This window comes from Anabas testudineus, chromosome 2, assembly GCF_900324465.2.
Source record: "Anabas testudineus chromosome 2, fAnaTes1.2, whole genome shotgun sequence".
NCBI lineage: Eukaryota > Metazoa > Chordata > Actinopteri > Anabantiformes > Anabantidae > Anabas > Anabas testudineus.
The window spans coordinates 14,327,901-14,393,824 of NC_046611.1; the positions used below are offsets into that span (position 1 = coordinate 14,327,901).

The window sequence follows — 65,924 nt, forward strand, 5'->3', positions numbered from 1 at the left end:
AAATGTGTAAGAACAAAACACTGAGTCTGTGTAAAATGATTTGACTGTATTTATTGTTTATTTCCATATACAAAAAGATAAAATTGAAATAACCCTTTTTCTTCTACAGTGATTTTTATTTTGTTTTATGGTAACATGCTGTGTGTCTTAGTGTTTGTGTGTGTGTGTGGCGTCACTGCACTGAGGACAGGAACTACATTCATTCGTACATAATGATCCTGGCATTAGGTGGAGAGAGGAAGATAGAAAGAGAGATACTGTATACAACAGACGTATGAAAATAGATAAGAAAAGACTGAGCAACACCACACACACACACACACACACACACACACATTAACACACACACACAGTTTCTTTTTTTCTAGGCAGATCTAGCAACAGCTCCATCTCTGGAGTTTTTCTCTACAAACCACCACAGTTAAAAAATGAGAACTCCTAACAATTTCATCAGGACTTCAAATGAAACATCTATGTTACAATGATCATTGCTTCTCAACATAAGATAAAAGTAACAATTCAAACCTTTGAACAGCATCACAACAAGAAGGACAGTACCTGGGCAATGGGATTTATATTTTCTTATGTTATGTCTTCCTGTCTGGGCGTATTTCTTCCACCTGCTGCATACGTACATTTATATTTATACATTTTAAAGACAAAAACTTCCTCCGTCCTGCAGACAGGATGAGTTTACTTTGTTTTTTTACAGCAATGAAAACCAGTTTTCAGCTTTTAGACAGTCACACAGTCACACTTTTCCATTTTTTATAGCATATGTGTGAAATCAGTAGTTTGTCTCTGTTCTACAGTCGCGCTACAACAGTGAAACAAGATACAGGATTTACATTTCAAACCACCTCCTCATCATCACGACCACCATGAAGAAGGATTTGGTTTGTATAGATGGCGTCCTCTCAGTGCGATCTCTGTCTGATATCTGCTAATAGGAGCTAGTTTAGAAATGTAATGTTAGTTTGTGCTTAAAGTTTAGTTTCTTATAAAAAAAAACTCTTTCATATTTATTTATAACATTTATATATAAGAGCTCAATGATGAAATAAGCATTTTATAGATGTAAGATGTTTTTTTCCTTAGTGCCAGATCTGGATTAAAATAATTCACATTTAATTTGATCCAATTCTTCCTTTTTTTCCCCCAACAAGCATTTTCACAGATTTGAACATGTGTCTGAAGCACAAATTTGGTCAGTTCCATTTCTAAAAGGACATTTGTTATTATTGTCACTGTCTGGCAACATGGGGACAGAGTCATAAGAAGAAGCAGCCATCTTTACACACCTGATTCATTCAGGTTAAGAAGAGAAGAAACAGTCACGTGATTTGCAGCGTCACCAACTCTACCTCCCTCGATTGATCTCAAGATGAGAAACAGCAGCAGTTTCTTAACACTGACCACTTAACAAAGCCCTGCTAACATTAAAAAACAGCATAAGTTCACATGTTCACTTCACCAGCTTCTAAATCATTGTTTATTTTGTGTATCCTTCTCACATAGAGCCCCTCACCTCATTTTAGAAAAGAGGAACAACAAGGTAAATGTGGAGCCTTAAACACAGGAACGGAAGCATTCACCTTGTAACACTGAGAAAATCAGTTGTTCCTCTGTGAACAACACAAATTTGGCAGATTAACATTCAGTAAATCAGTCCCAGATCATGATATTAGCAAACATTATGGTATTAAAAAGGGAGGAAGCTCTGCAGCAACAACTGAGGAGGAAGAAAGTTTCAACAAGTCCGTGGGTCAACTTGGAAACTGATCGACTTCACACAGGTTTCTGTTCCTGTTTCTGTCATTAACTAAAAATATTCAGTATTGATGCGTTCGTGATTTCTCCTTTCAGGCACTTGACTGGCCACAGAAATGGAAGCATCTTCTGCACAATGATCAAAATATAATACTGTATATTATAATGTAATAGTGATTTTTTTCTTTCCCCTCAGAAAAAATGCTGTGAAAGCAGAAACTTGTTAAAAGCTGCTCACAGAGCCTCCGACTGTTTAACATCTAAACTCCAATGTAACGTGCTGGTGAGGATCTAATGGCAGCTTGATACAGGACAAATATCACTCCACTTAGCAATGAATCTCTCTGTAAAGACACGTTATGGCAGGACTGCTGTGTTGGATGGTAGGTGAACATAATGAAGTGGCCAATGACGGTGGATATTTTCTGTCTGAAACACAGACAGAAAATGTGTAAGTGTGTGTGTGTGTGTGAACTAAAACACTTTTCGAGTGTATAACAGGAGAGTTGAGTGGAGGACTCAGTGACAAAGTGGAAGCCCGAAGTAAAACCATGTTGACTTTTCATCAGTTTATATTCTCATCTTGACTCTGATTCTCCCTGGAGCTAATTTCTTTTCACACTTTATAATAAATTATTTTAGTTTGCTGTTTACTATAAGTCTCCATAAAAAAAGTTACTCATCTATCAGATGTTTCCAGGTTTGTAAAGTGTGATAAATTAGTCAGTGCTAATGACACTAGAATGAACTAAAAGCCTAAAATAGAAAACAAGAATTTTTTCAGACCACATTGAATTTATTATTTGATCATTTCTTGAGTTTGAACGTTTTATTATGAGAAGACGTATTGGCTCTAAGACAAAGGGCTGAGGGGCAATTCAGCAGTTAACAGTGTGACTTGTGTACGATTGTTAAAAGCCGAGTGTCGCTTCTGAAACCTTGATGTAACCCACACATTGAATACTGTGCGTGTTCAATTTTAGTTGTGAAAATAAGCCTGTGTTTCTCATCCTAAAACCTGAACTGGTCGTCTCTCCGCTGTCACCGTTTCTGCCAGTGTGGCTTTAAATGAGGTAATACTGTATGCTCCTAAAAACACCTGCAAATACCTGGATCTGTTGTCAGTCTGTCGTTTTCAGAAGTCAGTTCATTTGTTCGTCCTCACCCTGACATAAAACGGCAGGTCGGCGTCATCAGATAATGAGTCTTATAGAGATCAGCACTGGACATATGTGAACCAAACACATTCACAGTATATTCTGTGATTTCTGTTATTGGAGGTGTTCTCAGATCCAGAGGTCACCTGTGTCATCTTGGCAAATTTAACCAAGACAAATGTGGTTCGTTTAATCTCAATTTGAACATCAGTAACACTTTATGCTGTAATTAAACAATATAAAATGTATTTTCATTCACACAGACCCTGATGTGAAATTTAAGTGAAAGTGACCTTTGACATTCACAAGATACAGAAAAGAAGTCAAGAAGAACATTGGAAGAATAAATGGTGACAACAACAGAGATGAAGGAAAGAAAAAACACTGACCACATCAGAACAAGTCAGTAAAACAGCAGCAAGGGAAACAAGGTGAGAAGAAGAAGAAGAAAGAGAAGTTAAAGAGGAAAGAACAGAGAAACTGTCGGATGAAAGTGGAAGACGAGTGGAAGAAGTGAACACATGAAGACATCACGAGAGATAAGATGATAAAATGAGAAATATGAGGATATGAAAAGGAAAGACGGTAAAATGACAGTTATGGAAGAGAAGAAGAGCCAAAATAAGATGAGTACAAGATAAAAGGAAGACGACATGAACAGAAGGGAAGGTGATGGAGGAAGTCCAGCCCAGTCCAGGTGGTTTTATATCGGCAGTTTTGTTCTGTCCTTAAAAAAACAAAAACACTATTTACAATGTTGAGGTTCGAGCCTCGCAGTAACCTGGTAGCATTTCTTCTTGAATCAGATTGGACATTAAAAAATGTACCTCTAATCAAAGAGTAAAAGTAAAAAAAAAAAAAAAAAGAATAAAAAATTCACAATAAAATATTATGTAACTACAAGTTGTCAAAGCAACTACTAAAATATAGAAACTCAACTTTAACACGTAGAAAAGTCTGAGGTATTTCTGGTGTATTGAGGTGATCTGTGGTTCATGAGCAGTATTGTTTTGATGAACTTTTACATTTTTCTCTGGGCTTTTCTGTCTTTTCCACTCGATCGTCAATCTTCAATTTTACACGTCATCATTCTGAATGCGCCGCACTCATCGCTTTCCCTCAATCCAAAGACAGAGTTGCATGTGTTTAACGCACCAAAAGTAAAACTAACAATAAAAAGGAATATACAGAAATATATTCATCTTTGAGTATTAATTATCTTCATCATCAGCAGCAGCAGCATCATCATCATCGACATTCACTGTAACATGTATGGCATCACAGAAGAAAACACACAAATAAGAAAACGACAAGCTGTAGTTCCTCGTTTTTTGTTTCCAGGACATATTGTTAGTTATGACGTGTGTGTTTAAACACACAGGGTGAAGTTAAGTTCTGATAAAATCTTGGTGGACGGTTTCCGTGGCAACAGACAGATGCCCCGGTTTTGGTCCCGGTTGAAGGAGAAATTAAAAAGTTTAAAGGTGTTTTAAAATCTGCAGTTTGTAAATCTGGTGAATTTACCACATGGTTCAGTTTTTTTTTCCTCACAGACAAACACTCTGCTCACTGGTGAGAAGAGTTTCTGGTGGGAACAAGTTAACATGTGAACAGATCTGGACTGGTGAATGTTCACCAGGTGTTGAAACACGGATCAACGCATTTTCTCCTGGTGTATTTTATCCAGTTAGTTTACCAAAAAAAACTGTGTCAGCAAAATATCTTAAGAATACAAAACTGCCTCAGACTTTGTAAATAATAATAATAGTCATAATTATAGTTTGGCCGGATTGAGATTCGATCAGTTCCCACCATAAACATCACAGGACGACAGTCCAGTCATAGTCTCAGTGTTTGCACCTGAGCGCTGTTGTCAGACCAAACAAACTGAACCATGGGAAAAAACAAACCAGTGTGATTCTACCGGACTCAACAGGGCAGGTTTGAAAACGCCCTAACAGGAAGGTAAGTGAGGAGGTGACCGATGACCTTTCACCTCTGCACACTTTGACCTTTGATGAACCTGCCTTGAAAATGCAACTATCATTGACTTAAGAGGTGAGACTGACTGATCTGACAACAAATTCAATCTTTAAAAACAAACAAAACTAATTTTATTTAAATGTAAGAAGAATCATTTTCCTGATGCTGAACAGATGCTCTGTGTCGTTCTTATTAAACAAACAGAACAAAACTGCAGCAGAGTAACATCTGATCTCACGTGAGTGAGACTGGCAATGTTGAAGAGCAGCAAAATGAAAAAGGTCAAAGGTCACAGGTCCTTCACTTACCTCTAGGTAACATTTCAAATGTTTTATGGAACAATCAGCACATACCATATAAAATCATAATAATAACAATAATAATAATAATAATAATAAAAAAGGCAGTCACATCATGTGACTGTTGTGTTCACGCAGACTCAAACACACACTTCATACACACTTTCTCTCCCTCTCACTCACTCACACACACACACACACACACACACACACACACACACACACACACACACACACACACACACACACACACTGACCTGAATGCATAAACCATTCTATGCATCACGAGGTCTTGCACCTTTTGTAGGGTAACACGTGTTGTCCCCTTTGGGCACCTTTCAAATGTACAGGACAGACAAAAGGCTTTGAGCACCCTCAGATAATCCCCGTCCACACCTGTCACGGGCCCCGCTCCTTTCAAACGCTGAAAACTCGCAGCTGGCTTCACGTCACACCAGATTCCCTCCACCGGCCCCTCCCAGCCCCTGTAGACCTGGTTACCTGAGAAGTTTTATTTCTGAGCCAACCAAAATGCTGCGGTTGAGCACAGTCAGCCAATCAAATCTCTGCATGGAACAGGCTTCCCTCCTCGGTCCTGACAACCAATCCTGTTTGAGTCCTCTAGGTCTACAATCTCCAATTAGAACTGAACCAAAGAAAATAGAGGACGGAAAATGTTCATGTTAAAAACAAGCGCTGTCCAGTCTTTTCGTGTTTTGTCTTTCACATCTTTCCTCCTGACCTCACTTCCTGCTTTTTGATAAACCCGTTGGATCCGAAGGTTTGTTATGTGTGAAGAATAAAGAAAGAAAAAAAAACTAATCAAGAAATGGTAGAAAAACTAAATTTTCAAAGGTTTGCTTTCAGCATTTGTTGTATAACAGTCACCATGTTCCTACGGGGGTTTGCAGCATCGTAGTTAAAAAAAACAACAACATCCCAATGGTAGGTTGATGGTTGCTCTATGAGGCGTCTGCGAAGGTGCCAGGTCGGCCGATAGGTATAGATCTGAAGGAGGAGTAGAAGGAGACAGCAGGGGGAAGAATGCACGAGGAAAACGGTAAAAAATTTGCGAGAGTAACGAAAGTTGTCGCTGAGGTACCTTGAGATAGAAGAGCATTCACTGAGTCGGGACCTGAATGCGTTTCAGTGTTGGGTTTTCCTGTGTGTCTGCATGTCTGCTTCATTATTTTCTTATAAAAACACACACTCGGTTAAAAAAAGATGCAAGTGACTCGAGACTGGGAGGAAAACGTAAGAAAAACGTGGATGTGTGCTGGTCATATTTGTCCAAAAGGACGAAGAGAGAGGGAATCAAATACCTTATGGATTAAGAGTTAAAAAACACAAGTCCACAGAGAGAAAATAGCAGCTGCTCTCACGCCGTATTTCTGCTTTAGGTTGTAAAATTCCACTGAGAAAAGATGATGTGGTGTTTGTGTGTGTGTGTGTTACGTCAGGACTCCAAATGTTTGTCTTGTTTTGACTTTTTCCTCATATACTGGACTCTTTGGGTGGAAGGTCCACATTGGTTACCATGAGAACAGGTTGGACTGTGGAGACCAGCAGGGCGTGGTGGTCGGAGGTAGGCGGGGCGATGGTGGTGATGAGGCGGCGGATCTGGGAGATCCTCTCCTCCACGCAGCCAGCCGACAAGCGAGCCTCAGCATCATGGTCCCAGCACTCCTCCACCGTCTCACAGACCTGAGCCAGACCCTGAAGACAGACCGGGACAGAACACGGGACAATGTCAGAATAACACAAAACCGTCCGTTTAGACTCAGATCACCAACTAAACCAAACCAAACTAAACTAAACCAAACCAAACCAAACTAAACCAAACCAAACCAAACCAAACCAAACCAAACCAAACCAAACTAAACCAAACTAAACTAAACCAAACTAAACTAAAACTAAACTTCTTCTTCTCCCTCGGCTTTTCCCGTCAGGGCTCTCCACAGCGAATCATCCTTCTCCACCTCACTCTATCATGAACATCTTCTACCCTAACACTAGCCAACCTCATGTCCTCTGTTAAGACATCCATATATCTCCTCTTTGGTCGTCCTCTTGCCCTCCTGCCTGGCAGCTTCATCTCCAACATCCTTCTACCAATATACTCACTATCCCTCCTCTGAACATGTCCAAACCATCTCAGTCTGGCCTCTCTGACTTTGTCGCTAACACAGGCAACGTGAGCCGTCCCTCTGATGTACTCGTTCCTTATTCTGTCTAACCTGGTCACTCCTAAGGAGAACCTCAACATCTTCATCTCTGCTACCTCCATCTCAGCCTCTTGTCTCTTTCTCACTGCTACCGTCTCTAACCCATAGAGCAGAGCTGGTCTCACCACTGTCTTGTACACCTTTCCTTTGAGTCTTGCTGACACTCTTCTGTCACACAACACTCCTGACACTTTCCTCCACCCGCTCCAACCTGCCTGCACTCGCCTCTTCACCTCTTTTCCACACTCTCCATCACACTGAACTGTTGACCCTAAGTACTTAAACTCCTGCACCTTCTTCACCTCAGCCCCCTGTAACCTAACATTTCTACCTTGGTCCCTCTCGTTCAGACACATGTATTCTGTCTTACTACGACTGACCTTCATGCCTCTTCTTTCCAGAGCAAACCTCCACCTTTCCAGCTGTTCCTCTACCTGCTCTCTACTCTCACTGCAAATCACAATGTCATCCGCAAACATCATTGTCCAGGGAGATTCCTGTCTGACCTCATCTGTCAGCCTGTCCATCAACATAGCAAACAAGAAGGGACTCAAAGCTGATCCTTGGTGTAGTCCCACCTCCACCTTGAACTCCTCTGTCTGACCTACAGCACATCTCACCACCGTCATACTTCTCTCATACATGTCCTGAACTAGTCTGATGTACTTCTCTGCCACTCCCGACGACCTCATACAGTACCACAGCTCCTCCCTCGGCACCCTGTCATATGCCTTCTCTAAATCTACAAAGACACAATGCAGCTCCTTCTGACCATCTCTGTACTTTTCCATCAACATTCTCAAAGCAAAAATGGCATCAGTGGTGCTCTTACGGGGCATGAAACCATACTGCTGCTCACAAATCTCCACCTTCTTCCTAAGCCTGGCTTCCACTACTCTTTCCCACAGCTTCATTGTGTGGCTCATCAACTTTATTCCTCTATAGTTGCTGCAGTTCTGCGTGTCACCCTTGTTCTTAAAGATCGGAACCAGAACACTTCTCCTCCATTCCTCAGGCATCTTCTCACTCTCTAGAATCCTATTGAACAAACTGGTTAGAAACTCCACTGCTGTCTCTCCTAAGCACTTCCACACCTCCACAGGTACGTCATCAGGACCAACAGCCTTTCCACTCTTCATCCTTTTCAGAGCCTTCCTCACTTCATCCTTTCCAATCTCTGCTACTTCCTGCTCCACAGCATCCATATCTTCCTCCCTTCTTTCCCTGTCATTTTCCTCATTCATCAGCTCCTCAAAATACTCTTTCCATCTTTTCTGCACACTCTCCTGGGTTGTTACAAACTAAAACTAAACTAAACTAAACTAAACTAAACTAAACTAAACTAAACAGCATTATTTCAATATTTAATCACGTTTTCAGTCTTATTTTTCAGCATCAAACTCAAATTTTACTCATTTCAACAATTAATAAAAAAACAATGATGTTCAGTGAAAATCTTTGTACTCAGACAAAAATAAATTAAATAATTAATTTAATAAAGTAAATTAACAAATCATAGATTTTAGTTTTAGATACATGTTAGAAAAAAACTTTTATGGAAAAGCGGATCAAACTTTATCTTTACTAAACTTCATATTATGGGAGACAACGGATCATTTTAAATGGTCTGAACAGAACAGTAAAAAATTAAAACAACAAAAAGCAGTAGAACTCAACAAGACAACAAACTATATTGTCCTGAATATATTGAATCATTATCTAATCTGATGATTTCAGCTCTTCAGCTACAGCCTTAAGAAAATCCAGGCAGTAAGACGTTCTTCACTCTAGAGTCACATTGTTCCAGTTACTCTTTAATTCACAGCTGTTACCTCAGTGATTCAGATGATGAGTTGTACTGTAGGTGAATAGCATCAGACTGGATTCAGCAGGAGGTACCAAATGTTAAAGGCCATGATCACAGCTGAATCAACACCTCTCTAAAACTAGTTTAAGGATTATTACTTCAATGACAGATGGTATCATGACTATTTAAATATACTATGTGTATTTGCACTCACGCTGTGTTTGAGCCAGAGATCTTTGAAGACTGGTCTCATCTTCTTGTGGACAATAATTTCCTGCAGGTCCTCCAGTGATGGATGCTGACCGACCTCCTCCTCAAATGGCAGCATGTACTCATCCACTGGACCTAAACAAACAAAAACAATCCCACACACTGAAACACAAACAAACACCTGAGCAGAAAATCATCATGTATGTTAACATCCCACCAGCTGCTTCATGTGTTGCCTGCACCTGACGAAACACAAGGTGGAGAAAACCCAACACCGTTCTGTTTTAAACACAATCCACCTGTTTATTGAGGAAAGAATATTTGTTAATGTTTTTATTAAATGTGAGTTATCGTCAGCAGCTTTGCAGCGGGACACCAGCTCCCACAGCACCAGGCCCATGGCGTACATGTCGATACGAAGGAAGGCGTCTCGCTGGAAGTTGATGGCTCCTTCTAAAACCTCTGGAGCCATGTAACGCCTGGTTCCTACCTGCAGAGACACAGACACACAGACATCTAGTGTCTGACTGAAGCACTTCTCCTCAGTCTTCAGTCTCAGCAGCTCACCTGTCCGTGCGTCTCTCCAGGTGGTTTCCCCGGCTCAAAGCAAACAGCGAGACCAAAGTCACCGATTACTGCTGTCAGGTCTGAACGCAACAGGATGTTTTTACTCTTGAAATCCCTGAGAGACACAGAGAGAAAGAATAGAAGTCATTATAAACCACGTGACTCCAGAAGAGAACATTTCCTCTTTTATAAATTTAATATGTGAACACTCTGTGCAGTGCAACTTTTATTAATCATAGAAATGAACCTAATAGTGATTTTTTTCCACTGACGTTTACGTGAATTACAAAATTAAGTAGTTACGATACTAGAAGAACTGAATTTCATAATAAATGGAGCTTGATTAAGTTTCTTTCCACTCTGAAGCTGGTTTGTAGTTTTCTGACAGATGTGACTGATTCAACCTCACTGCAGCTGCTCTGCAGTCGTGTGCAGACCTGTGAGCGATGGCCGGTTTGGGTCCCTCTCCTTTGTGTCGGGGGATGTCTTCGTGAAGGTAAGCTAGCCCACGTGCCATCGACTCGGCTATGTGACACAGCTCAGTCCAGCTGATCACGTTTCCCTTCAGGAAGTCTGACAGAGAGCCCTGCAGAGATACAGGTTCAAGATCACATCGAACCAGTCCAACATTTCTGTTCTTATGTAAAATAAACTGTTTCATCACAGTGACACCCTGTGACGTCATAAACAACATTCTTTTTACTAGTCTTTGTAAAAACATTATTAACGTCCTTCCTCTTCATCTTCCTCACCCTGTCGTGGAACTCGCTGATGAGCCACAGTTCGGCCTCCAGGTGACTCCCTCGTTTCTCTGCAGTGATGTACCTCAGGATGTTTTCATGCTTCATACCCGGAGTAGTGAACACATCTCGCTCGTTCTGCCATGAATCTTTATTCTGGAAGAAGAAGATTTAAAAAATGTCAACGATCAAAGAGCATCGAAAATTTTCAGAATCTGTTTTTAACCACGTGGCTGAAAAACTTGAGGCACTTTTTTAATCTTTCTTTAAATTTCATTGCTGGAGTTTGAATAAAATGTGTCAACATAAAAGTTTTTTATTCCTCCACTTCCTCCATATTTGTTTCTGGAAATCAACACACTAGAAATGTGCAGATATAAAATGATTAAATCTGACTGATTTGTACCTGGATGGGGAAAATCTTAACTGCCACATATTCGTTCATCATCTGGGCCTTCCACACACAGCCGAAGCGCCCCCTGGCCTTCACCTCCAGCAGCTGCAGCGGCTTCAGACCCAGCAGGGGGGAGGCTGGAGGAGGACCTGGATCCTGGAGGACACAGAGAGAAGAGGAAAGGGGTTGAGTTCTACTGATCTCAGCTGGAACACCAGGAAAATAAACAACATCAATAAAATAAAGGTGGAATCGTATTCTGAACTGAGAGGACAGGATTTAACCAAGATTAGTTTTGTGTTGTTATTGCACAAAGATGATTAATTTGTAAGAAAGAAATGTTTAATAAAAGTCATTTGTACTAAGAAGTAAACCACAGAGGACACAAACTGAATCAGACAAAACCTGCCGACAGTTTACATCCAGATTATTAGAGACACATCGTCAAACTAAACATGTAAGTGACTGTAGAAACAAACTACCAAACTAAACAAACTCATTTACACTGATTTAAACCAAATACTTCTTGGACTCATTTGGATTTGTTTTATGAATATTTAAATGTCTTCTGTTTAATTTTTAGTTTAATTGAAACATGTTTATGTCACCAGCTCTATCTGTGGTTAAATACACTGTATGCTATAATTATAGTAATTATTATTAGTTATAATAGTAATTATAATTACTGTTATTTAGCATGTTTCCTGGTTTAAGTGAATCTCAGTGAGTAAATGAACGCTGCAGTTCTTCAGACGACCACATGATGGTGCTATGAGGACGTGTTTTCACTTAAAGAGCCAGAAAATGTTTCTGTGAGTCAATGAATCAACATCCCTCCACATTGAAATTTCATTTACTAAAATATCTGAATCCTGGTTCATTAGATCACCTGAGGATCAGTGTAACAGAATAAAACCATTTGTAGAAAAGTAAATCAAGGAGGAAAAAAAGGAACCTAGTCACATTAAAAGTCTGTCTGGTTATTAGAGGTTCAAAAACTCAGGACGTCTTTATATTTAAGATCAGGTCAAAGTTACTGTGTGTGTGTGTGTGTGTGTGTGTGTGTGTGTTTTCACCTCAGTGAAAATTTCCTTCACAGCAGCAAAAGAAAACCTGAGGACTCTCCTCTGTGGCCACACACTCCTGTCTGAGAGGCAGAGAGAACGACAACAAAGTCAACCTGAAAATGTCACCAAGAGTTTGTCTCACGCTCGAGTGCAGATTTGAATCTGTTGGTGAAGCCGAGTCAGAAATGACCTGGTGTTACAAACTGTTTGAACAAGATCCAAATGTTCTGGGCTTCGTACGTGTTGAACATGTTTGTTTGAGAGCAGAAAGCTGCAGAGACACACAGAGGTTTTCTAATTGGATTCTGTCAGCAGCTTCATCATCGGAGATCAGAGGCTTCACTTCAGCACAGGGGGACTGGTAGCAGGAGCAGGGAAACGTCAACGATCTGACAGTGGTTGCTTTGATAGCAGCCTTCAGATCATCTGTATTGTTAAGTTGGGTGTTTGTCATCTTCATCTAGACAAATCTTATAGATTCTGTATGGAGTTCAAGTCTAGTGAGTTGGCTCTTGCCAATCAAGCTCAGTAATTTATATTAATATTGTAATATTGGACTCGCTAGGAGTAGATCAGTGTGTAGTAGGACCCACTCATAAAGCGGGTCACACGTTAGATTTAATAATATCCTTCGGTTTAAGTATAAGAAATTTACTTACGCTCCCACTGTCTGAAGTCATCTCAGACCACTATCTTTTTCAACTACAGTGTGTCATATTAATAATGTATACTCAGCGCCGCGCTATCGCATTAAACGTACATTTACATCAACTACCGCACAGAGCTTTATTAGTAATCTCCCAGAGTTATCAACTTTGATTGGATCACCGTCTGACACCACAGAACTAGACCAGGCGACTGAATATCTACAGTCGTCATTACGTTATACCTTAGATAATGTAGCTCCAGTTAAAAGAAAAGTCAATAGAGATAAGAAACTTGCTCCTTGGTATAACGATGACACGCGCGTCTTAAAACAAACTACTCGAAAGTTAGAACGTAAATGGCGCCAAACTAAATTGTTAGTATTCCAGATAGCGTGGAAGGAGAGCATCCTGGACTATAAAAAAGCTCTTAGTGCAGCTAGATCAACGTATCTCTCCACTCTTATAGAAAACAACAAAAATAACCCTAGATTTTTATATATATACAGTAGCCAAATTAACTAGAAAGAAGACCACTGCAGATATCTCCGCAACAACGTTGTGCAGTAGTGAGGACTTCATGTACTTTTTCAATAACAAAATTGTAAATATAAGGCATAAAATTCAAGCTTTAAAACTAGACAATTTAGTTGACGCAGGTGACGAGCTAACCACAGCAGATCAGTACCTAGATTACTTTACTCCTCTTGAAGAGAATGAACTAATTTCACTCATCTCTTCTGCAAAATCTTCAACCTGTACATTAGACCCTATACCGACACACTTTCTAAAACAGATAGTGCCAGAAATAATAGAACCCCTGCTGACAATCATAAATTCCTCACTCAGCTGTGGGTATGTCCCAAAGTGTTTTAAATGAGCAGTTATTAAACCGCTAATCAAGAAACCTGATCTCGACCCTTGTCAGCTTTCCAATTACAGGCCGATATCAAACCTCCCCTTTATCTCTAAGATTCTCGAAAAGATAGTAGCTGGGCAGCTATCCTCGTATCTTCATAGAAATAACATACATGAACTCTATCAGTCAGGATTTAGGCCTCATCACAGCACAGAGACGGCACTTGTTAAAGTAGTAAATGACCTCCTATTGGCCGCTGATCAGGGTAGTGTCTCTATGCTTGTGCTACTCGATCTCAGTGCAGCTTTCGACACCATTGACCATAGTATTCTCCTTCACAGACTAGAAAATGTTGTTGGAATTAGGGGAACGGCCCTCTCCTGGCTTAGGTCCTATTTGACTGATCGTTATCAGTATGTAGATCTAAATGGCGATTACTCCACATGCTCTCCAGTGGAGTTTGGTGTTCCACAGGGTTCAGTTTTAGGCCCCCTGCTTTTTTCCCTCTACATGCTTCCTCTGGGCAACATTATCCGTAAACATGGTATTAACTTTCATTGTTATGCTGACGACACACAGTTATATGTTTCATCAAAACCAGATGAGATCAAACTGCTTAATAAAGTTGAGCAATGTGTAAAGGATATACGAGACTGGATGCTAATTAACTTCCTTCTGCTAAATCCTGATAAGACAGAAGTACTAGTTATAGGATCATCTGCAGCTAGAAGCAAGATGTTAGACCACACCGTAACTCTAGATGGCCTTTCCGTTACATCTAGTGCAACAGTCAAAGACCTTGGTGTGATTCTAGATTCCAGTCTTTCATTTGAAGCTCATGTAGATAATGTCACCAGGACAGCTTTCTTTCACCTCAGAAATATTGCTAAGATAAGGAATATTTTGTCACTAAATGATGCAGAAAAATGAGTCCATGCTTTCATCACCTCTAGGTTGGACTACTGTAATGCCTTACTGTCTGGCTGTTCAACCAGGTGCATAAACAAGCTTCAGTTAGTTCAGAATGCAGCAGCGAGAGTCCTCACTCGAACCAGAAGATACGAGCACATCTCGCCTATCTTATCTACACTTCATTGGCTCCCGTGAAATTTCGCATTGATTTTAAAATACTACTTTTGACATTTAAAGCATTAAATGGTCTTGCGCCGCATTATCTAAGTGAACTGCTAGTGTCTTATGATCCACCACGCCTACTTCGCTCAAAGGATGCTGGCTGCCTGTCAGTACCTCGTATCCTAAAAACTACAGCTGGGGGCAGAGCTTTTCTTACAAAGCCCCAAAGTTATGGAATAGCCTTCCAAATAGCGTTCGGGACTCAGACACAGTCTCAGTGTTTAAGTCTAGGCTGAAAACCTATTTATTTAGTCAAGCATTTGAGTAAATAGATCTGGGAAGGACTCATGGACGTAGAGCATTATGGTGAACTGGTATGTTTAGATGCTGTCTTCCCAACTCTCACTGATCACTCGGGTTTGTTGATGGTGAAGTGTTTGGTTGCTCTACATCCCAGTGCGCCCTCATGTCTGTGTTTCCTTCTGAACCCACCCTTTTAGTTAGGCTGTCATAATTAGTCCTGCCGGAGTCCCTGCTGCACTACACTAAATATACATTCACCTCAAACTTTATCTGACTTTGAATACAACTAACTGCAATCTCTCCTCTTCTCTCTCTTTCCCTCTCCCTCTCTCTTTTCCCTCTTCCTGTCTCTCTGTCGAGCTACACGTCATTCCACCCTTTGCCCTCTGGACCTGTCTGACTCGTCCTGATGCCCAACTTCTGGCTGGAGATCTCGTCGCCTGGATCCACCGTTTGCCCTTTGGGATGCGTTTGGAGACTGGATTGGTCACAAGCTACTATGATGTCGGTCCCGGCCTCGGCGGACGTCGGAAGCTGTTTCTTGGAGGTCTCGACTCAACGCTCGATAGTCAAGGAATGGAACAAGTCTGCCTGCAATAACTAACTGGACTCCATATTAACTTAAAGACATTAACTGTTATACTGGACTGCTGCCTACACAGCATGTAATCACCCATATGAGGATGGGTTCCCTGTTGAGTCTGGTTCCTCTCAAGGTTTCTTCCTGTTGCCTTCTCAGGGAGTTTTTCTTGCCACTGTCGCCCTCGGCTTGCTCATCAGGGACAATCACATTATTATGACTCATACACATACACTGTTCATGTACTGTTCTTTGGTTGTGTAAAGCTGCTTTGTGACAATGTCAATTGTAAAAAGCGCTGTACAAATAAAATTGAATTGAATTGAAAATTGAAGTAATCAGGGAAACCAATTAGTGGCAGTTTTGGTTGTGTGCAGGTGTTAAGTCCTGTTGAAAAATCAAAATCTCGTTGAACTTTCAAGGTACTTAGTGTGCCTAAAGGGAAAATTTTGGTCTGACTCAATAGAGAAAGAGTTAATATTGATGTTAAACACATTTTATTAACATTTAAACAAAACAATGCTTTTGTGTTACTGTCATTAAAGTGATTTTATGTCCAAACTTACCCAAACATGGGAAACTGGAGGTGAACATGGGTCCGTGCTGTAACAGTTGTGCACTTTGTACACCCACCAGTCACCCTTGTGATGTTGAAGTTGACGGTAAACTAAAAGTAACACAGGCACTCAATATGTTTTCTTTCCACTATTTGTCCCTCAGGTCCAAATCTTCCTGTAATCTCATTACCAGAGGACAGAGCGCGAGATGTGTGTGTCTGTAAAATCAGTCATTAAAACAGCGACATTGAAGACAAACCTCATTTTGTCACCGTCAAACCCCATAACTACACTTTGATATCTCTATATGTTGCTGCCCTCTAGTGAATAACAGCGTACAGCAGAGCATCCGTACCTCAGTGTACTTAAAGTTCTCCACCACTGGGAGAAACACACCACATTATACTGCTTCACCTGAATAGTCAAAATAATCAGATTAAATAATTCATAAAAAATAAACATTGTTGTTGTTTTTTGATACATACTTCCACAGCTTACATGATTAGCTGTGTCGGACGGCAACTGGTTACACAATAACAGCATAATAATAATTAAATTACAAAATAAATGTTTATTCAAATGACATTTATTAAGAAAATATACACACACTAATCGTTTGTTTCTTTCATCACAACATGAACCTTGTTTTGAGTCTTTTTTTCCAATGTAGTGTGGATCACAGCCGGTGTGACGCTGAAATCACACAGAAAATAATCCTGTTTAAAACTTCTGAAGGAGAGAGGTGAGCAGCAACAAACATACATGAAACTGAAAGAAAATATTCTTACATTGTTGCAAAAACAATGTGAACAATTCACAGTGCAGGGTACAGAATTCCCACCTATGAGCTTTTATAGGTTTTGTCCAACAACATGATCTAGATGGTTCATTCTTGCTTTGATTTCCTGCCATTTATTTTTGCTGTCATTCTTTAAAGTACAGTCTGAAAACAGACACGGACACTTCACCTGTGAGCTCCATCAGGCTCTCAGGCTCTTTTTATGCACTGACATCCCTGAAGATTGTTGATTCAGTTTGATGTAAATGTGAATGAGTTGTGATGACGTTGTACTTTTTTACAAAATGAGATGAAGATCCATCTGGTAAAGAGTTAGTTGACCTGTAAATTAATTTATAGTGTTTTTTATTTGACCTGTCAGAGACACATAGCACTGTATGATGCAAAAAACAATAAATCGAGAGCATTAATTAAAATCGTTTCTTAAGTAAATCTTATAAAGACCACACATTACTTAATGTATACTCCCAATTTAACAATTCGTGCGTAAGATTTAATCTTCACCTCATGGCTCCTGCCGGACTCGTAAATTCATCATCAGATCGATTCAGATGTTGTTGTTGTTAGTTGTTTATTTTTATTTCATTAAGTTCATTTATTTTTCAGAGTTGATCATCTTGGTTGTGAATATTTAGAAATCCGAAACACAATATTAGAAATTAAAGAATTAAACATTTATTTTACGTTTCCGCTCGTCGTCTGCGCATGCTCACTGAGGCTTCGTGTCGTGTTGATGAAACTGAAACTAAAAAACTTCGCAGTTAGTTTTTCTCCATTTTGTGTCGAAGAAACAGAAGTTAGAAAAGTTCTTGTGTTGAATATACTAAACTAAGACAGGTGAGTGTTAACACAGCATTATTGTTGTTATTCCAGTAAAACCAGACGCTGTGGACTAAAAGGAAAGAAGAGTGAAGTTGTTTAATTCTCTGTATTAGTTTGATCAGTGTGTGTGTGACATCTCATTTCCTGTTTCTCAGTCTTTGACTCTTTTAACAGGTTTAGAGGCTAAAATAAAATCTCTGATATATAATTTCTTGTTCTCTTTGTATCAATAAAATATGTGTTTATCAGTTTTACGTTTTTTATTTTATAAAGTAGATTAATTGCAGAGACCAAGTGTTGAAGGTCAAGACTCTAGTTTGTGTAAATGGAGGAAGAGAAGAGAAGGAGAGAGCAGCTGGTCCGGGGTGTTTCTCTAAAGCAGGCTGAACTAATGTTAGTCTAACTTTAGTTACTTCACATTGACATCATCGGGCGTCATGAACTCCTGTGAATTACAGACTGAATGTAAAATATCAAAGCTAATAGATAGAGATGTTCACCCTGAGTCTGGTTCTGCTGGAGGTTTGTTCCTGTAAAGGGAGTTTTTCCTCTTCACTGTCTCCTGGTGCTGCTCAGTGGGGTTGTTGAGGTTTGTCTATCATTCTGTACACAGTTATATTTTATAAGTCAAGTGCATTGAAATAACTTCTGCTGTGATTTGGCACTATACAAATGTGCAAGTATATGAATTGAAATGAATTAATTCTCAACATGTACTGTATATTACAAAATACATAATTAAAACAGTGATAATACTGCTTCAAATTGAAATATTTCAGTTCAATTTTATTTATATAGCACCAAATTCAAACAGAAGTCATATCAATGCAATTTACAGTGTAAAATTTAAGACTTTACAAAAATAAATATAGGAAATTAAAAATTAAATAAAAATAAATAAATAATGTATCTCCTAATTTTACCAATATTCCTCAGGTGGAAGAAACAGTTCTATTATATTAGTTTGATATGAAGTCAGTAACTTCTTCAAGTCTCCCAGAGTTTCTTTATATTTCAGTTTCTGTAAATAAGTCCTAAAACAGAGCTGATGTCTTCCTGTTTAACTCCAGATTAAAACTTTCTCTGTGCAATGATATTATTAAAATGATATCAGTAAATTTAAAGACAGTTTGTTCCACAGTTTTGTTTTCACTTCTACACAAGCTGCTGACAGATGCTGTTTCTGACACATTAGTAGAAAATAAGAATTTTTTAACTGTTATTAATGTAAATTTCAGCTGTGAAAAGTTGAGTAAATGTTCCAGTAGCAGTGTTGTGGATGATTCCACCATGAGCAGGTGAACAGGGAACAGGTGAGGGATCATGATTGGGTAGAAAAGGAGAATCCAGTAAAGACTCAGTCTTTGGAAGTAAACATGGTTCATGTTTCACCACTTTGTGTCAAACGTCATGAGACAATTGTGAAACAGTTGAAACAGAAAATTCATCTTCACTGACTTGAAGCCGTTTTTGTTGATTTAGTGTTGTTCCATGAAAATAGTTCCTAAAGTGTAACAAAGGTTTGATGACACAGAGAGAAGTCATTAGTGCGTCTTCCTGTCAGTGTCTCTGACAGCTGTCAGTCCCAGAGAAAAGCTGAATGTGATCTAAGAGAACTGATCCAAAGTGTTGAACCTCCTGATGATCTGCAGCAGTTTGTGTGTTTCCAGACACATCAACCACTTTGATCAGACACTTGATCAGTGGTTGATGAAGAAAACATGTTTGTGTTTGCAGACGTCAGAACCACAGACAGAGACCAGAGTCTCCAGTACCCAGCTGTCTGTCTATGAAGAGTGACCGGTCTAAAGATCACCCTCCACACTTCAGTGATGGACCTGGACCCTCAGACAGAAAGTAAGAGACAGTTTCTAGTGTAAAGTGTCTGAAGATGATTCAGTAGCAGGAAAATAAAATCCTCTCCCATATTAGTCTTTCTCCATCTTCTCTGTATCTTCTAATGCAACTTGTTTTCAGGTCATGTTGCAGTTTTTCAGGCTCAGTGTTTGACATGAGATATAAAATAACCCTAACCACAACCCTATGAGTGATGTATAATTTACTAAATATAATTAAGTATAATTGAACTAAACACTTTTTTTGTTCCTTTTTATAAACTTTAAGGTGATGTTTAATCAAAGGTGAAGATAAATGTCCCTATGGTAAAATATAATTTTCATTTCTGTAAATGGAGACACATTATCTCCTGACCTTCAAATTGTATACAAAAAATCTCAGTATATTTTTATTTAGCATCTTCGTTAGTTAAGTTTTTAATTCTCCAAGATCCTCTGACAAGTTAATGCTGATGTTGTGGCTGAAAAACTGTCTACATGTACCAGAGGGTCTGAGACATTCAGATTAGGATGGTTTACAGGTAGTAGTCCAGTTCTCTGTAGATACCAGACGGTCTTTGATAGTTCTGGTTACAAAATGGACTTTAATGTGTTAAAAGTATTACAACATACAACAAAGAAACGTTTGTTAAATCTCAGTGTCTGTTGTTGTTCTGTGATACTAAGTCGACCTCTGTGTCATGTGAGTTCCTGCTAATGGAGAAGGTGGAGTGTTACATTCTGGTCTTTCAGTGTGGCCTTTTTTCTGTTTGTGTGTTATTTCCTCTTCTCTCAGTCTTGTATGTGAATTGTTTGTCCTGGTTCTTGTTCTGAGCTCACAGTCAATGTTACTGGTTTACAGTGAGTGAGACTGACTGAAGTCCAGATGATGGACGTAGAGGAGAACAGTACACTGTCTTCAGGATCCAGTCTGTCTATGAAGAGGGACCAGTTCAAAGATTGTCCAAAACTGAGTAATGAACCTGGAACCTCAGACACAAAGTAAGACAGTTCCTTAAAACGCTATAAAAACTGAACTATGAGCTAAGAGCTAAGAGCAGGGACACAGTATCAAGACTGAGAGACATTAGGTACAGAGACAAGAAGAAAAGTTATCAGAGAGTTTACAGTGACCTTAAATTTAGACTGAGACATCAAATCACTTCACAGAATCTGCTGTGTGTTTGAAGCAGAAAAAGAGAAATCCTTCTTACCCATCTCTGTCCATACACTAGGTCAGTAGAGACAGGTTAGAGATAGTAGATATGAAACAATATGAAAACAATAGTCATGATGATTTAAATGTACAGATGATGTTTAATGTTATATCCACAAACCAACATGTTGACTTCCAAGTTTAGGACGTGCTCAGTGACTGTGTGTTCATCAGTATTTAGAGCTGTTTGTATTCTGTCCACTACAGAAAGAGACTTACTGTGATTTATAAAGATAGTATGGGGCTGTTAGTTTAAGTGTCTGAAGCTGCAGCAGGTTGATTCATGTGTGAACACAAAGTCACGATCTGCAAAATATTCTCATTAAAACTACGACTGATCCATAAAACAAACAGGTTTAAAGAAATGTACCTGTTGTTTGCTGCCTGGTTTTATTATACTGTGTGCGTTTTACTTCCTGTTCTCTCAGTCTTGTTGTGTGTTTGTCCAGAGTTTTGTCCTGAGCTCACAATCAGTGTTACTGGTTTACTTCTCAGACAGAGACCAGAGTCTCCAGTACCCAGCTGTCTGTCTATGAAGAGTGAACAGTCTAAAGATGATCCTCCAGAATTCAGTGATCTACCTGGACCCTCACACACACAGTAAGAGACAGTTTCTACTGTAAAGTGTCTGAAGATGATTCAGTAGCAGGAAAATAAAATCCTCTCCTATATTAGTCTTTCTCCATCTTCTCTGTATCTTCTAATCCAACTTGTTTTCAGGTCATGTTGCAGTTTTTCAGGCTCAGTGTTTGACATGAGACATAAAATAACATAAACATAATATAATAACATAAAATAACTAATGAACTTTCCCACTGTGACTCTGATAAAGAGAAACTCTTCACTCTGCTGTTGGTTCACTTCCTGTCAGTTATCTAAAAAACTATATCTAATAAATAGTCTGCTAATTTTTGATAAAGAAACTTTGTGACATTAACAGTTGATGCCAATAAGAATAATAATAGTTTTTATTATTATTTACAGTTTTCAAAAATAATGTTACATGTTTGTTACAACAGGACAGTAAAATAAATCAATAATAAAAAAAGAAAGGATTCAAACTGAATATTTACTACAGCAGCATTAATGCAGCAGTAATGTTTCTATTGTTTCTTGGAATCATTCAAATAAAAACATATTCTCATAATTTAATTTGGATGGAAACAGAAACACCTGGAAGGACTTTCATTACATCTGCAGCAGTTAAACCAACAACACATTTACTGTCTATTAAGTGATTAATGTCTTTAAACATATAGTTCTCACTGTTATATACACACAACACTAAACTACATCCTCAATAACTACACTGTGCAGCTGTTCTCACTCTTTCCCTCTGCTCTCGACTGAACAGGACACTTAGAGATTAGAGGAATAATAAACATCAGCAGAGAAACATTTTGTTGGAGATTTTCAGGAATGTGGTTCAGAACTCCTCAATATTTAGTTCAATATTTTTTACTCAAAACATTAAGTCACAAAGTATTTACAACTATAAAATCTATATTTATATTTTCAGGTCTGCTTTAATGTTACAGGGTTACTGCACAGTGATTGTTTGTATTGATCTGATCTAACTGAAAAACTTTGCTCTGTGTTTACAGAGAGCTGTGAGATTTACAAACATCATGGAGATAAATGTGTTTTAGTTCCAAAGTAGAGGGAGGTGATTTTAATCTGATACGTGATTCAATAAAAACACAAACACATTAAGAGAAGAAACAGATAACATGTAGGGAAAGAGCTGCATGTGAGTTGTTTTCAGCATCACTACTGTGATATATGATAGAGAACATGTTCATGTTCACAGAAAGAAGAAGAGGAGTCAGGATTTAATGGAGGAGCAGCTGTCCCACTGTGCTTTGTGTGAGGACGTCCTGAAGGATCCAGTCTCTACCAGCTGTGGACACTGGTTCTGCAGACAGTGTATCACCTCATACTGGGACCAGTCTGGTTCATCAGGAGACTCCTCCTGTCCCCAGTGTAAAGAAAGATCCAGAACCAGAACTGGACCGAGAGTCAGTCAGACCAACACTGTACAAAGTAAGACTGAACATCTGTCTGCTGATGTCAACATTTCTGAAATCAGAGAGATTTGTTATGTTACAAAGCAGTGATGTTTGCAATTGTTTGAAATATTACATAAACATTTTTCTTCTTTATCTTTTGCTTTTATGCAGCATTTGATGATAAAACATTGTATTTCTTGAGTTTCACATATTTTCTTGTCTTTCATCAGATGTTGGTCTGCAGGAGGTTTTAGATGAACATAAGATCAGTCTGAGGAGGAGATGTGAATGTGTGACTGAAGGAAGTGATGAAACAGGAAGTGGAACCCTCCTCAACAGGATCTACACTGAGCTCTACATCACAGAGGGACAGAGTGAAGAGGTTAATACCCAACATGAGGTGAGACAGCTGGAGACAGTTTCCAAGATGAAGATCCTCCATGACACTGCAATCAAGGTCCACGACATCTTTAAAGCCTTACCTGACCAACAGAAACACATCAGAGTGGTTCTGACGAACGGTGTCGCTGGTGTTGGAAAAACCTTCTCAGTGCAGAAGTTCACTCTGGACTGGGCAGAGGACTTGGAAAACCAAGATGTCAGTCTGCTGGTTCTGCTTTCGTTCAGGGAGCTGAACCTGATCAAAGATGAGCAGTACAGTCTTCTCACCCTGCTCCATGTTTTCCATCCAACATTACAGAAGGTCACAGCAGAGCAGCTGGCTGTCTGTAAACCTTTGTTCATCTTTGACGGCCTGGATGAAAGCAGACTTTCACTGGATTTCAAAAACAGGGAGGTTGCGTCTGATGTCACACAGGAGTCATCAGTCAACGTGCTGCTGACAAACCTCATCAAGGGGAATCTGCTTCCCTCAGCTCTGGTCTGGATAACTTCCCGACCTGCAGGAGCCAATCAGATCCCTCCTACATGTGTTGACAGGGTAACAGAAGTACGAGGCTTCACTGACGTCCAGAAGGAGGAGTACTTCAGGAGGAGATTCAGTGATGAAGAGCTGTCCAGCAGAATCATCTCACACATCAAGACATCCAGGAGCCTCCACATCATGTGTCACATCCCAGTCTTCTGCTGGATCACTGCTACAGTTCTGGAGCACATGTTGACTACAGAGCAGAGAGGAGAGCTGCCCAAGACCCTGACTGACATGTACTCACACTTCCTGCTGGTTCAGACAAAGAGGAAGAAGAACAAGTACGATGAGGGACATGAGACGAGTCCACAGGAGCTGACAGAGGCTGACAGAGAAGTTCTTCTGAAGCTGGGGAGGCTGGCGTTTGAACATCTGGAGAAAGAAAACATCATGTTCTACCAAGAAGACCTGGAGCAGTGTGGTCTTGATGTCACAGAGGCCTTGGTGTACTCAGGAGTTTGTACAGAGATCTTCAAAAGAGAGAGTGTGATCTTCCAGAAAACAGTCTACTGCTTTGTTCATCTGAGCATTCAGGAGTTTCTGGCTGCACTCTACATGTTCCACTGTTACACCAACAGGAAAACAGAGGTACTGGAGGAGTTCTTGGGGAAAGACCATGTTGATTCCAACTTGGATGACCTCCTGAGGGCAGTCATTGAGAAGTCCTTTAAAAGTAAAACTGGTCACCTGGACCTGTTTGTTCGCTTCCTTCATGGCCTCTCTCTGGAGTCCAACCAGAGACTCTTAGGAGGTCTGCTGGGTCAGACAGAGAACAGTTCAAAAGTCATCCAGAGAGTCATCAACAACCTGAGAGAGATAAAAAGTCATAACATCTCTCCTGACAGAAGCATCAACATCTTCCACTGTCTGATGGAGATAAACGACCACTCAGTTTATCAGGAGATCCAAGAGTTCCTGAAGTCAGAGAACAGATCAGAGAAGAAACTCTCCAAGATCCACTGTTCAGCTCTGGCCTACATGCTGCAGATGTCAGAGGAGGTTCTGGATGAGTTGGACCTGAAGAAGTTCAACACATCAGAGGAGGGACGACAGAGACTGATTCCAGCTGTGAGGAACTGCAGAAAGGCTCGGTGAGTCCAGATGTGATCATTATTTCTTCTACTGTTAACACGGAATTTAACAGTGTAGTTTCTAGATATCACTTGTTTCATGACCACTACATGCAACATTAAAGAGAGTTCAGTCTGTGTCTTTATATTAAATAATTAAATTCTGTCTTTAGTTGATGGAGGTTTAACACAAATTCAGAAGAAACAACTTCTGGTCTTAAGTTTCTGTTGAAACAGTCAACATGTGATCACAACTGACAACAGTTTCTTTCGAGCGGAAACAGCGTCTGCAACATGTTTCTGTATGTTGTTTGTTTTTTATTCTTTCATATTCAGGCTTTATTATCATACTGGGGTATGGTGGAACTTTTTATTGTATTTCTTGATTAAACAATTAAGTCCACATTTCTTTTGTTATATTTAATTTTTGTATTTTCGAGCTGTTTTCATTTTAACATTTTCATAAACCTTTTTCACATTTTCTACAACATGTATGATCATAGTTTAAGTTGAGAGAGGATGATAGGAACATTTCTGAAACAGAACAAACTTCTCAGGACCACTGATAAGATTTAACAAAGCAGTAGTTTATTTCTCTTGTACAAGGGGGCATGTATACATCAGCATACAACTGACAGAAACACACACACAGTAAAAGGATAACTCTCTACTAATATTACTATTTTTATAACAGAGGATGTGAGGGGATGAATAAAATATAAATAAAAATTAAGAAAAACATTTTTTCTCTCGATCCTCAATAAACTAAAGATGTGACTTTGAATAGTTTAGTTGTTTGCAAACCAAACAATGAACATCTGTCAACATGTTTTGCTCTGTTAGACATTAGATTAGTTAGATTTAGAAACAGGAAGTCATCATTTGTCAAACCATTGCATAAAGAATGAATTTTAATGTCAAAATGAAAACAGATCTCTAAAAAGTAAATTAAAACTAAATTTATTAAATAAAAAATGTAAAACAGAAAATAAGTGGGAAATGACATATCATCTGATTAAAGTTGACTATAGCTGTCACGAGCTTAGGATCCGACTCCATTGCCAGAGACCACACAGCACAAGAGAAATGAGATAAGGTTTATTAACAATAATAAATAATGCAGTGGATGAATGGCAGGAACCTGCGGCCGAACAGAGCTGTCGTCAGGTGAGTTTGGTGGTCTAGAAGAGGAGACAGAGTTAGATCTATTCTGGCTGGATGTTGAGTAATGTTTATATTGGAGTACTCAGTGAAGCCTTTTTGAGCGGTGGTCGAGAGGCAGGGAGGAGTGAACCAGAGAGAAGACTGTGAGGAGTTGTAGATTGTTGAGTGGTGAACTGGAAGTGGTGGTGGCTTGTAGACCGCAGAATATGGTGGAGCTTTCAAAATGGCTGACAGTAGAATGACGCATGTGTTGACTGGGAGCAGAGGAGGAATAATATGGTCTGCAGAACAGGCTAAGTGGCAAAAGCACAATGGGTAAGTGAACACAAACAGTTGACAGGTCACCAGGAAGCCGAGGTGCAGAGTAAGAGACAAATCCAGGGTCATACACAAAAATCCGTCTAAGCACTAATGTCTGTAAAGCGAGATCCGAGGTCCAAAAAACAATCCAGGTCAACACTGAGAGCTAAGGTCCAAAAGGGTGATAGTAATGTAAAGGGACGGTCCAGGTCATACACAGGGGAAATCCAACACAGGGTCAGAACCGGGAAGGAGGCAGAGGGGAACAGGAACAGGTCAGGCAGAAAACACTCACTGTACTGTAGGGCAGAAGAGAGGCAGGTTAAGATCAGGCAGGTATGGTCCATGAGAGCAGCAGCCCATTTACAGCATCTGATTGTTTGAACACACCTTCTTCTTCTTCTCTTTCGGCTTCTCCCATCAGGGGTCGCCACAGCGAATCATCCTTTTCCACCTCACTCTATCATGAACATCTTCTACCCTAACACCAGCCAACTTCATGTCTTCTGTTAACACATCCATATATCTCCTCCTTGGTCGTCCTCTTGCCCTCCTGCCTGGCAGCTCAATCTCCAACATCCTTCTACCAATATATTCACTATCCCTCCTCTGAACATGTCCGAACCATCTTAGTCTGGCCTCTCTGACACAGGCAACGTGAGCCGTCCCTCTGATGTACTCGTTCCTTATTCTGTCTAACCTGGTCACTCCTAAGGAGAACCTCAACATCTTAATCTCTGCTACCTCCATCTCAGCCTCTTGTCTCTTTCTCACTGCTACCGTCTCTAACCCATAGAGCAGAGCTGGTCTCACCACTGTCTTGTACACCTTTCCCTTGAGTCTTGCTGACACTCTTCTGTCACACAACACTCCTGACACTTTCCTCCACCCGGTCCAACCTGCCTGCACTCGCCTCTTCACCTCTTTTCCACACTCCCCATCACACTGAACTGTTGACCCCAAGTACTTAAACTCCTGCAACTTCTTCACCTCAGTTCCCTGTAACCTACCGCTTCTACCTTGATCCCTCTCGTTTAGACACATGTATTCTGTCTTACTACGATTGACCTTCATGCCTCTTCTTTCCAGAGCAAACCTCCACCTTTCCAGCTGTTCCTCTACCTGCTCTCTACTATCACTGCAAATCACAATGTCATCTGCAAACATCATTGTCCAGGGAGATCCCTGTCTGACCTCATCTGTTAGCCTGTCCATCAGCATAGCAAACAAGAAGGGACTCAAAGCTGATCCTTGGTGTAGTCCCACCTCCACCTTGAACTCCTCTGTCTGACCTACAGCACATCTCACCACCATCATACTTCTCTCATACATGTCCTGAACTACTCTGACGTACTTCTCTGCCACTCCTGACAACCTCATACAGTACCACAGCTCCTCCCTCGGCACCCTGTCATACGCCTTCTCTAAATCTACAAAGACACGATGCAGCTCCTTCTGACCATCTCTGTACTTTTCCATCAACATTCTCAAAGAAAAATGGCGTCAGTGGTGCTCTTACGGGGCATGAAATCATACTGCTGCTCACAAATCTCCACCTTCTTCCTAAGCCTGGCTTCCACTACTCTTTCCCACAGCTTCATTGTGTGGCTCATCAACTTTATTCCTCTATAGTTGCTGCAGTTCTGCGTGTCACCCTTGTTCTTAAAGATTGGAACCAGAACGCTTCTCCTCCATTCCTCAGGCATCTTCTCACTCTAGAATCCTATTGAACAAACTGGTTAGAAACTGCTGTCTCTCCTAAGCACTTCCACACCTCCACAGGTACGTCATCAGGACCAACAGCCTTTCCACTCTTCATCCTTTTCAGAGCCTTCCTAACCTCATCCTTTCCAATCTCTGCTATTTCCTGCTCCACAACATTCACATCTTCCTCCCTTCTTTCCCTGTCATTTTCCTTGTTCATCAGCTCCTCAAAATACTCCTTCCATCTTTTCTGCACACTCTCCTGGGTTGTTAGCACCTTTCCATCTCTGTCCTTAATCACCCTTACCTGTTGCACATCCTTCCCATCTCTATCTCTCTGTCTGGCTAGCCTGTACAAGTCCTTCTCTCCTTCCTTTGTGTCTAACCTGTCATACAGCTCATCGTAAGCTTTCTGTTTGGCCTTTGCCACCTCCCTCTTCACTCTACACTGCACTTCCTTGTACTCCTGTCTACTTTCCTCAGTCCTTTCTACATCCCACTTCCTTTTAGCCAACCTCTTCCTCTGGACGCATTCCTGTACTTCCTCAGTCCACCACCAAGTGTCTTTACTTTCTTTCCTCTTTCCAGATAACACACCTAGCACCTTCCTACCTGTTTCCCCGATAACCTCTGCTGTAGTTTCCCAGTCATCTGGAAGCTCATCCTGACCACCCAGAACCTGTCTCAACTTCTGTCTGAATTCCTCACAAGTTTCTTCATTCTGTAGCTTCCACCACTTGGTCTTCTTTTCTGTCTTCCCTCTCTTCACCATGCGGTGCTGTCTGGCTACACTCTCTCCTACCACCACTTTGCAGTCACTAACCTCTCTCAAATGATCTCGTCTACATAGGATGTAGTCCACCTGTGTACTCCTACCTCCACTCTTGTATGTCACTCTGTGTTCCTCTCTCTTCTGGAAGTTCCCCTTCAACTTCTAGCTTTAGGCTCATCACCCTGTCTGAGACTCTTTTTACCTCTTGGACATTGGTCACAAACTATTCCTTCAGGATCACTCTTACCCCGTTTCTCTTCCTATCCACACCATGGTAGAACAGTTTGTATCCTCCTCCAATACTACGTGCCTTGCTGCCCTTCCACCTTGTCTCCTGCACACACAGAACATCTACCTTCCTTCTCTCCATCATGTCTGCCAGCTCTCTGCCTTTCCCTGTCATTGTGCCAACGTTAAGAGTTCCTATTCTCAAACCTATGCTCCTGCCTTTTCCCTTCTCTCTCTGATCACGAACCCTTCTGCCTTCCCTCTTTCTTCGACCACCAGTAGTCAAATTTCCACCGGCACCCTGTAGGTTAACAGCATCGGTGGCGGTCATTGTTAACCGGGCCTCGACCGATCCGGTATGAAAGTCTTGTGGATGATTCGCATAGTTATTTTGGCAAATAACACTCACTTTTGTGGAAGTTTGTGTATCACACTTTAGGGCTGTTATTACTTATATTTACATGAACTCATATGAACATAAACACTGACTAGGGGCCTCTACTTGCTACACGAAATTCAGTCTTTCTCATTAAATTTAACATTGTTCTTAGCCACAACCACTGGGACCATATTCCACCTTAAGCTAATCCAAACACATTTTACTGTAAACATGTTCTCAACATAACTGACTTGAAACACATTAACAGTCCCAGGTGTACTTGCAGTCACAGTATGAACCACCAAGTCAAAGAATGTTTGATAATTGTTTGATCAACAGCTTTTAAAACAATATGTCATCAATAGCAACTAAGTTAATTACATCTCACAAAGAAAAAAAAATTGTTCCTTTCTTATTCAGAGTTGTGGAGAGACGCTGCTTAAATCACTCCCAGGCTAAAACTGTTTGGGCTAAGGTAGAAATATTTGTGAATTTGGCCCCATGGCTTGTATTTACTAAACAGCACAACAAAACTTAAGATATTCAGTTTCACACAAAAGTTATTTCTGATAACACAACCAAACACTCACTGCCAAAAAGTACAAATTATTGTCATGTATTGTAATTTTTATGATAATCAAGCTTTGTAGTTTTAAACAATAGTAGTAATAAAAATACTGAAACCAGCAAGTTTCAAAGTAGTGCAAGTCTTCATGTTTATAGGTGAAACACATGTAACTTAATAAAACTGTTATTAAAAACATACTAATTAAATTTTCCATTCTTGGGTGAACAACCCAAGTATTTTTTGCCACGTGCTTTGGCCGTCTGTGATCAGTAAACTTCCTCTGTGCTCTGTTGTACCTAGAGCTGGGTGACATGGAAAAAAATCCTACATGATCACTTTTTTCATATTAGTCAGTATTGATGTATAAACGCCCCTCAAAAATTATGGCAACAGTGAGGCCAGGTCCTTTAATTTTGCTGCAGAAAACATTTGGGTGTGACATCAAAAGATTTGTATCAAGATCATTTGAGCTCTTTTTCTAGGTGTTTACATCTTAATCCACTAATTAACTTGCTTTGATGTTGTTTCTTCTTGACTTAGATTTTGTTTGCTTGCCTTGTTCCTCACTTGTAAGTCGCTTTGGATAAAAGCGTCTGCTAAATGACTAAATGTAAAATGTAAATGTAAATTAACTTAGAAGATAACACCTTTTGTCTGAACCCACCCCTTTTTCAAACTTTACCTTAAACAATCCTTTAAATTCCTAGTAAGATGTAAAGATATCATAGGGTTAATTATGATATAATATATATGATTACCATATAATGTATATAATGATTAATATGTTAAATAGGTATACATAATAACCTCAAATCTGAGTTCTGGTCAGTCAAAAACTTCAAGTGTGAAAATGAAAAATTCCAAATAAAACAGGTTAAACAAAAATAATAAAAGAAAAGTTCTGTGCAGTTTCAAGTTTTACTCAAAAGGTCTGTTTGTCAATTACAAATAAGATCAAAAATTAAATTAAAAACTGAAGCTCTTAAAGGTCTTTACAGGTTTTATAGGAGAACATAAAGTTTTTGGTCAGTTCCATTCTGTAATCTAAACAAAGTCAAACATCTTCTCTAGGAACCCATCACCTGATCCTAGTTCAAATGTTCACATCATGTCATTAAACCCAGACTAAGTTAAGTTAATAAACTTTGTCAAATTCAGTGCGCTCAGCAAGTCCAAACTCAGTCACCATCATCTTCATCATTATGATCCATTCATATTTTATCTATTTTACACATTTTATAACATGATTTAGAAACAAATCTGTATATATATATTGAGTTCTCTTTAATTAGATTATTGTGTATTTGTGTTGGTGTGGATATTTCCTGGTTGTAGTTCCCATTCTTTCTGTCTGTGTTGACAAGAAAAATGGGATTAAGTTTCAATTAAGTTTTTTGAATCTTGAATATTATTTAAATTAAGGTCATTTGGGAAATACAACAACATTTTTCATTCTTAGTGTTGCTCAAGGACTTGTTGACATGTGGAGTGGAGGTCAAGTGGCCTGATTTAAAGCTGCTCATCTGATTTGTGATCAAAATTCAAAGAGGTTATATTTATTGTAACACTGTTTTAAATATATTTGAATGGTTATATTTTCATCACAGACTTTCTGCCTCTGGACTCTCAGAGACTCACTGTGAAGTTGTGGCATCAGCTCTGAAGTCCAACCCCTCCCATCTGAGAGATCTGGACCTGAGTGATAACAAGCTGCAGGATTCAGGAGTGAAGCTGCTGTGTGACGGACTGAAGAGTTCAAACTGTAGACTGGGGACTCTGAGGTCAGTGTTTCTCTCTTGGACAGTGATTCCTAATTTTAACATTTTATTACTTTTAACATTTTATTTCCTGCAAATCCCTCAGCAGCATGTTTCACCTAAAATATAGTTTAAAAATAAGAGACTAATGTGACTGCAGGAATCTCCTGTGAAAACAAATATTTATAATAGTTATAATAGTAAATTTCTCTAGAAGAAACTTTTAGACTAGTTTCTAATTGTCTTTTTATGATTTTAAGTGACCTGTGCAGGAAAAAAAACTCAACTCGAAAAGTAAAGGAAAGCAGAGGAATAAAAGGTTGAATGAAAGGAGAGATTATTACGTGCAGTGAAGCCTTGTTTTTAATTGAAGCCTGTACAAAGTCAGATTAAAACTGAACCTTAGACAAAATGTCCTAAAGAAATCTAAATCAGTTGCTTTCCACTGCATTTTTAAATTTGCAGTTTGTGCTGTTAAAAAGGAGTTCTGATGTGTCTGTCAAAAAATAAAAATACAACAAAAGAAGAAGAAACATGGTCTGAGACATCTTCTGGAATAAGACATATCACACTGCTCATCTGCTGCAGATTTACAGTAATCAGGGTTTTGAAGTGAATTTGAACCTTTTTCTGTGAGAACCCGAAACACACTCAGGAATCCAAACGCAGAAGTCAGAAGACTAACACAAACCTAGAGAACTATGAAACTAAATAACGCTCAGGGGAAAAAGCTAGAGGTGAAGGACGATAACAAGCAGGTGTGTTGATCGATGCAAGCTGAGGAGTGGGGAACCAAGAGGGACCGGAGACAGGCTGAGGTAGAGGAACGCTTCTGCTGGCAGGGAGGAGAACTGCGGGGACACATACAGACATGAGATGAAAGAACACAAAGACACAGGAGCAAAAACAAAAAGAAGAAAAAACTCAACTTCTGTCCTCTCTAGTCTCAAGACTAGACTTAAACATTCCTTTTTGATAAAGTTTATAGTCAGAGCTGGATCAGGTGACTCTGAACCATCTCTTAGTTACGCTGCTATAGACTTCAGATGCTTTCACAACTGCGCTAGAATCCAGAGTATTCATATTGTACCTTCTGCATGTTCTACGAAACGCAACCCTATTGGAGCTGTTTGTTTCCAGTGTGCAGTTGTTGGTCCTACAAACCTCTCCAGTGTTCTGTCTGCTGTTTGTTTTTGTTACATGTTCTTCTTTCTCTCTCATCCTTTCACTCACCCCAATCTTTTGGGGCAGATGGCTGCCCACCCTGAACCTGGTTCTGTTGGAGGTGTCTGTTAAAGGGAGTTTTTCCTCTCCACTGTTCCCTCGTGCTGGTCAAGTGGGATTGTTGGATTTTCTATGTAATTTATAGTTGCCTTATTATCTTCTTTAGGGTGTTAAAACTTAAACTCTAAAATGCCTCAAGATGACTCTTCTTGTCAGTTGGTGCTATATAAATAAACTAAAATTAGTTTAATTTTAAAAAGAGAAAGCTAGTGAAGAGAAGCTATGTTCTCTCTTACTAATTCTAGGATGCTCCTCATTTTAGGAATATTTCAGTTATTTGTCATGAATAATATTTGTTTGCTGAAATTAAACTATCAGAACTCACACACTTGAATTTTTCCGTAGTGTTTCTAAATAAACTGAAAATGGCCAGAGTTGTTTCAAATCAGCGTTTTGTTCAATATATATGAAATAATCAGAACAAAAATTCTTGGTTTAAATCCAACAAAATATATTTGATGAAGAAAAAAAACAATGTGGCTTTGCTTTAATGGAGCTTCGTACACTAATAGACAAAGTCACTCTATGCATTTTACTGAAAAACATTATGGGTTGAACATGTGTGATTGACTATTAATATGACTGAGGTCAGCAGCATGTTATGAATCAGTGTTGACATGAATAGTTGTATGAATGTTGTGGTGACATTTGGATGATGTCTGTAGAAGGCTTGTAGGAGAAAAGAGCAACTTCAGTATGAAAGAAAGCAAGAGATACTAAGCAGGACAAGGGTTCACAGATAGGGCATGGGTAGGAGAGGAGTTCAGGGTCACAAGGTCACAAGTGAAAAACACAGACCTGTAGTGGGAAATTATGGTATAAACAGTCAGACTATGTGTAGAAGAAATGTATGTCTTCCTTATGGTACACATATACTTAGTTCCTTAGGAATGTTATGTGGAGGGGGCCCTGTGAAGTATAAGTATGAGGGTTAGAGAGAGGTAGAGCAGAAGACATTTACATGATTGTGGTGTTTTCTCCATGCCGGCATGTACACATTAAACTGAGATGGTTCATCACACTGAGTTCTTCCTTGACGTCTACTAAGATTTTACAACATTTAGAGGAAGAGGAAAAATTTCTACAACAGGCTGACATTATGATGATTCACAATAACAGAGAGACAAAGTCACTCTGGAAACTTCATTGATTAGGACATATCTGATTGATTATTAATGATTTAATCTACATGGTTTATTCTTTGTTTAGATTGAATTGGTGCAAAAACAAAAAGACAGCTGAAAACATTAATGGTAACTTGAGAGATAGTTTAATGAAAGAAAACATTACACCCTACTAAGACACCCTACTATAGGGTTTTGGTGTCTTATCCAAGGACACCTCGGCAAGTAGCCTAGAGGAACTGTGAATGGAACCACTCACCCAGGGGTTTATAGACAACTGCTCTACCACCTGAACTACTGCTGCTCCACGATGCCTCTCAACCTGGTTCCATTTCTCTTTGAATCCTGTGATGTTTTTCATTCTAGACTACACATGCTTCATGTTGGGGCAGCAGAGCAGTCGTCTACGAGCCCTAGGGTTAGTGGTTCTCCAGCTTCCTTCTATAGGCATCTTTACTCATCCTCTGTCTCACTTCAGCTTACTCCGAACCTGGTCTTTGTCTTCCACCAAGAAGGCATTCTCCCTGTTCAGCAGCTCCATAAGTTTGCAGTCAATCATGGGCTTTTTGTTAGAGTAGCACCTCACTGTCCTGGTTGGGATAATATTATCCACACAAAAGTCTATGTGCTCTGATGTGTCTGTTGTGGAGTTGACGTGGTCTTTATTGTGTTCACAGAGAACCTCATAGTCAGTGGCTTCAAAGCACCCCTGCAGACACTCAATAGCTTCATGAGACTGTAATGTGTCTTCACATGGACTCGAGATCCCAGGTTACTTAGAGAAACCAGGTTTCTCAGGTGATTGAGAACATGTTTACATGTACTCAGGAAATTTGGTTACTGCAGCATAGGAGTAATTTGATTTCTTCTCTGCCTTAGGCTGATTTTGGAACTGTGGTCCACTGTACTAGCAATATGGAGACAGAAAAGATGTTTCCCGATAGCTTCACTGATAGCTTTTCCTTTTTCTTTCTCTTCTTTTTTTTTTTTTATACGTGTGTCAGGGAGGTGACTGACAGCACTGAGAAAGAGAGAGAGAGACAGTGCGACAGACTGAATAAAAGCAATGCAAAGTTGTAAGAGCTGTAGATGAAGACGTGTGGTTAAAGTCTCTTGTAATGACTATGAAAGCATTTGGTTGTTGATTTTGGAGTCTAGTGGAGTAAATCATGCCACACGCTCACACAGCAGTTGCTAACTGCGTAACATATGTAGTGATCACTATAACACATGAAAACTCCCTCAGCAGTTAATATGGATAAAGACTGACAGCTAACTGTTTAATGTCCGGGCTACAGAGACGTTCTTTCACAAAATGTCCAGGATTACAGAAAGCATATTTCTACAAAGACAAGTAATGCCATTTGTCTTTTTATCATAATGATCAGTACCATCCTTTATAGCTTATACGATGCAAGACTTTACAGTCAAGTCAACTGTACAGAATCAAGCAAGTGCTGATGGTTAAACAACCAGTGTGATAGTACTTTATTGCAAAATACATAAATCGGTTATTGTGCTTCTTGGTGTTAAGCACCTCCATATCTCATCTCATCATCATACATCGCTTGACAGAAATAGTGATTTAACTTATGTTGAGATATATATTGATATTTGAGATATTTTCTATATCACCCAGCTCTACTATTGTAGATATAGTTTATAACTGAACCATAAAAATAATGAGTATACTGACGTGCATGAATGTTACCCAAAAACAGTTTAGAAACTAAACATGGTCATTCATTGATTATTCATTTGATCTATATGATTTATTCTTTATTCAGATTCAGACATTATGATGATCCACAATAACAGAGAGACAAAGTCATTCTACTCAATTTAGAGGAAACATCATTGATTAGGACATATCTGATTGATTATTAATGGTTTGATCTACATGGTTTATTCTTTATTCAGGTTGGAGGACTGCAGTTTGTCAAAGATCAGCTGTGATTCTCTGGTCTCAGCTCTGAAGTCCAACCCCTCCCATCTGACAGAACTGGACCTGAGTATAAACTGGAACCTTCAGGATTCAGCAGTGAAGCTGCTGTGTGGTTTTCTGGAGAGTCCACAATGTAGACTGGAGACTCTGAGGTCAGTTCACTGACTGTTACTATTGTAGAACTTATATCTTTAATCCACAACTGAACCAACACTGTAATAAATTAATTCTTCAGTTTCAGTTAATTTAGGTGAGTTGTCTTGAATAATGTTTGAGTTCACTGAAATTAAACCTTCAGAACTCAAACACTCAAATTTCTCACTAATGTTTCTAAATAAACTGTAGAAAATGTTTGTTCTATTTGTTCTATATATCGTATAGGCTTCGCCCTCTAAGAGCTGTCGCTATTGGGTTTATCCCTGCGCGCATGTGCAGTCGTGAAGAATTGTTTCACGCGAAACGTGAGGTATTTAAATTGGTCCGCCCACAGAGTATAAAAGCCCTGCGTGACCTGAGAACTGCTCCCCTTTTTACTTCAGCGTGCTAATGCAGTCACCTGTGAAGGTAAGAATATGTTTTCTACTCTACGTTCCACCGGCGGGGTCCGGCTGTGCCCAAGATGCTATACCGCCTTCATCCTAGATGAAGACCTCCATGCTCGCTGCGAAATCTGCTTCGGCTCCGAACAGGTCGACCTAGCCCTCACTCTTTGGGCTACGTGTCCCTATTGTGCACGTCTGCCCCTGGAAGAGAAGCAGCGACGAGTGGGCGCCTTTGCGGCGCTCCGGGAGGATGAAGGCGACAGCTGGGCTAGCCAGTTAGCTTCCACATGGAGAAGCTATCAACTGCCTGGACCCCCCCGGCCCAGAGGGCGAGCTCCATGCAGGGCAAGAGTCCCCTGACTCGGCTCCCTCCATTGTTGTCTCCCCTCCTGGTTCCCCCTCTTACTCGTGGAAGACATGGGTGACGACAGGATGGTTCAGCCAGCACGGTGACACGCCGTCTCCTCTCTCCTGCCTGCTGGCCACCTGCCTGCCTGCGGTGCTCTTCTCCGGGACCTTCCCGAGATTATTAAGAGAGTGGCTGACAGGAAGGGTATTCCTCTGCCTCCAGAGCCTCCTGCACCTGCTTCCAGCGACATGGTCGGCGACATTTATCGCAGTAACAGGAGGCTAACGCCTTCCGCTATGGCCGACTTTTCCCGCCCTCCGCTCCTTCCTATCGGAGGCCGGTCAGAATCCTGGGAAGCTGAAGGCTCCGGTGGCTCGTTATGACTCCTTCACCAGAGTTCACGGGGAGACGGAACGTGGCTTTCCTGCCGTTCCACCGCTAGAGCTGAGTCTAGCCTCCATCTTGCTCCCTAAGGCGACCTTCTTCGGCAGACGTCGGCCTACTCCACTGTGTTCTGCCCCTTCCCTCTCCTAGGTCGGCTCAGATGAGACGTCTCTCTCTCCTGACAACTTGACGTCTCATCCACACACATTTAGCGGTGATTTTTCCCTCTGGCGTGATTCAGACAATGACTCGTTTTTCTCTGGATTCACAGCCTTTTCGCTTCTGCCCTCCCATGGGCTGCGACGAGCGGTCACTAAAAGAACAGCTCTCGCAGCGGCGGAGAGGGTTCTTCTCTGGTTGGCAGCCATGTTCACGGATGCTCCGCAAAAGTGTGCTCGCCCGCTTTCAGAGTGTTCCTCGGTGTGGCGAAGTCTGCTTCCTCTAAACAGGTGGATGAACAGTGTAATTAAAAAAACAAAATAAAAGGGTTACACTCTCCAGTTCTCCTCTCCTCCTCCTCCATTCAACGGAGTGGTGGAGACTGTGATGCCGTCTCAGGCGGAGACAGCCGCTCTGCAGACGGAATTGACAGAACTACAGGAGAAAGGTGTAATTCCAAAATCCCTATAGGCGAGATAAACCAGGGTTTTTACTCGCGCTATTTTCTTGTTCCAAGGACGGGCGGCATGAGACTCATACTCGACCTGTCTCTGTTCAATAAGCGCATTATAAAACGACAGTTTCACATGCTCACCATAAGACGTGATGGAATGTGTTCGTTCCGGCGATTGGTTCACATCAATCGACCTAAAAGACGCTTATTCCATGTGCATATCATTCCAAAACACAGGAAATTCCTGCGCTTCTCTTTCCAAGGGGCTCAGTTTCATTACAACCGTTTGTTTCGGTTATTCACTGGCTCCACGTACATTTTCCAAGTGTGTAGAAACAGCCTTGACCTGCTTCTGATGGCTTCCTCCAGAGAAACTGCAGAGCTTCACACAGCTCAGCTCGTGGAACACCTGTCTCTGCTGGTTTTTGCCATAAATTGGACAAAGAGCTCTCCACTGCCCTCCCAGTTTATTGTTTATCTGGGAGTGTGTTTTTGGATTCATGCAACATGAGAGCGTCGCTCTCTCTGATGCGTTTACTGGGCATGATGTCAGCCAGTCATGTGGTGGTTCCCCTTGGTCTTCTTCATATGAGGAGGATTCAGAGGTGGTTGTGCCGTCTCCACTTGGATCCGATCCGGATCTGAATTATTGGAAAACCCCGTGTGTCGTCAGAAGTTTCCCCTCGACGGCGCTGCGTCACACATTTCGGTGTTCACAGACGCGTCTCTGTTCGGCTGGGGCGGCATGTGTCTCTCAGGTTGTGGGAGGAAGATGGAGAAGACCGCCGTCTCTCCACATAAACTGCAGCTTACATCAATTCGACAGGGCAGTGTTCGCTCAGCCCGCCAGCTGGAAATAGCCAGAGATCTGCTGTTGTGGTCCCACAGCAAGCTCCGCTCCATCAGAGCGGTTTCTATCCCCGGCAAAGAGAACCGAGCCGCAGATCTGATGTCGCGAGGCCCAGCGACGGGAAAATCACTTCCGCGATCTCGCTGGAGTTGTGGAACAGGTTCGGCGCGGCAGAGGTGGATCTGTTCGCGTCGCGTGAGAACGCAAAGTGCTCGTGGTGGTTCGCGATGGACGCACGCGACGATCCTCCACTCTGGGTGCCTGCTTTCGTTCACCATCCCTGGCCCAGAGTCCTTCTCTATGTTTTCCCTCCCATTCCTCTGATTCCACGTCTCTTGATAAGTGTACAGGAAGAGCATCGATCGGTCATTCTGGTGGCTCCGGAGCGCACGAGTGCGTCTTGGTTTCCCACTATGGCTCTGTTAAAACATATGCCGCAGCCATCTCATCTTGCCATGAGGGTTTTGGAGAGAGAACTGTTTTTGCACATCCACTGATTAAACGGTTCTTAAAGGGTGTCAGAGACAGCGGCCTCCGACTCGTAATATTACGCCTCAGTGGGAATTGCCGCTGGTTTTGTGCGCTCTTAAAAACCCTCCTTTGGAGCCTATATCGCTAATCTCTCTCAGGCTTTTTTCTTTAAAACAGCATTTCTCTTAGCCCTGTGTTCAGCTAAGTGAGTGAGTGATCTGTGTGCGCTGTCGGTCTCTCCTTCCTGCATTGTTATCAGGGAAGATGGAACCTCGGCAATTCTCAGACCTACTCCGGCATTTACGCTTAAAATACTGACTTCCTCCTTTAAATCCAGAGTCATTACACTGGAGGGGTTTTTCCCTCCTCCTCACTACGGTGGGGAGGAGGGAAAAACCCCTCCAGTGTAATGACTCTGCGCACCGCTGCGCACCGTCTCTGTCCTGTTCGTTCACTGTCACATTGCGTGATGCGCACAGCTGTTTTCAGACAGACTCAACAATTGTTTGTGCATTACAAGGAACATTCCCAAGGGAAAGCTCTGACCAAACAACGGCTGTCTCACTGATTGTGTGAAGTTATCACACAGGCTTATGTGACAGCGGGTAAAGAGCCTCCGCGTAATGTGCTCATTCCACTGGAACCATGTCCACCTCCACAGCCCTTTTTCAAAGGTATATCAGTGGAGGATATATGTACAGCGGCATCGTGGGCATCCCCGTGTCCTTTTATACGTTTCACTTGCGGGATACGTCGGTATCCTCCTTATCTCATTCTGTGCTGAGCGTGCATGACGACCGGTGGAGCTCTGTCAGTGCAGAGCGCACGCTGCTCGGACACGCGCTGCCGGGATGTGCTTGCATGTGAACGGGAACATTCTCATAGCACATCCTGACAATATGTGTCTTTCTCTGATGTGTGTTGATTCCTTATGAGAATGGATGTTTTTGACACTGTCATGAGTGACACCGTCTGTGTTGGACAGGACGGCTCTCCAGAAGACCTTGTTGGCTTAATTGATTACATCCTTGTTAGGTTGGTCTGGGTGGACTGGTGTTGTTGGTGCTTGGGGACTCCGGTGGTCCAGTGAGGCATTGACTACATCCAGCTTCACCCTTATCCCAATAGCGACAGCTCTTAGAGGGCGAAGCCTATACGAAATAGAACGTTGGTTACGTATTGTAACCCCAGCTTCTATGAGTATGGGCGTAGCCCTCTAAGACGCGGGCCTCACTGGCTCCCCCTATGTCGGGTGAAATAAAAGTTGGCTTTAGGAGCAGTTCTCAGGTCACGCATGGCTTTTATACTCTGTGGGCGGACCTGAGTGAGGTAGCCCTGTGCTGGCACAGCGCGCGAAAGAATTCTTCACGACTGCGCATGCGCGCGGGGATAAACCCACTAGCGACAGCTCTTAGAGGGCTACGCCTATACTCATAGAAGCGGGGGTTACAATACGTAACCAATGATCCTAATTGAAATACAGAATTGGTTTAAACCAGATGAATTATAATTGATTAAAAACATTTTATTGTGGAATATGACAGACTTATGTCTTAAAATATGTGTGTTTGGATTTTTTTCTAAAGTTTAATTTACTTGTTAAATGTGTTAAAATGTGTAAAGAACCAAACTGTTGGTTTTACAAGTTTCAGTCCATCAACTGTAAATTATATTTATTTGACATTTCTGCTGAACATTTTCCAAAGTTTTCATGAAATCATCTGTAATTTGGGATTAAAACAGTTTTGGTTCAGTTTAATCTGTGTTTAGTTTTGTTTCCTGATCTGATCTGCAGGATCCAGACCAGGACCAAGCTAGACCTTTTTACTGGATCAGTTGTGGTTCTTTAAAGTTTGATCCATTTCAGTAATGAGTAAAAGTATTGTAGTAAGTTTTTAGACTGTCATATGTGATTTGATATTTATCTTCTAATTCCAGATGTGACTGAGGTCAGCAGCATGTTATGAATCAGTGTTGACATGAATAGTTGTATGAATGTTGTGGTGACATTTGGATGATGTCTGTAGAAGGCTGACATTATGATGATCCACAATAACAGAGAGACAAAGTCACTCTACTCATTTTAGAGGAAACATCATTGATTAGGACATATCTGATTGATTAATGATTTGATCTACATGGTTTATTCTTTATTCAGATTGAACAACTGCAATTTGTCAGAGACAAGCTGTGATTCTCTGGTCTCAGCTCTGAAGTCCAACCCCTCCCATCTGACACAACTGGACCTGAGTGGAAACAAGCTGCAGGATTCAGAAGTGAAGCTGCTGTGTGGTTTTCTGGAGAGTCCACAATGTAGACTGGAGACTCTGAGGTCAGTTCACTGACTGTTACGATTGTAGAACTTATAACTTTAATTCACAACTGAACCAACACTTATATAATATAAAATATAATTGAGTGTTGGTTCACAACTGAACCAACACTTATATAATATAAAATATAATTGATTAAAAATATTTTATTGTAGTTTTATAACAGACTGATGTCTTAAAATAAGTGTGTTTGGAAAATTGTATTTTTTCCTAGAGTTGAATTTTCTTGTTAAATGTGTTGAAAAGGTTTTAAAGAACCAAACTGTTGGTTTTACTACTTTATCCTTTATTTAGACTGAGGTGGTGCAGTTTGTCAGAGATCAGCTGTGATTCTCTGGTCTCAGCTCTGAAGTCCAACCCCTCCCATCTGACACAACTGGACCTGAGTAAAAACAACCTGCAGGATTCAGCAGTGAAGCTGCTGTGTGGTTTTCTGGAGAGTCCACAATGTAGACTGGAGACTCTGAGGTCAGTTCACTGATTGTTACTATTGTCTCTGATTATCTCTTTAATCCACAACTGAATCAACACTGTAATAAATTCATTCAATTCTTCAGTTTCAGTTCATTTCAGTGAGTTTTCATGAATAACGTTTGTTCACTGAAATTCAACCTTCAGAACTCAAACACTCAAATTTCTCACTAATGTTTCTTAATAAACTGTAGAAAATGTTTAGTGTTAGTTGAAATTAAGATTTTGTTTAAATCAGATGAAATGTAATTGATTAAAAATATTTTATTGTGGAATGTGACAGACTCATGTCTTAAAATAAGTGTGTTTTTCAATATTATATTTTTTCCTAGATTTGAATTTACTTATTAAATGTGTTGAAAAGGTTTAAAGAACCAAACTGTTGTTTTTACTAGTTTATTCTTTATTCAGATTGAACAACTGCAGTTTGTCAGAGATCAGCTGTGATTCTCTGGCATTAGCTCTGAAGTCCAACCCCTCCCATCTGACACAACTGGACCTGAGTGGAATCTACAGGCTGCATGATTCAGGAGTGAAGCTGCTGTGTGGTTTTCTGGAGAGTCCACAATTTAGACTGGAGACTCTGAGGTCAGTTCACTGACTGTTACTATTGTAGAACTTATGTCTTTAATCCACAACTGAACCAACACTGTAATAAATTAATTCAATTCTTCAGTTTCAGTTCATTTCAGTGAGTTGTCATGAATAATGTTTGTTCACTGAAATTAAACCTTCAGAACTCAAACACTCAAATTTCTCACTAATGTTTCTAAATAAACTATAGAAATTGTTTGGTGTTAGTTGAAATTAAGATTTTGTTTAAATCAGATGAAATGTAATTGATTGAAAAATATTTTATTGTGGAATGTGACAGACTCATGTCTTAAAATAAGTGTGTTTTTCAATATTATATTTTTTCCTAGATTTGAATTTACTTATTAAATGTGTTGAAAAGGTTTAAGGAACCAAACTGTTGGTTTTACAAGTTTCAGTCCATCAACTGTAAATTATTTTTATTTGACATTTCTGCTAAACATTTTCCAAAGATTCCATGAAATCATCTGTAATTTGGGATTAAAACAGTGTTTGTTCAGTTTAATCTGTGTTTAGTTTTGTGTTTCCTGGTCGGATCGGCAGGATCCAGACCAGGACCAAGTTAAACCTTTTTACTGGATCAGTTGTGGTTCTTTAAAGTTTGATCCATTTCAGTGATGAGTAAAAGTATTGTAGTATGTTTTTAGTCTGTCATATGTGATTTGATATTTATCTTGTAATTCCAGATGTGACTGAGGTCAGCAGCATGTTATGAATCAGTGTTGACATGAATAGTTGTATGAATGTTGTGGTGACATTTGGATGATGTCTGTAGAAGGCTGACATTATGATGATCCACAATAACAGAGAGACAAAGTCACTCTACTAATTTTAGAGGAAACATCATTGATTAGGACATATCTGATTGATTATTAATGATTTGATCTACATGGTTTATTTTTTTATTCAGATTGAGCCACTGCAGTTTGTCAGAGATCAGCTGGGATTCTCTGGCATCAGCTCTGAAGTCCAACCCCTCCCATCTGACACAACTGGACCTGAGTTGGAACAAAGACCTGCAGGATTCAGCAGTGAAGCTGCTGTGTGGTTTTCTGGAGAGTCCACAATGTAGACTGGAGACTCTGAGGTCAGTTCACTGACTGTTACTATTGTAGAACTTATATCTTTAATCCACAACTGAACCAACACTGTAATAAATTAATTCAATTCTTCAGTTTCAGTTCATTTCAGTGAGTTGTCATGAATAATGTTTGTTCACTGAAATTAAACCTTCAGAACTCAAACACTCAAATTTCTCACTAATGTTTCTAAATGAACTGTAGAAAATGTTTGATGTTAGTTGAAATTAAGATTTGGTTTAAATCGGTTAAAATATAATCAATGGAAATATTTCATTGTTGAATAAGACAGACTGATGTATTAAAATAAGTGTGTTTGGAAAATTATTTGTATTGTACAAAGTTTTTAGTAAGTTTTTAGTCTTGTCATATGTGATTTGATATTTATCTTCTAATTCCAGATGTGACTGAGGTCAGCAGCATGTTATGAATCAGTGTTGACATGAATAGTTGTATGAATGTTGTGGTGACATTTGGATGATGTCTGTAGAAGGCTGACATTATGATGATCCACAATAACAGAGAGACAAAGTCACTCTACTCATTTTAGAGGAAACATCATTGATTAGGACATATCTGATTGATTATTAATGATTTGATCTACATGGTTTATTCTTTATTCAGATTGAACAACTGCAGTTTGTCAGAGATCAGCGTTGATTCTCTGGTCTCAGCTCTGAAGTCCAACCCCTCCCATCTGACAGAACTGGACCTGAGTGGAATCTACAGGCTGCATGATTCAGGAGTGAAGCTGCTGTGTGGTTTTCTTAAGAGTCCACAATTTAGACTGAAGACTCTGAGGTCAGTTCACTGACTGATACTATTGTAGAACTTATATCTTTAATCCACAACTGAACCAACACTGTAATAAATTAATTCAATTCTTCAGTTTCAGTTAATTTCAGTGAGTTGTCATGAATAATGTTTGTTCACTGAAATTAAACCTTCAGAACTCAAACACTCAAATTTCTCACTAATGTTTCTAAATAAACCGTAGAAAATGTTTGGTCTTAGTTCAAATACAGAATTGGTTTAAACCAGTAGAAATATAATTGATAAAACATTTTATTGTGGAATCTGACAGACTGATGTCTTAAAATAATTGTGTTTGGAAAATTTTATTTTTTCCTAGAGTTGAATTTTCTTGTTAAATGTGTTGAAAAAGTTTAAAGAACCAAACTGTTGGTTTTACAAGTTTCAGTTTATCAACTGTAAATTAGATTTATTTGACATTTCTGCTGAACATTTTCCAAAGTTTTCATGAAATCATCTGTAATTTGTGTTTAGTTTTGTGTTTCCTGACCTGATCTACAGGATTCAGACCAGGACCAAGCTAGACCTTTTTACTGGATCTGTTGTGGTTCTTTAAAGTTTGATCCATTTCAGTGATAAGTAAAGTTATTGTAGAAAGTTTTGAGTCTGTCATATGGGATTTGATATTTATCTTGTAATTCCAGATGTGACTGAGGTCAGCAGCATGTTATGAATCAATGTTGACATGAATAGTTGTATGAATGTTGTGGTGACATTTGGATGATGTCTGTAGAAGGCTGACATTATGATGATCCACATTAACAGAGAGACAAAGTCACTCTACTCATTTTAGAGGAAACATTGTCATGCCTTTCAGTTCATAAGTAATTAATGAGGCAGCTAAAAAGTATTTTGGTATTGTTCTGGAAATTAGTCAGAGTGAGAGTGGTGTATGTTAGTGGAGCTTTGTTAAAATAATTAGTTGCAGAGTGAGCGCTCTTCCCACTCTCTGTGCAATAATATATCTTTGACGTATTTTCGCCGTCGGTGAACTAAGCTAGTTTCGACGGTAAAGCGAACTGGTTCATGTCCATGCTGAATGTGCTTTTTACGTTTGTGCCTCGGAAAACATTTGTCTTTGTAAGTATGCATATGTTTATTGTCATTAGAAGTATGTTGCTTATACCTGTTGCATGTGGTAGGTTGCGTGTGCGTGTTATTGTAATTGGCTTAATTTACGACAAGCTAGCGTGTGCGAGTGTAACATATGAAGTGTGTAATGATATGTGTTATTTGTCGATTTGGTTTCTTTCTGTTTTATTTCAGTTACAAATATAAAGTTAAGATAGGATGACGTGTATTTGAGAGCAATGTACCCCTCCGTACACAACTCCAGTAAAGACGAGAAAAGCAAGCCTTGTTTGGAGTCTCCTACTTTTTGTTAGCTGGCTGTCTAGCTACACCAAGTCACGTGTTGTGAGGACAGCACAAACATCATTGATTAGGACATATCTGATTGATTATTAATGATTTGATCTACATGGTTTATTCTTTATTCAGATTGAAGTACTGCAGTTTATCAAAGATCAGCTGTGATTCTCTGGTCTCAGCTCTGAAGTCCAACCCCTCCCATCTGACACAACTGGACCTGAGCTGGAACAAATACCTGCAGGATTCAGGAGTGAAGCTGCTGTGTGGTTTTCTGGAGAGTCCACAATGTAGACTGGAGACTCTGAGGTCAGTTCACTGACTGTTACTATTGTAGAACTTATATCTTTAATCCACAACTGAACCAACACTGTAATAAATTAATTAAAATTTTCAGTTTCAGTTCATTTCAGTGAGTTGTCATGAATAATGTTTGTTCACTGAAATTAAACCTTCAGAACTCAAACACTCAAATTTCTCACTACTGTTTCTAAATAAACTGTAGAAAATGTTTGTTAGTTGAAATTAATTAATTAATTTGGTTTAAATTGGTTGAAATATAATTAATGGAAATATTTCATTGTGGAATAAGACAGACTGATGTCTTAAAATAAGTGTGTTTGGAAAATTATATGTATTGTAGAAAGTTTTTAGACCTAATATAATAACATAAAATAACTAATGAACTTTCCCACTGTGACTCTGATAAAGAGAAACTCTTCACTCTGCTGTTGGTTCACTTCCTGTCAGTTATATAAAAAAACTATATCTAATAAATAGTCTGCTGCTTTTTTAAAAAGAAACTTTGTGACATTAACAGTTGATGCCAATAAGAAAATAATAGTTTTTATTATTACTTACAGTTTTCAAAGATGATGTGATATGTTTGTTACAACAGGACAATAAAATAAATCCATAATAGAAAAAGAGGATTAAAACTGAAACAAACATAAAATGTGTAATCGTAAATAAAACTGCTCTATATTTACTACAGCAGCATTAATGCAGCAGTTTCTATTGTTTCTTGGAATCATTCAAATAAAAAAATTCTCATAATTTAATTTGGATGGAAACAGAAACACCTGGAAGGACTTTCATTACATCTGCAGCAGTTAAACCAACAACACATTTACTGTCTGATACGTGATTAATGTTGTCTTAAATATATAGTTCTCAGTGTTATATGCACACAACAAAAAAATACATCCTCAATAACTTCACTGTGCAGCTGTTCTCACTCTCTCTCTCTGCTCTCGACTGAGCAGGACACATGTGAGTTGTTTTCAGCATCACTTCTGTGATATATGATAGAGAACATGTTCATGTTCACAGAGAGAAGAAGAGGAGTCATGATTCAATAGAGGAGCAGCTGTCCCACTGTGGTTTGTGTGAGGACGTCCTGAAGGATCCAGTCTCTACCAGCTGTGGACACTGGTTCTGCAGACAGTGCATCACCTCATACTGGGACCAGTCTGGTTCATCAGGACGCTCCTCCTGTCCCCAGTGTGGAAACAGATCCAGAACCAGACCTGGACCGAGAGTCAGTCAGACCAACACTGTACAAAGTAAGACTGAACATCTGTCTGCTGATGTCAACATTTCTGAAATCAGAGCGATTTGTTATGTTACTAAGCAGTGATGTTTGCAGTTCTTTTAAATATTACATAAACATTTTTCTTCTTTATCTGTTGCTTTTATGCAGCATTTGATGATAAAACATTTACCAGATTCTCTTTTTTCAGTCTCACATAGTTTCTTGTCTTTCATCAGATGTTGGTCTGCAGGAGGTTTTAGATGAACATAAGATCAGTCTGAGGAGATGTGAATGTGTGACTGAAGGAAGTGATGAAACAGGAAGTGGAACCCTCCTCAACAGGATCTACACTGAGCTCTACATCACAGAGGGACAGAGTGAAGAGGTTAATACCCAACATGAGGTGAGACAGCTGGAGACAGTTTCCAAGATGAAGACCCTCCATGACACTGCAATCAAGGTCCACGACATCTTTAAAGCCTTACCTGACCAACAGACACACATCAGAGTGGTCCTGACGAACGGTGTCGCTGGTGTTGGAAAAACCTTCTCAGTGCAGAAGTTCACTCTGGACTGGGCAGAGGACTTGGAAAACCAAGATGTCAGTCTGCTGGTTCTGCTTTCATTCAGGGAGCTGAACCTGATCAAAGATGAGCAGTACAGTCTTCTCACCCTGCTCCATGTTTTCCATCCAACATTACAGAAGGTCACAGCAGAGCAGCTTGCTGTCTGTAAACCTTTGTTCATCTTTGACGGCCTGGATGAAAGCAGACTTTCACTGGATTTCAACAACAGGGAGGTTGTGTCTGATGTCACACAGGAGTCATCAGTCAATGTGCTGCTGACAAACCTCATCAAGGGGAATCTGCTTCCCTCAGCTCTGGTCTGGATAACTTCCCGACCTGCAGCAGCCAATCAGATCCCTCCTACATGTGTTGACAGGGTAACAGAAGTACGAGGCTTCACTGACGTCCAGAAGGAGGAGTACTTCAGGAGGAGATTCAGTGATGAAGAGCTGTCCAGCAGAATCATCTCGCACATCAAGACATCCAGGAGCCTCCACATCATGTGTCACATCCCAGTCTTCTGCTGGATCACTGCTACAGTTCTGGAGCACATGTTGACTACAGAGCAGAGAGGAGAGCTGCCCAAGACCCTGACTGACCTGTACTCACACTTCCTGCTGGTTCAGACAAAGAGGAAGAAGAACAAGTACGATGAGGGACATGAGACGAGTCCACAGGAGCTGACAGAGGCTGACAGAGAAGTTCTTGTGAAGCTGGGGAGGCTGGCGTTTGAACATCTGGAGAAAAGAAACATCATGTTCTACCAAGAAGACCTGGAGCAGTGCGATCTTGATGTCACAGAGGCCTTGGTGTACTCAGGAGTTTGTACAGAGATCTTCAAAAGAGAGAGTATGATCTCCCAGAAAACAGTCTACTGCTTTGTTCATCTGAGCATTCAGGAGTTTCTGGCTGCAGTCTACATGTTCCACTGTTACACCAACAAGAAGACAGAGGTACTGAAGGACTTTCTCAGAATAACAAAAGCTACCTATCCTGCAAATTACTTCTTGAATAATGATCATGATGATGACATAAATGACAATAATGACTACAGAAACTCTGATTATCCATCCATAAATTATGTTATTTGGAGAGCCATGGTAAAATCCCTCAGAAGTAAAAATGGCCACCTGGACCTGTTTGTTCGTTTCTTTCATGGCCTCTCTCTGGAGTCCAACCAGAGACTCTTAGGAGGTCTGCTGGGTCAGACAGAGAACAGTCCAGACGTCATCCAGAGAGTCATCAACAATCTGAAGGAAATGAACAGTTATAACATCTCTCCTGACAGAAGCATCAACATCTTCCACTGTCTGATGGAGATGAACGACCACTCAGTTCATCAGGAGATCCAAGAGTTCCTGAAGTCAGAGAACAGATCAGACAAGTACCTCTCTGTATTCCACTGCTCAGCTCTGGCCTACATGCTGCAGATGTCAGAGAAGGTTCTGGATGAGTTGGACCTGAAGAAGTACAAAACATCATCAGAGGGACGACAGAGACTGATTCCAGCTGTGAGGAACTGCAGAAAGGCTCGGTGAGTCCAGATGTGATCATTATTTCTTCTACTGTTAACCAGGAATTTAACAGTGTAGTTTCTAGATATCACTTGTTTCATGACCACTACATGCAACATTAAAGAGAGTTCAGTCTGTGTCTTTAGATTAAATCATTAAATTCTGTCTTTGGTTGATGGAGGTTTAACACAACTTCAGCAGAAACAATGTGATCACAACTGAAACAGTTTCTTTAGAGTGGAAACAGCATTTGCAACATGTTTCTATAATGTGTCTGTATTTTAATCTTTTCATATGTCATATTCAGACTTTATTATCATACTGAGGTATGGTGGAACCTTTTATTGTATTTATTGTTGTTGTCATGTTTTTGTGAGCTATTTTTAACATTTGACCTTTTTCACATTTTCTACAACATGTATAATCATAGTTTAGGTTGAGAGAGGATGATAGGAACATTTCTGAAACAAACTTCTCAGGACCACTGATGAGATTCTTGCACAAGGGAGAATGTATACATCAGCATACAACTGACAAACGCACACAAAGTAAAAGGATACCTCTCTACTAATATTACTATTTTTCTAACAGAGGATGTGAGAGGATGAACAAAATATAAATAAAAATACAAAAATAAATAAAAAAAACATGTTGAATTGTTTAGTTTTAACCCAACAATGAACATCTGTACACATTTTTACTCTGTTAGACATTAGTTAAATTTAGAAAAAGAAAGTCTGTTTTTGTCAAAAGATTTAATTGAGAAATTTTCATGTCAAAACGAAAACAGATCTCTACAAACTGAATTAAAACTAAACTAATTATAAATATAAAACAGAAAATAAGTGACTTCAGATCTGCAGGTTTTCACCAGATTGTCATAGAGGTCAGATGCTGTCTGAGTTCTGGGCGGTGGCTATGTTTGAATAATATTTGAAAAAAGAAGCTGGCAACACTTGGACTGGGAGCAGGGCTAATCACTAACTTTTAGTTATTAGTCACTCTGCATTTTCACTGGCCACAATAATGTTATGTTAATTAAAGTTGACTATAGCATTTTAAAATGCACTTCAAGACTACATAAAGTGTCTAACACAACAGAAGTCATAGTGTCACATGTCAAATAGTTTATTATTTCAGATGCCTGAAAATGTTTGTTTCTATAGTGTGATCAGTATTAATACCTCATATGAACATGAACACTTGCTGTGGGCCACCGCTTTATCCATTTGTAATCAGTTAACTAGAGGATGTTTTCCTCTGTGCTCTGTTGTATCTAGGGCTGGAGAATAAGGAAGACATTTTTTTTCTTATCAGTCAATATTAATATATAAACTCCTCTCCAAAAGTATTGGAACAGTGAGGCCAGGTCCTTTGTTTTTGCTGAAGTCTGAAAATATTTGAGTTTGACATCGAAAGATTAATATGAGATAATAGATCAACATTTCAGCTTTTATTTCTAGGTGTTTACATCTGGATGCGATACACAACGTAGAAAATAACACCGTTTGTTTGAACCTACATGTTATCTTGATTAATATGTAAAATAGCTATACATAATCTAAAAAACTAACCTAACTTAGTTCTGGTCAGTCAAAAACTTCAAGTGTTCAAATACAAATAGGTTAAACAAAAATAATAAAAGAAAAGTTCTGTGCAGTTTCAACTTTTGTCAATTACAAATAAGATAAAATCTTAAATGAAAAACAGAAGCTTAAAGCTCTCAGGTAAGTGATGTAGGTCAGTGGTGGCCTGCTGGCTCAATGGGTAGATCATTGGCCTTAGATGCAGAAGGTTCAGGGTCACAGACACCAGGTGTGTCCTTGAGCAAGACAGCTCAAGACAACATAACCACGCTAGCTCCCGAGCAGCTGTATGTAGCTGCCCACTGCTCCCCCCAGGGGCCTGGGTTAAATGCAGAGAACCAATTTCATTGTAACATCTAAATATATCTATATGAAACCAAAGATTGTCTTTAGAACATAAGAAGTTTCATCTGAACAATGTGAGACAAATGAGTGTTTCCGTAATCTAAACAGAGTCAGGCGTGTTCTCTAGGAACCCATCAGTAGATCCCAGTTCAAATGTTCACATGTCAATAAACCAAGACCAAGTTTTAGTTCTGACATCAGGACCTTCAGTGTTTAATCAGTTGTTGAAAAATAAACTGTCAAATTCAGTATGCTGTGCAAGTCCAAACTCAGTCCCCATGTTTATTGTCATTAGAAGTATGTTAGCTGTTACCTGTTACATGTGATAAATTACGTGTGCCTGTTATTGTAATTAGCTTCATTCAAGTCAAGCTAGCGTGTGCGAGTGTAACATACCAAATGTGTAACGATGTATTATTTGTTAATTTAGTTTCTTTCAGTTATATAAAGAAAAGATAGGATAAAATGTAGTTGAGATCAATGTACTCCTCAGTTCACAACTCCAGTAAAGACAACTAACCGCACCATTGATTCATTGATGTTAAACGTCTATTCACAGTTCTACTGCTGACTGATCGACTTCAGTTTAAACTCTGTGTCGTTACAAAACAAATCTAACAATCAAAGCAAATACAACAAGCAATCAAATCCATTTAAGTTAAATCAGAACTGTCTGACTCCCCTCCTGGACACAACCAGTTGGCCTCTTCCACTTCCTGTTGGCCATTTATAAGAAGCTCTCTTAACAGGTTACCACATACTCAATGTGGTACCTGTTGAGAGAGCCCCCCCCCCCCCACCCAGTTTATACACAGTTGTGTGTATAGTTTATACACAGTTGTGTATAAACTAGTTACACACAACTGTCATTCCACCTTGTTGGTGTGGATCTTTCCTGGTTGTGGTTCCCTTTCTTTCTGTCTGTGTTGAGAACAACTGTAACAAGCCAAAACTATTTCAAAATTTCAAGAGGTTATATTTTTTGTAACACTGTTTTTAATACATTTTAATGGTGATATTGTCATCACAGACTTTCTTACTGTGGACTCTCAGAGACTCACTGTGAAGTTTTGGCATCAGCTCTGAAGTCCAACCCCTCCCATCTGAGAGAACTGGACCTGAGTGAAAACAACCTGCAGGATTCAGGAGTGAAGCTGCTGTGTGATGGACTGAAGAGTCCAAACTGTAGACTGGAGACTCTGAGGTCAGTGTTTCTCTTTTGGACATTGATAACATTTTATTTAGTGCAAATGCCTCAGGTGTGAGGGAATGGGCCTGACGGGACCAAACAGGTAAGTACGAAAGGATATATTTATTAATGAAAATGCAGGGACACGGGAGCTAACAAACACAAAGAGACCTGAAAACACGGTGGAAAAGTAGTAACAAAACCATAAACAGACGAACGAAGTAACAACTGAAAACGCTGCAGTAATGCAGGCAAAAAGCAAACTTACACATGGGGAGAATAGTCCAACAAACAAAAGAGAAGCAACTTGACGGACGGTAGTGATGGGCAAATGATACTGAGGCTTCAGAGCTTGTGTCACTCTTCCTGAAACTCAGTGATTCGAATCACTGTATCAGAACTTGTATCGAAACACCAGAGTCACGTGACAGATGACGTTTGAAGCTGTTTCGTTTCGCTTCATTCCTTCAAAATGTTTTAAAGCTTCTTATTGGCTCAGAGTCTTTCAGTGTGTTTCAGATCTTTACAGATCTGAGTGTTTGATGCTGTACCAGCTGTATAAGATGCATCATTATGCTTCAAATGAGGTTGTGAGGAGACAGAGATTTGGAGAGTGAGAGTATTTTGGCAAGTTTCATGGCGAGTAACACTAATAAGAGATGTTCTAAAGTTTGGGATCCTTTTAACACTGCGGCACTTGCGTGTCAGTCATGAGCCGACTGAAGTCTGCTACAGTAGAAAAAATGATATTTCTCAATAAAAACCTGTGAAGACAACTTTCTGCTTTTGTAAATAATCATTTCAAATCAACCATACAAGTCTTCAAATGACAAACCATTATCTTTAAAGGTTTTCTATAAAAACACAAAAAAGATAAAATGTTTCTGAATTAAAACACTGATCATTTGCAAAGTAGGAATGATCTCTAATCCTGTTAGGGATAATAAACCCTAACAAACCCTTAACCAACATTTAACCCATATTATAATTTGCATTGATTCTTTGGGTTAATGTGTTTTAGAGTATGGGAGAGAGCATCTGCATATTTTATTGTAATGACTATATAACCATTATTTGGTATGAATCAACAAAACACTTGAATGACCACACAGACTTTTCTGAACTTTTATTGCTGTCATGGGATTGAAACAGTGCCAGTGCTTCAGTCGTGCTGGTTAGTGTAGTGGTAACATCACCGCCTCCCATGTGGGAGACTGGGGTTCAAATCCCAGCTATGGCTACCTCCAGTAGGGGTCCTTAGGCAAGACCTCCTCACGCTGCCCTGCCTACCCTTGTAACTTGTAATGACTTGTAAGTCGCTTTGGATAAAAGCGTCTGCTAAATGACTGTAATGTAATGTAATGTGCCCTTTAGAGGTTGCTATGGCTTCAGTTGTCCACCAGATATCACTGAGGCCTTGAAGCTTTTAACCTTTTTAGACACAGTTGTTAGGAAAGCCTCAGTGCTTCATAAGGCTTCATTTGCCCACCACTAACGGACGGACAAACCAGAGTTATCAAGGGGAATAGTGTAGGAGCATGAGGAGGACGCAACAAACCAGCAGTGAACAAAGGACTGAGGGGAGCTTAAAAAACAAAGGGATGCACAGGTGAAATTAATCAGTCAATGAGGAGTCTAGAAAGGGAGAACCAGGGAAACGCCAGGTGGAGACAAAAACCCCTAACCGGACAGGAAAGAGGCCGGAATCCTCACATCATTTCACTTAAAATATAGTTTAAAAACAAGAGACTAATGTAACTGCAGGAATTTTGGGGAATGTCTTGTCAAAATTACACTAAATATGACACTCAGATCTAGTTAAATTTCTCTAGAAGACACTTTTAGCCAGGTTTCTAATTGTCTTTTTACAAGTGACCTGTGCAGGAAAAAAGACTCGGAAAAAGACTAGGAAAGCAGGGGAGTGAAAGGATGAATGAAAAAAAGAGAGATTTATACATGTAGGGATACGTTGTTTTTTAAACTGAAGTCTGCACAAAGTCAGATTAAAACTGAACCCAAAACAAAGTGTCCTAAAGAAATCTAAATCAGTCACTTTCCACTGCATTTTAAATTTGCTGTTTGTGCTGTGAAAAGGAGCTCTGATGAGTCTGTGTCTGTCTGACAGTTCTGACGCAGAAAGCAAAAAACATCTTTTCTCATTATACTGTTAAAATATGTGAGACATGCTTCTGGAATAAGACATATCACACTGCTCATCTGCTGCTGATTTACAGTAATCAGGTTTTTGAAGTGCATTTGAAATTGTTACCTGATTACCTCAAAAACCTAAAACCTAACCAAAAACATTCACTGATTATTCATTTTATCTATATGATTGATTGTTTATCCAGACTGAGTAGCTGCAGTTTGTCAGAGATCAGCTGTGATTCTCTGGTCTTAGCTCTGAAGTAGGAAACTACAATTTGCAGGATTCAGGAGTGAATCTGTTGTATGGTTTTCTGGACAGTCCTGCTAGTTTTGATATGGCAGTAGAAAGTAAAGACAACCTAAGTACATGGGTCACAATGAACATAAGTTGAAAGCAAATTATTTAGATATTAGTACATTTATTCATATCATCTCTAATCTAACTATAGTGACTAACAGTTCATCCACAGCTGATCCACCATCATCAGAAAGATACATCTCATGCCTCCAAAAAATCTTAGTGTACTGTGTACTAAGTTTACCGGCAATTTGCAGACTTTGAAGCCCAGAAATGCAGATCTGAACTGCTCAGTAATCTGTTTGCGGTTGACGTGGAAAGCACAATAACCAACCTTCAAATGGAGCTGATTTAACTCCAGTGTAGTGACACACTGAAGTCAAAGTATGACTCGGTGGGTGCTGCACAGTTTCCATGTTTCCTTCCCGACACACTGCCTTAACTCTGTGCCCAAGCGTTGGTAACACAGCTGAAAACATTTCTTTTGATGGAAAACATGATTTTCATGAATTCCAATGTTTGTCAAAACATTTCACTGGTATCAATTACTAATTATCCCAGTAGCTTTTTCGGACTGAAAATAGTTAGTAGTTAAACATAGTTAAAAAACACAAATTTATGCTCCAGGTTGGTTTTACTTAACAATTGTGTGAAATTATGTGAAAAGATATAATAGTCACACCTCTTCCAACCACTTCTACCCTCTAAAGTGAGTCCTGGTGGATGTGTGAATTTGTGATCTTTCTAGTGATGGATTAAAGGGTAGCATGATAAACAGGGGACAGGTTTTGTCTAAGGCCTCCACCTCTGTTGAGTGAAAGGATATTAATTTGCACCTGGAGGATAAATTTGTGGTCTCTAACAAACTGTGGATGAATAGTGAAAATGTTTTAACTTAAGAAGGAAGTCCAGTTGCCATGACTCAACTTCCAGATACCAGTCAATGTTTGGATACACATAGAAATTTGAAAATAATGTTTTTCATCAAAATATGTTGTTACCAACATTTTTAATGATAATTTCTCTCTTTAAAATGCCCATATTATGCAAAATAAATTTTTTGGTCATTTTGGTACATTTTTACGACCCTATGGGTTCTGTAGACACACAACAACTATGCTAGAAATGCACTTCGTCCTTCATTTTCTATATTAATAATAATAATAATAATGAATACTTTATTGATCCCCTTGGGGAAATTGTGGTTGGGCAGCTGCTAGACAGTATGTCAGTGCTACACAGTATGTCAGCGATACATTTACATTTTAGTCATTTAGCAGACGCTTTTTATCCAAAGCGACTTACAAGTACAAGGTACAATAGGCAGGGTGAGCGTGAGGAGATGTTACCTAAGGACCTCTACTGCAGGTAGACCACAGCTGGGATTTGAACCCCAGTCTCCCACATGGGAGGCGGTGATACACTACGGGGTTTCGGTTCCATTGTAGTGACACACTCAAGTCAAAGTATGACTCTGTGGGTGCTGCACAGTTTCCATGTTTCCTCCCCGACACACTGCCCAAGCAGGCAGCATATATCTATGTTGATGAAGATGAACAAAACAACACTCAGGAGTCGTCTCACTGATGAACACCTTCACTCAATCTCAGCTGTGAACTTATATTGAGATATCTGTACATATTGAGATTTTTTCCATATTGCCTACCTCTACTATTGTATAGTTTACAACTAACCCATAAAAATAATGAGCAGACTGAGGTGTAGGAATGTTACGAACAAACTTAGTTTAGAAACTAAACACAGTCATTCATTGATTATTCAATTTATCTACATGGTTTATTCTTTATTCAGATTGAACAACTGCAGTTTGTCAGAGATCAGCTGTGATTCTCTGGTCTCAGCTCTGAAGTCCAACCCCTCCCATCTGACACAACTGGAACTGACTGGAAAAAAACTGCAGGATTCAGCAGTGAAGCTGCTGTGTGGTTTTCTGGAGAGTCCACAATGTAGACTGGAGACTCTGAGGTCAGTTCACTGACTGTTACTATTGTAGAACTTATATCTTTAATCCACAACTGAACCAACACTGTAATAAATTAATTCAATTCTTCAGTTTCAGTTAATTTCAGTGAGTTGTCATGAATATGACAGTTTGTCATATCTGATTTGATATTTATCTTCTAATTCCAGATGTGACTGAGGTCAGCAGCATGTTATGAATCAGTGTTGACGTGAATAGTTGTATGAATGTTGTGGTGACATTTGGATGATGTCTGTAGAAGGCTGACATTATGATGATCCACAATAACAGAGAGACAAAGTCACCCTACTCATTTTAGAGGAAACATCATTGATTAGGACAAATCTGATTGATTATTAATGATTTGATCTACATGGTTTATTCTTTATTCAGGTTGAAGAACTGCAGTTTGTCAGAGATCAGCTGTGATTCTCTGGTCTCAGCTCTGAAGTCCAACCCCTCCCATCTGACACAACTGGACCTAAGTGACAACGACCTGCAGGATTCAGGAGTGAAGCTGCTGTGTGGTTTTCTGGAGAGTCCACAATGTAGACTGGAGACTCTGAGGTCAGTTACTGACTGTTACTATTGTAGAACTTATATCTTTAATCCACAACTGAACCAACACTGTAATGAATTAATTTAATTTTTCAGTTTCAGTTCATTTCAGTGAGTTGTCATGAATAATGTTTGTTCACTGAAATTATACCTTCAAAACTCAAACACTCAAATTTCTCACTACTGTTTCTAAATAAACTGTAGAAAATGTTTGGTGTTAGTTGAAATTAAGATTTGGTTTAAATCAGTTGAAATATAATTGATAAAACATTAAATTGTGGAATATGACAGACTGATGTATTAAAAGAAGTGTGTTTTTAAAATAGTATTTTTTCCTAGAGTTGAATTTACTCGTTAAATGTGTTAAAATGTTTAAAGAACCAAACTGTTGGTTTTACAAGTTTCAGTCCATCAACTGTAAATTATATTTATTTGACATTTCTGCTGAACATTTTCCAAAGTTTTCATGAAATCATCTGTAATTTGGGATTAAAACAGTTTTTGTTCAGTTTAATCTGTGTTTAGTTTTGTGTTTCCTAATCTGATCTGCAGGATCCAGACCAGGACCAAGCTAGACCTTTTTACTGGATCAGTTGTGGTTCTTTAAAGTTTGATCCATTTCAGTGATGAGTAAAAGTATTGTAGTAAGTTTTTAGTCTGTCATATGTGATTTTATATTTATCTTCTAATTCCAGATGTGACTGAGGTCAGCAGCATGTTATGAATCAGTGTTGACGTGAATAGTTGTATGAATGTTGTGGTGACATTTGGATGATGTCTGTAGAAGGCTGACATTATGATGATCCACAATAACAGAGAGACAAAGTCACTCTACTCATTTTAGAGGAAACATCATTAATTAGGACATATCTGATTGATTATTAATGATTTGATCTACATTGTTTATTCTTTATTCAGGTTGAACAACTGCAGTTTGTCAAAGATCAGCTGTGATTCTCTGGTCTCAGCTCTGAAGTCCAACCCCTCCCATCTGACAGAACTGGACATGAGAAATAACAAGGTGCTGAATTCGGGAGTGAAGCAGTTGTCTGATCTTGTGAAGAGTCCAGACTATAGACTGGAGAAACTGAGGTCAGTAGTATGTTGATGTCTCTACTTTCAGTGGTATTGTACTAAACATAGTTAGTATCAAAGCAGATATCCAGTATTTCCTGTAAAGCTCCATCCTTTTCAGTAAAGCTGTGAGAACAGTCAGCAAATCAAATAAGACAGAAGTTTGTTGTGATCATGTCTACAGTAAATAAAACTGGATTCCAGCCAGACAGTGGTCCTCATTCATCAAATCTGATATGAAACTGTTTTTTCTTTCATTTCAACTCTCAACTATTGATCAGTTTCATCTTTGTCACAGCTCTAAAATCAAACCACTGGTTCTTATTTCACTAAACCAAGACCACCTTTGGTAATGATGTGGTCTTTGTACAGACCAGAACCTCTGCTGAAGTCTCTGTCCCTGTGTCATTAGTTTGGTCCAGATCTGTTCAGTAGCAGCCTCCATGTTTATTTGTCAGGTGATATTTCCAAAGCAGAGAAGATGTTGATCAACACACAGTGACTCTGTCTTTAAATGAAACAGCAGTTCACATGGAGCAACAGGAAATCCATCACTAAACTGTTGGTGCAGTAATGAAGTGTTGATGACTCAGCAGTTTATTTCCACTGTGGACTTGATGAAATCTGCAGAATAAACGGACTTGATGCTAAAAGTCTCTGCAGGTCTGTGAGCTTCCAGCTCAGTGTGTTCACTCCAATACGTTAACATGAGAGCTGAAAGGAAGCTGGTGACACTACACAGCTCTGAACAGGACTGAAGTCTCTGCTGCTCTTTCTACTGGATGTGCTGCATCACTGACTGACAGCTGATGAAGGGAGTCTCTGGAAACTCTCATTGATCTAATCTGTTCTCTCTGATTCTCTCTACAGCTGGAAGTGATGGAAATAATAAATATTAAAGTGAATTGTCAGTGCTGCAGTGTGAACTGCTCTGAGAACAGCTCCACTGTCAGACTCGATGTCAAGTCCACCATCATCCCTGTGTGTTGGTCTGGATCTGACAGAGGATCATCAGTGGATCTGGACTGATCTGCTGCTGCTCTGTTCTTCTACACAGTCTCTGCAGACACACTAAGAATCAGCTCCTTTTGATCCACCTCTTTGCATCTTGGAGAAATGATATCACTGTAATATCCTACTCCTCCAACTAAATGTCTAAGTTTAAAGTTTTTTTTTTGTTTGTTTTTTTTTACTCTAACAATTGACATATTAAAGTGTTACATATTTTTATGACATTATGACATGTCACACTTTTAATAACATACTAAATGAAGGTACAGTTTTTAATGACATACTGTACAGAGAGACTATTTTGTGACTACATACTAATTCACATTTCTTTTACAGTATGTTGGACTGTGGCAGATCTTTTAGTACATTGTACCATAGCAAGACAAGTTTTTGTTTTATCATCTAACGGCAAAATTTTACATCACTGTATATTAATGTGCATTTTTACAACATCGTGTTCATAGTGTTAACATAAAATATAACTTAAACTTGCGTGATAGTTTATGAAGCAAATCAAATAAACTTGTTAAATTGAACTTTTCTGCAACAACTCTTTATTAAGATTTAGGACATTAAGACATTTACCATATGTTTGTGTTAAAACCTTTTCAGGCAGATGTTTGAATCACGGACTTTGAGTTATACTGAGAGCGGTTTATAATGTTAAGTTTACAGTTGCTGTTGATTTAAAATTGCATTTTTAGAAATATGTCATATTACTCATATTATGTAAAATCCACATCGATGACCCTCCAGTCCATGTAGACACACACCAAGTTTGTTAGAAGTCAAAATGACGTATTTTCGAGTGTCAGGGACCCAATCCCTGCTCAGGCTCCAAACACTGCCCACAACAACCTCGGCTAACCTGCTAACCTGCAGTTCAACATGGGTTTTCCTCATTAAAACTGGAGATGGACTGATCCTGTCTGTGGCCTCATTCAAAGTTTGTTTGTTTAAGCTTTTTGTTGTTTTTAAGAGAACCTGTTGCACACACTTCACACTTGCTGCTCACTAATCTACATGGTTTTTCCGCATGAAAATGTACAGGCACTTTCTGGGGACCTATTTTTGAGGCATAATATAGGTACTTTTATGACAAATATATTGTTGTTGTTTAGTTTGCAGCTTTTTAAAGTGAGATGATTCATTGGAAAATGTGTAAGAACAAAACATTCAGTCTGTTTAAAATGATTTGACTGTATTTATAGTTTATTTCCATATACAAAAAGATAAAATTGAAATAACCCTTTTTCTTCTACAGTGATTTTTATTTTGTTTTATGGTAACATGTTGTGTGTCTTAGTGTGTGTGTGTGTGTGTGTGTGGCGTCACTGCACTGAAGACAGGAACTACATTCATTCGTACATAATGATCCTGGCACTAGGTGGAGAGAGGAAGATAGAAAGAGATACTGTATACAACAGACGTATGAAAATAGATAAGAAAAGACTGAGCAACACCACACACACACACACACACACACACACACACAGTTTCTTTTTTTCTAGGCAGATCTAGCAACAGCTCCATCTCTGGAGTTTTTCTCTACAAACCACCACAGTTAAAAAATGAGAACTCCCAACAATTTCATCAGGACTTCAAATGAAACATCTATGTTACAATGATCATTGCTTCTCAACATAAGATAAAAGTAACAATTCAAACCTTTGAACAGCATCACAACAAGATGGACAGTACCTGGGGCAATGGGATTTATATTTTCATATGTTACGTCTTCCTGTCTGGGCGTATTTCTTCCACCTGCTGCATACGTACATTTATATTTATACATTTTAAAGACAAAAACTTCCTCCGTCCTGCAGACAGGATGAGTTTACTCTGTTTTTTTACAGCAATGAAAACCAGTTTTCAGCTTTTAGACAGTCACACAGTCACACTTTTCCATTTTTTTATAGCATATGTGTGAAATCAGTAGTTTGTCTCTGTTTTACAGTCGCGCTACAACAGTGAAACAAGGTACAGGATTTACATTTCAAACCACCTCCTCATCATCACCACCACTATGAAGAAGGATTTGGTTTGTATAGATGGCGGCCTCTCAGTGCGATCTCTGTCTGATATCTGCTAATAGGAGCTAGTTTAGAAATGTAATGTTAGTTTGTGCTTAAAGTTTAGTTTCTTATAAAACAAAACTCTTCCATATTTATTTATAACATTTATATATAAGAGCTCAATGATGAAATAAGCCGAACAAACATTTTCACAGATGTGTCTGAAGCACAAATTTGGTCAGTTCCATTTCTAAAAGGACATTTGTTATTATTGTCACTGTCTGGCAACATGGGGACAGAGTCATAAGAAGAAGCAGCCATCTTTACACACCTGGTTCATTCAGGTTAAGAAGAGAAGAAACAGTCACATGATTTGCAGCGTCACCAACTCTACCTCCATCGATTGATCTCAAGATGAGAAACAGCAGCAGTTTCTTAACTCTGACCACTTAACAAAGCCCTGCTAAAATTAAAACACAGCATAAGTTCTCACGCTCACTTCACCAGCTTCTAAATCATTGTTTATTTTGTGTTTCCTCCTCACATAGAGCCCCTCACCTCATTTTATGAAAGAGGAACAACAAGGTAAATGTGGAGCCTGAAACACAGGAATGGAAGCATTCACCTTGTAACACTGAGAAAATCAGTTGTTCCTCTGTGAACAACACAAATTTGGCAGATTAACAGTTAATTATACGGTAAATCAGTCCCAGGTCATGATATTATCAAACATTATGGTATTAAAAAGGGAGGAAGCTCTGCAGCAACAACTGAGGAGGAAGAAAGTTTCAACAAGTCCGTGGGTCAACTCGGAAACTGATCGACTTCACACGGGTTTCTGTTCCTGTTTCTGTCATTAACTAAAAATATTCAGTATTGATGCGTTCGTGATTTCTCCTTTCAGGCACTTGACTGGCCACAGAAATGGAAGCATCTTCTGCACAATGATCAAAATATAATACTGTATATTCTAATGTAATAGTAATTTTAAATTTTCCCCTCAGAAAAAATGCTGTGAAAGCAGAAACTTGTTAAAAGCCGCTCACAGAGCCTCCGACTGTTTAACATCTAAACTCCAATGTAACGTGCTGGTGAGGATCTAATGGCAGCTTGATACAGGACAGATATCACTCCACTTAGCAATGAATCTCTCTGTAAAGACACGTTATGGCAGGACTGCTGTGTTGGATGGTAGGTGAACCTAATGAAGTGGCCAATGACGGTGGATATTTTCTGTCTGAAACACAGACAGAAAATGTGTAAGTGTGTGTGTGTGTGTGAACTAAAACACTTTTCGAGTGTAAAACAGGAGAGTTGAGTGGAGGACTCAGTGACAAAGTGGAAGCCCGAAGTAAAACCATGTTGACTTTTCATCAGTTTATATTCTCATCTTGACTCGGATTCTCTCTGGAGCTAATTTCTTTTCACACTCCATAATAAATTATTTTAACTTGCCGTTTACTATAAGTCAGCATAAAGTTACTCATCTATCAGATGTTTCCAGGTTTGTAAAGTGTGATACGTTAGTCAGTGCTAATGGCACTAGAATGAACTAAAAGCCTAAAATAGAAAACAAGAATTTTTTCAGACCACATTGAATTTATTATTTGATCATTTCTTATTGGCTCTAAGACAAAGGGCTAAGGGGCAATTCAGCAGCTAACGGTGTCACTTGTGTACGATTGTTAAAAGCCGAGTGTCGCTTCTGAAACCTTGATGTAACCCACACATCGTATACAGTGTGTGTTCAATTTCAATTGTGAAAATAAGCCTGTGTTTCTCATCCTAAAACCTGAACTGGTCGTCTCTCCGCTGTCACCGTTTCTGCCAGTGTGGCTTTAAATGAGGTAATACTGTATGCTCCTAAAAACACCTGCAAATACCTGGATCTGTTGTCAGTCTGTCGTTTTCAGAAGTCAGTTCATTTGTTCGTCCACACCCTGACATAAAACGGCAGGTCGGTGTCATCAGATAATGAGTCTTATAGAGATCAGCACTGGACATATGTGAACCAAACACATTTACAGTATATTCTGTGATTTCTGTTATTGGAGGTGTTCTCAGATCCAGAGGTCACCTGTGTTATCTTGGCAAATTTAACCAAGACAAATACGTGGTTCATTTAATCTCAATTTGAACATCAGTAACACTTTATGCTGTAATTAAACAATATAAAATGTATTTTCATTCACACAGACCCTGATGTGAAATTTAGGTGAAAGTGACCTTTGACATTCACAAGATACAGAAAAGAAGTCAAGAAGAACATTGGAAGAATAAATGGTGACAACAACAGAGATGAAGGAAAGAAAAAACACTGACAACATCAGAACAAGTCAGTAAAACAGCAGCAAGAGAAACAAGGTGAGAAGAAGAAGAAGAAAGAGGAAGAAGATAAACAAGTTAAAGAGAAAAGAACAGAGAAACTGTCGGATGAAAGTGGAAGACGAGTGGAGGAAGTGAACACATGAAGACATCACAAGAGATAAGATGATAAAATGAGAAATATGAGGATATGAAAAGGAAAGACGGTAAAATCACAGGTATGGAAGAGAAGAAGAGCCAAAATAAGATGAGTACAAGATAAAAGGAAGACGACATGAACAGAAGGGAAGGTGATGGAGGAAGTCCAGCCCAGTCCAGGTGGTTTTATATCGGCAGTTTTGTTCTGTCCTTAAAAAAACAAAAACACTATTTACAATGTTGAGGTTCGAGCCTCGCAGTAACCTGGTAGCATTTCTTCTTGAATCAGATTGGACATTAAAAAATTTACCTCTAATCAAAGAGTAAAGTAAAAAAAAAAAAAGAATAAAAAATTCACAATAAAATATTATGTAACTACAAGTTGTCAAAGCAACTACTAAAATATAGAAACTCAACTTTAACACGTAGAAAAGTCTGAGGTATTTCTGGTGTATTGAGGTGATCTGTGGTTCATGAGCAGTATTGTTTTGATGAACTTTTACTTTTTTTTCTGGGCTTTTCTGTCTTTTCCACTCGATCGTCAATCTTCAATTTTACACGTCATCATTCTGAACGCGCCGCACTCATCGCTTTCCCTCAATCCAAAGACAGAGTTGCATGTGTTTAACGCACCAAAAGTAAAACTAACAATAAAAAGGAATATACGGAAATATATTCATCTTTGAGTATTAATTATCTTCATCATCATCAGCAGCAGCATCATCATCATCGACATTCACTGTAACATGTATGGCATCACAGAAGAAAACACACAAATAAGAAAACGACAAGCTGTAGTTCCTCGTTTTTTGTTTCCAGGACATATTGTTAGTTATGACGTGTGTGTTTAAACACACAGGGGGAAGTTAAGTTCTGATAAAATCTTGGTGGACGGTTTCCGTGGCAACACACAGATGCCCCGGTTTTGGTCCCGGTTGAAGGAGAAATTAAAAAGTTTGAAGGTGTTTTTAAATCTCCAGTTTGTAAATCTGGTGAATTTACCACATGGTTCAGTTTTTTTTTCCTCACAGACAAACACTCGGTTCACTGCTGAGAAGAGTTTCTGGTGGGAACAAGTTAACATGGGAACAGATTTGGACTGATGAATGTTCACCAGGTGTTGAAACACGGATCAACGCATTTTCTCCTGGTGTATTTTATCCAGTTAGTTTACCAACAAAACTGTGTCAGCAAAATATCTTAAGAATACAAAACTGCCTCAGACTTTGTAAATAATAATAATAGTAATAATTATAGTTTGGGCAGATTGAGGTTCGATCAGTTCCCATCATAAACATCACAGGACGACAGTCCAGTCATAGTCTCAGTGTTTGCACCTGAGTGCTGTTGTCAGACCAAACAAACTGAACCATGGGAAAAAACAAACCAGTGTGATTCTACCGGACTCAACAGGGCAGGTTTGAAAACGCCCTAACAGGTAAGTGAGGAGGTGACCGATGACCTTTCACCTCTGCACACTTTGACCTTTGATGAACCTGCCTCTGAAACGCAACTATCATTGACTTAAGAGGTGAGACTTACTGATCTGACAACAAATTCTGATCTTAAACAACAAATATGTCGTTTAAATTTAAGAAGAATCATTTTCCTGATGCTGAACAGAGTAACATCTGA

The 65,924-nt window shown here is 39.5% G+C and overlaps 3 protein-coding genes across 3 annotated transcripts; 2 read left to right on the forward strand and 1 right to left on the reverse strand.

The window, feature by feature from the left end:
* Positions 1–4,990: 4,990 nt before the first annotated feature.
* On the reverse strand, positions 4,991–11,311 carry LOC113163589 (activin receptor type-2B-like). The gene is made up of 7 exons (XM_026362346.1): positions 11,165–11,311; positions 10,771–10,914; positions 10,456–10,604; positions 10,019–10,133; positions 9,803–9,941; positions 9,456–9,586; positions 4,991–6,925 (listed from the first exon to the last, which is right to left on the reverse strand). The coding sequence occupies exons 1-7, from the start codon at positions 11,204–11,206 to the stop codon at positions 6,704–6,706; spliced, it is 942 nt and encodes a 313-aa protein (XP_026218131.1). The 5' UTR covers positions 11,207–11,311; the 3' UTR covers positions 4,991–6,703.
* A 7,834-nt stretch (positions 11,312–19,145) lies between these two features.
* On the forward strand, positions 19,146–42,736 carry LOC113163513 (NACHT, LRR and PYD domains-containing protein 12-like; the record flags this gene model as incomplete). The annotated part of the gene is made up of 11 exons (XM_033326782.1): positions 19,146–19,170; positions 19,595–19,714; positions 20,559–20,694; positions 21,404–21,508; positions 22,698–22,944; positions 23,120–24,936; positions 31,638–31,811; positions 36,116–36,292; positions 41,508–41,681; positions 41,977–42,150; positions 42,565–42,736. Coding segments are annotated over exons 2-11 (3,201 nt in total), but the record flags the coding sequence as incomplete, so codon positions are not given.
* A 1,781-nt stretch (positions 42,737–44,517) lies between these two features.
* Positions 44,518–59,680, forward strand: LOC113164405 (NLR family CARD domain-containing protein 3-like; the record flags this gene model as incomplete). The annotated part of the gene is made up of 9 exons (XM_026363702.1): positions 44,518–44,627; positions 46,140–46,316; positions 47,340–47,572; positions 47,778–49,641; positions 52,583–52,756; positions 57,000–57,173; positions 57,562–57,735; positions 58,645–58,818; positions 59,671–59,680. Coding segments are annotated over 9 exons (3,090 nt in total), but the record flags the coding sequence as incomplete, so codon positions are not given.
* Positions 59,681–65,924: the final 6,244 nt, after the last annotated feature.

Bases quoted from the DNA above. Each gene is read 5' to 3' on its own strand.
- LOC113163589 (XM_026362346.1), bottom strand. From the start codon at position 11,206: ATGATGAACGAATATGTGGCAGTTAAGATTTTCCCCATCCAG. The intron at 10,605-10,770 runs GTGAGGAAGATG...GTATCTCTGCAG, and splicing joins TCAGCGAGTTCCACGACAGG to GGCTCTCTGTCAGACTTCCT. The intron at 9,942-10,018 runs GTGAGCTGCTGA...GTGTCTCTGCAG, and splicing joins CTGGAGAGACGCACGGACAG to GTAGGAACCAGGCGTTACAT.